Source organism: Lichenostomus cassidix, chromosome 9 (assembly GCF_008360975.1).
Source record: "Lichenostomus cassidix isolate B80296 chromosome 9, HeHo_3.0, whole genome shotgun sequence".
Taxonomy (NCBI): Eukaryota; Metazoa; Chordata; class Aves; order Passeriformes; family Meliphagidae; genus Lichenostomus; species Lichenostomus cassidix.
In genome coordinates, this window is record NC_139490.1 from 22,923,682 (window position 1) to 22,990,620 (window position 66,939).

Consider the following 66,939-nt stretch of genomic DNA (forward strand, 5'->3'; position numbering starts at 1 on the left):
TGCTCCCAGGGATAAATATGCCTCATTTTCCCCTCAAGAGACAGACTGCAGCCACAAGAAGAGAGTGAGTATCTTTCAAAAACCAAATTTTCCTTGTGTGTGGGGCTGAGCCACAGCATTGGAGAAGGATGTGAAGAGCCTTGGATATGTCCAGAGGAGGGGAACAGAGCTGATGCCAGGGCTGGAAGAAATGTCCAGGAGCAGCTGAGGGTTCTGGGTTTGTCTGATCTGGAGAGAAGGAGGCTGAGGGGTAACCTCATTCCCCTCTGCAGCTTCCTGGGCAGGGAGGTGCTGAGCTCTTGTCCCTGGGATCCAGCAATAGGAGAGATGGGAATGGTTCAAAGCTGTGCCAGGGGAGGTCCAGACTGGACATTAGGAAGTGTTTCTTTAACAAGAGGAGGATCAAACCTTGGGAAGGGGATGCTGAACAGAAAGTTTAGGTGGTTCCTCAGCCCCCTCCATCCTTGTAGCCTTGGATGAATCTGGATTTTGGTGATTCAGCTGGGAATTGCTGAGTACTGGACTCGGTGCTGTTGCATCAATCAGCAGAACAAGATCTAACCTGCACTGCTTCACTCTGCATTAGCTGTCTAGAGCAGCACTACAGGTTCTGACCATTAAAGAAGGGGGAAATGATCCCCCATCACAGCTGAAGAGGTTCAGGTTGGATGTTGTGCAAAAGATTCTCCCTAGAAGGACAGTGATTTAGGCTGAGGAATCCTCCCTGGAGTTTTTCAAGGCATGGTTTGACAGAGCCAAGGCCCAGTGTTGGCAGTGGTCCTGTGGTGGTGGCAGGGCTGGGCTGGGGACCTTTAAGGGTCCCTTCTGGTGATTCCACCAGCTCTCATTCCTCAGAGCAGAGGGCTCCTGTCCTTTCCCATCCTACACATGCTGTGGAGCGAGGGCAGCCACTCCTGAATGTGCCTTTCCTTGCAGAAGGCAGGCTGGAGCGTGGCAGGGAGCCAGAGGCTGTGGGCAGCCTGCGCAGGACTGGGTGGATAGGTTGGTCCTGCATTCCAGCCCTGTCACGTGCCACATGCAGGCTCTGCCTGTGTTTGCCCCGAGGGCTTGGTTGTTAGTCCTGCTTCTGTGGCTGCAGGTGGCTGTTCCCAACTGCTCACAGTGGTGGTGGTGGTGGTGGTGGTGGTGGGGGAGGAGTTCCTAGAGAGCAGGGAAAATCAAGTGTCCTTGTCCTGCCTGGCTGGTACAAAGCAGTGTCTGCCTTATCCCGACAGAACAATGTCCTGAATGCCATCCTGCTTCTCATGAAGGAACTGGATGCAGAGGGGCTGGAGATCATCCAGCAGACGGTGGCGAGGAGGCTCCAGGCCTTCCAGAAGAAGGAGCTGCAGGAGGAGTGACAACGCCCATCCCCTTTCCAGCCTCCCTGGAGCCCCAGCCCTGTGGCACTGTCCTGCCCACACAGCCCTGGCTGCAGCCAAAGCCTTGGTGCTCCCTGCTCTGCTTCCCCTGTGAGGGGTTGGGATGAGATGCTCCTTTTCTGGAGTTTTCCTACATGTGCAGCTGGCTCTGTCACTGTTTGTATCCTGCTGGGGCCCTTGGATGGGAGCTGAAGGCAAAGCAGCAAAGCAGAAGGGAGCAGGGCTGCAGCCAGAGGTGCTGTGTGATCCAAGGGGGAGCAGAGCCTGCTGATGGCTGGGAAGGGCTCTGACCCTCAGCCAGCCTGGGGGGTGCACAGCACCTCTGTGGGCAGTTTGTACCATAGAGATTTGGTTTGGTGAAGTCTGACAGGGAAACATTGCCTGAGATGGTCACCAAGAACTGTCTGGTGCAGGTTGTGAAGGTCAATGTCCAGTTATTAATTTATCTTCCAGCTCCTGGCTGACTTTCTCAGGTTCTTGCTGGCGCACACAGTGTCTGCTGTGGTGGTCAGGCAGTCCAAAGGAAAGCTCAGAGCAGCCCAGAGGAAAGCTGGGAGCAGCCTAGGTGAACCAGAAATGACTCCCACATCCTGAATGCTCAGCTGTCCTCTCACCCCAACATTCCCTGCAGGCATTAGAGCAGTTTAAGGAAACATCCCAGTTAAAAGGCCCTGAGCGCTGCTGCCTGCTTTGCACAGGCATCAGGGGGTGGGTGTTGCTCTTTAACTGATAAAACTGCATTTACCAAGTTTTACAGAGCTGTTAAATACAACCTAAACTGTTGTGACACACCAAATAAACCCAATTATCCCTCAAGGCCGTGTAAGTGGTGGCTGGAGTTCAGCAAAGGCCTGGCTGGGGGCACTGCTCCATTACCTCTGGTTCAGGGAGTGCATTGTGAGCCCTGTGGAGCAGGAGGCGGGCTGGGAGCCTTCCCGCTTCACTGCATCTCTGAAACGGTGAGCCTGCTCCCAGCAATGCTCTGCAGGGGCACTGGGCTGACTGGGAACCTTCTTGCAACCACAGCAAGGGCAGACAGCAAAAGAGGTGGTGAGGAAGGCTCAGTGCAGAGCCACCTGGGCAAGATGATGGCCCTGAGACACAGGACATGAGCCCTCTGTGCCTCCCAGTGCTGCAGTGGCGACGTGGCCTTTTCATGGCCCCCCTCTCCCTCTTTATGCAGTGTCCAGGCCGTGCTGCTGGGAAGGAATGCTCCTCAGGGATGGTGACAGCCCCCTCTCCACAGGCCTGACCTTGGTGGGAAGGGACATAGTTTGACCTTTGCCACTTGGGGGGAGATTTGCCGATGCCTTTAACTCCTCCAATGACCTTCGTTCTTGCCTTCTGCGTTAAACCCAGCTGCAGTTGTGTGATTTATGATGTCCCACACTTCCCTTGACAGCCAGGGCCTGGGAGACTCACCCTGCTGAGGGCAAGTCTTCTCCCAGGCTCCTGGCCTGTCCATGTCAGGGAACAGGGGAGCTGTTCTTGGGGTGAGCTGGAGCCCCCAGCTTTTCTGGAATGCGAGTGATCAAAGGAAACGTCCATCAGGACTCGTTGGTCATGGGGCTGGTGGAGCAATCACCGTGCCCTTGAGGCCACTCTGACACAGTTTCTGGGGAAGTCAGGCTGCTCACTGCCTACGTGCCGTGCTCGTCATCCTTGGCTGCTGCTGGTGCTGCCCTCGGAGCTCCCAACTGCTCCTTGCAGCATCCCTGCAAACCCCAGTGGAAGTGCAGCCCCTCCGGGGCCCTGGCAGCCTGCCTTCCCACTGCAGGATGCTCCTGGAGTTCTGCTCTGCCCCCATTTCAGGGTGGGCAGGATGTGCTGGGAGTACAGTCGTGTTCCCTCTTGCTCATCCTGGGGATGCAGTGGCTGTACTTGTCCATTTTCCCGCAGGAATTTGGTCCTCCAGGTGTTTTTTTGGTGGAAATGAGGTGTGAGGGCTACAATGACTCCTGTCCCTCAATGTGCAGCTGCTCTGAGCCTGGGGACAACCCTGTCCCCATTCACACCCTAGACCTGGCTGCTGCAGGGCTGTGCTGCCGACAGATTTTCCATGTGACCTGCTCTCACCCTGCCCTGCCTCAGCCGGGAATATCGAGCGGTGAATGCAGATGATTCCCAGCTGTGGAAAATGCCAGCGGCTGTGCAGATCCACTTCTCTTCAGACCATCCTCAGGGACGCTGAGAGGCCTCTGATGGTGAGGCAGGTGTGAGGTCCATGGCTGAGGGAGGGAGGGAGGCAAGGAGTGGGCTGGGGCTCCCTCAAAGAGGAGTGGCACATGGGACACTGGAAGAGCCCATGTCCAACCCAGGAAATGCAGCTCCAGGAGAAGCCAGGTCTGTCTGGGGTCCCCAGAGCAGATATTAGTTCTTTCTGCCTCCGTCAGCAAGGTCTGCCACTTCATGTATCCAGCTCTGGCAGGGAAGAGACAATAATTCCTATCTTCCTCCAAAGCCTAAAATGTATCCAGTAGGGGGAAAAGCACTGAAATCATGGAATCATGGAATAGTTTTGGGTGGGAAGGGACCTGAAAGGCAATCTCATTCCACCCCCTGCCACAGGCAGGGACACCTTCCACTATCCCAGGCTGCTCCAAGCCCTGTTCAGCCTGGCCTGGAACACTTCCAGGGATCCAGGGGCAGCCACAGCTTCTCTGGGCACCCTGTGCCAGGGCCTCACCACCCTCCCAGGGAACAATTCTTTCCCAATATCCCATCTAACCCTGCGGCAGTGGGAAGCCATTTCCCCTTGGCCTGACGCTCCAGGCCCTTGTCCAAAGTCCTTCTCCAGCTTCCTTGTTGGCTCCTTCAGGTACTGGAAGGTCACAGTTAGGTCACCTGGAGCCTCTCTTCTCCAGGCTGAACAATCCCAGCTCTCCCAGCCTTCCCTCCCAGCAGAGCTGCTCTATCCCTCTGCTCATCCTGGAGCCTCCTCTGGACTCTCTCCAGCAGCTCCAGCTCCTTGCTGTGCTGGGACAGGGCTGGGGTAGCTCTGCAGGTCTCACCTGAGCAGGGCAGAGGGGCAGAATCCCCCCTTTCCTGCTGCCCACGCTGGGATCAGCCCAGCACAGGAGGAGTTTCTGGGATGGGGCATGGCCAGCCCTCACCACCAGCACCCCCAAGTCCTTCTCCAGGGGCTTCTCCATCTGTTCATCCCCAGCCCAGATTGATCCCAGGGCTGTCCCAGCCCAGGAGCAGCACCAGCACTTGGTGGTGCTAAATCTCATGAGATTCCCATGGGTCACTGCTGGAGCTTGTCCAGGTCCCTCTGGATGGCCCTGTCCTTCAGGAATGTCACTGCCCCCTCAGCCTGGTGTCACCTGCCAACCTGCTGAGGGTGGCCTCGATCCCTGTCTGTCAGGGATGTGGAGATTGAATGTCACTGGTCCCAGTATGGAGCCCTGGGACACCACTGGTCACCGATGGCCATCGGGACTCTGAGCCACTGACCCTCTGCAAGTGACCATCCAACCAATTCCTTGTCCATCTAACAGTCCAGCCATGGAATCCAGCTCTCTCCAATGCAGAGAGAAGGATGTTGGGTGGGATTGTGTCCAGGCTTTACAGAAATCCAGATAAATGACATCCACAACCCTTCCCTGGTCCACTGATGGACTCACTCCATCACAGAAGGCCAGGGGGCAAGTCAGGGGGAACTTTCACTTGGGGACAGCTCCATGGGGAGGACAAAATAACGGCATGTTTGACCCCAAAAGACTGATGCATCCTGGTGCTGGCACTGTCCCGGAGGCTGGAGCGTCAGCCGACAGCCCCAGGAGGGAAGTGGCCTGGGAAAGGCTCTCTGTGGCTGTCTGGCACAGCCTGAGTGCGCAGAGCTCGGCCAGGCCGGCACACTTGGCCGGCACCCTGAGAAACTGCCTCACAAACAAGCACAGCACCACCCTAAAGCCCTTTGGTGCTTCCATTGAAGGTGGGAACTGAGTGATTTTCCTCTGGAATTGTGAAGCCTTTCGCAATTCCCAGATGGGAAAGGATGCTGAGCTTGCACTCACCATGACCTGGTCAGGGAGGAGAAGCTGCCTGTGGTCCCACTCTTCCCAGGCTTTGAGGATACACAAAACCAGGAAACCCCCTGGCCCAGCATTAACCTGGCTTGGGAAAACCATCAGGCTTTGCGTATCCCTGCCCCATCCTGCCGCCCTTTCCCCCCGCAATGACCACTCCAGGAGGCAGGTTTGGCTCCAGCAGGTTTTATCTCTAGAGGAGAGGAGCAGCGCCGCAGGCAGTGCGGGATCGGGGCGCACGGAGCAGCGGTGAGGTGACACGGTGCCTGTGGCCACGTGGTGACAGTCACAGCCAAGCGTCATGCAAGGGGAGAGGGGCTCGCCAGGACCCCTGTGCTCAGCCCTCGAGACCCCCACGGGGGATGGAGCTTCACCAGGGCTCAGGGGCAGCCAGAAGCCCCCGGGAGCAGCTCCGACCCACTCCGGGATGGCTCCGCATCCTCCTCACTCCTCCCGCACGCGGGGCAGGCGACTACAAGCAGCAGCAGTTGGCTCAGGCGGTCAAGCCGCTAAGTAAGGACTCAAAATACCCCATCATTAAATAATAATAAACTATTAAGGGAAGATTAAGGGTCTGGGCTGCACGGCTGGGCTCAAGCAACTCTTCTGCATCCGCACAGGGACCAGAACCCGCAGCAGTGATTCGAGGCATGATTGTGCCATTCTGGGAGCCAGCACCAGGCTCTGCCTGCTGTTAGGGGTCGATGGCAAAGCTACAGGGCTACTGAGAACAGGGGGGACACGGTGCTCCCCCAGCAGCACGTGGGCACGGAGAGGACACGGCGGGAGCTGTGGGTCAGGCTGGTGGGACTAGAAGCCCTTCTCGATGCTGAGGGTGCGGCGGGTGACGTGCTCCATCTGCCCCGAGATGTACTCGGTCAGGCTGATCTGGTAGTTGGCAAGCATCTTCAGCATCAGCCGCAGGTTCAGCCACCACTGCTCCTGGGGCAGCCTGTGCCTGTGCAGGGGGACACAGCTCTAGAGGGGACACGCCAGGAAGATCCCCCCAGGAGCCAGTGAATCGCTGGGGCACGAGGACTTACTCAAAATCTGTGACCTTCTTGAGCTCCGTCACGGGGCTGAAGGCCACCACCTTCTTCCGCAGCCCAATCACGCAGGCAGTGTCTCCAGAGTTGGCAAACACACGCCCTGGGATGGGGACACTGCTGACCTTGGCCACCTCACTGGGGCCAAGCCTGGAGCAGCAGCCACCAGCCTCCCCCACCCCCTGTGGGATCCCCAGCCCTCGGCTCACCCTTGCTGTACACTTGCTGCAGCTTCTCTGACATCCACAGCACCGCCTTTACTCCCAGCTTGGTCCCGTAGTTCCGATCAAAGGGGGTTGGGGCTCCCCCCTGGGGACAAAGAAATGGGGATGTCAAGCCTGCCCAGCTCTCAGGGCCAGCGTGGCCCATGTCACCCTGTCCCCTGTACCTGCTGGAGGTGGCCCAGGACGTTGATCCTGCAGTCGAAGATGCCTTTGCCCTCGGAGGAGTAGAGGTTGTAGAGGAACTCGGTGGTGTAGTGCTCGTGGCACTTCTCATTACTGGGGAGCAGAGGGAAGGGCTTGGGGGGCTGCTCCTTCCTCTGGCATCCCCAAGGGGTCCCCCTTTGTTTCCCATAACACCTTTTTTGCTCTCACTGAGGCCCAGAGCCCCAGCCTGTGTCCCCAGGAGGATCCTGGGGACGGCAGCAGACGCATCCAGTGTCCCCACGGCCGAGAGCGTGCCCACGGTGCCAAACCTCACGGTGCCCAGGGACCCTCTCTGGCCACGGGAATGGCACAGCTCCGGCCTTGCTCCCTGCATAGGGCTGGGGTTTGCAGCAACTGTCCCCAAGGGCCCCCAACTCACCGCAGCACCAGCCCTCTCTGGATATCCGTCTTCATTTTGTCGGTCAAGTGCTCCACGTTGGCCTGCAAGATGAACACCAGGATGCCGGCAGCCATCCTGCAGCCCTCTGCTCCTGACATCAACCCAGCATCTTCACAGGGCTTGGCCACACTCCTCCAGCTCCTGCCCTGCTCTGGAGCCCTCCCTCTCCCAATTTTCCTTCTGATTTCAGCCAGAGATCTGCTCCTCCCTGCTCACCTTCAAGTCGTGGATAGTGAAGGGATCCTCGTAGACGTAGGCGGCGTCGGCGCCCACGGCGATGCCGGTGACAGTGGACAGGTAGCCACAGTAGCCACCCATGGTCTCCACGATGAACACGCGGCGCTTGGTGCCCGAGGCCGACTGCTTGATGCGGTCGCAGCTCTGCGCCCAGAGAAGAGGGGGTCACACTAGGGAAAGCTACCTTTGCTTCCCAGCATGGGACCTTGGCCATCCCACGCCACGATGGCGGGTGGTGGAGCGGGACAGCCCCATGAGCTGTCCCTGTGCATGTCCCACACCTCCATGGCGGCGTTGACGGCCGTGTCGGAGCCCAGGCTGAAGTCGGTGCCGGGCACGTTGTTGCTGATGGTGGCGGGGATGACGCACATGACGATGCAGAGCTCCTCGTACTGCCCACGCGCCTCCACCAGCTGCAGCACCCCCTCGTATGCCTGTGAGCAGTGGAGGGATCGGCATCGCATCCCAAAAAGGTTCTTTTGGAATGCCCTCAGCCACACAGCCCCTGCTGAACCGAGGGTTCCACCGCACCTCGAAGCCCCCGATGACCAGCAGCCCCTGGATGTTGAATTTGCGCACGTTCTCCACGATCTTCTCCATGCAGGTCTTAGGCAGTGTCCTGCGGTGGGGAAAGGGGCAGACAGTGGGGTGAGGATGGTGGGGACACCCCTCCCCTACACCCCTGTCCCCAGGGCTGCACTCACCGCTTGGTGCCCAGCATGGAGCCGCCGCGGCCCAACCATCCTGCCACGTCATGCCAGCCCACCTCGCGGACCTGTGGGCAGCGGCACCAGGTTAGGGGCAGGAAGAGCCTCCCAGCACCCCCTCCAAGCCCAAGCCCACACCCCAGGATACCTGTGGCTCCCAATCCCCCTTACCTGCCCCTTGGCCAGGCCCTCAAAGCCATCGTTCACCACGTAGATGGTGTGTCCCTGGCAGATGCCAATGCGCACGGCCGAACGAACGGCGGCGTTCATGCCGGCGGCCGGCGCTCCCACATTCAGGATGGCCATGCTGAAGGGGCTCTGTGGGGAAAGGGATGGGGACAGCACATCCCTGCGCGTCCCCAAGGCAGGGATGGTGTCCCCCGCTGCTCCCCATCACCCCTCACCTTCTCCTGAGCTGGCTTCTGGTGCGCCAGCAGCTTGTAGATGTTCCAGTTGTTCTCAAAGCTCCTGTAAGGACATGGTGACATGTGCCCAAGGCACGTCTGGGACAAGGGGGAGTCTCCCCCGTGCCCCTGGCGTGTGACTGGGGACACCCTTCTGGCTGCAGGAGAAGCTCCCATCCAAGAGAGATGTCTACCCCAATCCTGGTCCCTGCTCATCACCTGCCACGGAGCTGGATGGCCTCGTCAAACCTCTTCTCATCCATGGCCTTCTGTACATCCTTTGTCTAGGGCCAGGAGAAAGATGCAGCACTGTGACACCCATGGTCGCAGGGAGGGAGTGGGACCCCCACTCGAATTCCCTGGTACTCACCACCTGCACACACTCCATGAGCGGCAGCCGCACCGACTGGTTCCCGGAGAGGCTCACCACGCAGGCCGGGGTGTCCGGCGTGGCCTCCAGCAGCGCCATCACCGCCTCCATCCCCATCTTGCTGCTCTGCAAAGGGACAGGGGCACCTGTGACACTGGGACCACCAGTGCCAGATGGGTGGGATGCTCAGGGATGCTCCCACAGGCTTGTATACATGTGGCTGCTGATTCACTGCTGGAAAGCTGCTGGTTTATTTAAAAATCCAAGAAATTTGGAGTAAATGAGGAGAAATGGGTGCATCCGAGCCTCATCCCAGCTAGCAAATCCTTTCCATTGGGCAGAGGGGTGGCAGGAGCAGGGCTCCCCCTCTCCGTGTCCTGCCCTGGACCTACCAGCACACGGTCAAAGGCAGACGGGGTCCCTCCGCGCTGCACGTGGCCAAGGACAGTGACCCGCGTGTCGAAGCCCAGGCGCTGCACCACCAGCTGTGGGGAAGAGGGGACGTCACACCGGGGACCCACTGGTGTCCGTGAGTGCCAGGGTGGCGCCGGGGAGGTCACTCACGTCCTTCACGTAGTTGGAGGAGATGGGTTTGCCGCTGCGATCGATGGCACCCTCGGCGATGATGATGATGTTGAGCCGCGAGCCCCGGCTGCGCGTCTGGCACGAGGGGAGGACAAACGGCCACCGCGGCTCAGCCCAAACTCACCGTGGGCCACATGCGAGTGCCCTCCCCTCCCCTCCCCTCTCCTCCCCTCCCCTCCCCTCCCCGCCAGCCGTGCTGCCCCGGGGGTGGCTCAGGTCACGGGCAGCCGAGCCCCCGAGCCAGCGCTGCCCCTGGCACGCGAGGGCTGGATTTGCGCTCGGCTGAGTGCCCCGGTTCACAGGGACAATGGCGGCGGCTCCCGAAGCTTCGTGGGGCCATGCGGGGACTCCCCGGGGGAAAACAGGGGATGGGATGGTAGGAACTCCCCCTCACCTCCCCAAGCCTCTCGCACATGAGGTCCTCCCAGCCGTCCTCCGGAGGGGATTCAGGGATGAAGAGCCAGTCGGCGCCTGAGGCCAAGCCGGACACCAGCGCCAGGTACCTGGGGGGACACAGCAGTGGCAGTGCCAGCCCCAAAACGTGGCATCCCGTCCCACCGGTGGGCTTCCCCACCCATGGGGGCTTACCCGCAGTGGCGACCCATCACCTCCAGCACGAAGGTCCGCTGGTGGCTGCAAGGACACGGGCAGGGAGAGAAGGAGGTGGGTGGGTGTGATGTCCGGGGTGGTACCACCCTGACCCCCAGCCCTGTCCCGCTCACCTCTGCGCCGTGGTGGTGATGGCGTCGATGACCTCCATGATGCGGTGCAGCGCCGAGTCGGTGCCGATGGTCATGTCGGTGCCGCAGAAGTCGTTGTCGATGGAGCCCACCAGCCCCACGATGTTCAGGCGGCAGTTCTCCCGCGCCACCTCCTCGCTGATCTGCCCTGGGGGGTCACAGCCACCACACCGATCATTTCAGGGCGCTCACATCCCCCTATCCCAGAGCTGGAGCACAGCCCTCGTTGGGGTCACTGCACCGGGGTGACCCTCTCGACCTCATCACCCTGCAGGTCTCCATCTACCCACCCGGGGGTTGGAAGGGGTTCACCCACCGTCCCGGACCAGCTCCTCCAGCAGCCCGGCCCACTCGGAGCGGAAGATGTCAGCGCCGGTGAGGCTGCCGTCGCCGCCGATGACGCACAGGTTGGTGATGCCGTGCTCCACCAGGTTGCGGGCGGCCCGGAGCCGTCCTGCACGTGTGGTGAAGGCCTTGCAGCGGGCACTGCCGATCACCGTCCCGCCCTGGGGACAGAACGGGACACGCGGCTCGTCACGCGTGTTTGGGGGCCTGGTATGTATCTGGGGTCCCGCGGCCGCACGGTGACCCTCACCAGCTGGATGATGTTGGAGACGCTGAGCCAGTTGGCTTGTTTGATGTTGTCACCCCCCTCCACCAGCCCCTCGTAGCCCTGCGGAGAAGCAGAGGGTGCAGGTGAGGGGTGCTCTGGCACAGAGGGGTGGATCCCCCCAAACGTCACGGGGAGCAGGGGGTACCCCAACCTCATAGATGAGGAACACCTTGGCTCCCACGTATATCCCCATGCGGGTGACGGCACGGACAGCGGCGTTCATGCCTGGAAAAGTGAGATATGAGCGGAAACATTCCCATGGCATCCTGCACCCTGCAGGGAATGGGATCCCATAGGTGACCCCGAAGTGTCCCCTCGGCAGGGGGAACCCCGTGGGACCCAGCGACCTACAGGGAATGGGATCCTATAGGTGACCCTGAGGTGTCCCCTGGAGTGGGTGGGGAGCCACGTGGGCTGAGACCGGGAAAACTCAGCGCACGGCTGGGCCTGTGGACGAGAAACTGCCCGGGAGCGAGTTCCTTATCCCGGGGGGGGACAACGGGGACGGGGACCGAAACACCCCCTCCGTGGGGCTCCCCCCGTGGGGCCCCTGCCCTCCCACGGCCACGGCCCGAGGGTGACGGGGTCGGGGAAGCGCGGCGGGCGGGGGGCACAGGGAGGGGGTTCCATCCGCCCGCCCCGGGGAGGAGCGCGGCCCGCGGGCTCCGGCCCCGGGCGGTCACGGACACGGACACGGACACGCGGGGAGGCCGCGGCCCCGGCCCGAGCCCCCCGCCCCGCCGGGCGCACCTTGCGCGTCGCCGCCGCTGGTGAGGACGGCGATGGCCATCCCGGCCCCCGCCATCCGCAGCCGCTCCAGCTCCGCCGCCGCCATCGCTGCGCTCCCGGCACCGGCGCCGCCACCGCGGACACGCCCCGGGACACGCACCGACCGGGGACACGCCCCGGGACACGCCCCGGGACACGCACCGACCGGGGACACGCCCCGCCCCGGGACCCGGACCCGCCCCGACCGGGGGACACGCCCCGGGACACGCCCCGCCCGCCGCCGCGCCGCGACAGACCGGGTGACACGTCGCGCCGTGTCGCGACACGATGCGCCATGTCGTGCCGGACAGTGGGCACATGTCCTGCCATCCCGGCCCGCGCCATCCTGCGGGAAGTGCATCCCAGAGTCCTGAAGGAATCGGCTGATGGAGCTGCCCAGCCGCTCTCCAGAATATTCAAAAGGTCCTGGCTGTCACCTCAAGTCCCAGGTTACCGGAAAAAAGGGAGTCCTTGTCCTCATCTTTAAAAAGGGTGGAAAGGAGGAGCGTGGAAAGTGGGACCTACCAGCCCGTCAGCCTCCTCCTTGTGCCTGGGAAATTCATGGGAGAGATCCTCCTGGAAGCTCTGCTGAGGCAGGGAGGACAGGAGGGGATTCGGGACAGGCAGCACGGCTGCACCGCGGGCACATCCTGCCAGAGCAACCCAGGGCCTTCTGTGATGGAGTGAGTCCATCTGTGGACCAGGGAAGGGTTGTGGATGTCATTTATCTGGATTTCTGTAAAGCCTGGACACAATCCCACCCAACATCCTTCTCTCTGCATTGGAGAGAGCTGGATTCCATGGCTGGACTGTTAGATGGACAAGGAATTGGTTGGATGGTCACTTGCAGAGGGTCAGTGGCTCAGAGTCCCGATGGCCATCGGTGACCAGTGGTGTCCCAGGGCTCCATACTGGGACCAGTGACATTCAATCTCCACATCCCTGACAGACAGGGATCGAGGCCACCCTCAGCAGATTGGCAGGTGACACCAGGCTGAGGGGGCAGTGACATTCCTGAAGGACAGGGCCATCCAGAGGGACCTGGACAAGCTCCAGCAGTGACCCATGGGAATCTCATGAGATTTAACACCACCAAGTGCTGGTGCTGCTGCTGGGCTGGGACAGCCCTGGGATCAATGTGGGCTGGGGATGAACAGATGGAGAAGCCCCTGGAGAAGGACTTGGGGGTGCTGGTGGTGAGGGCTGGCCATGCCCCATCCCAGAAACTCCTCCTGTGCTGGGCTGATCCCAGCGTGGGCAGCAGGAAAGGGGGGATTCTGCCCCTCTGCCCTGCTCAGGTGAGACCTGCAGAGCTGCCCCAGCCCTGTCCCAGCACAGCAAGGAGCTGGAGCTGCTGGAGAGAGTCCAGAGGAGGCTCCAGGATGAGCAGAGGGATGGAGCAGCTCTGCTGGGAGGGAAGGCTGGGAGAGCTGGGATTGTTCAGCCTGGAGAGGAGAGGCTCCAGGTGACCTAACTGTGACCTTCCAGTACCTGAAGGAGCCAACAAGGAAGCTGGAGAGGGCTATTTCCAAGGGTCTGGACAAAGGGTAATGGCTTCAAACTGCCAAAGGGCAGGGTTAGGTGGGATATTGGGAAGGAATTGTTCCCTGGGAGGGTGGAGAGGCCCTGGCACAGGGTGCCCAGAGAAGCTGTGGCTGCCCCTGAATCCCTGGAAGTGTTCCAGGCCAGGCTGGACAGGGCTTGGAGCAGCCTGGGACAGTGGAAGGTGTCCCTTCCCACCCAGAGCATTCCATGACTGTATTCCATGCCACAGCAGGCTGTGTGATGCCATTAGGTGCCACCCCAGGCTGTGCCATGCTCTGCTAAGGAGACGAGCTGGAGCTTTTACTAGAAATTTCTCATTTCCAGATTTTCAAATTGTGATTGTTTCAGGTGTAATTAAAACACAAACCCGTGGGGGAAGCCCTGCCACGGATTTCTCATGCCCACAGCCCAGCTCAGCTCCCCAGTGTCACCCTTTCCAGGGAGAGGTTCCTGTTGCTGGATGCCCACAGCTGGGAGGCTGCTCCCTCCACTCCTCCCCCTTCCCTGGGAATGGTCCCCATATCCCCGTGTCCCCCTGGTCTCCCACATCCCCCAGGAGAGTGGGATCGGACCGTGCCCAGCCAAGGGATGGGGAAACTGAGTCAGGCGCTGGCTGCTCGCCCAATTCAATGTGTGCCGGGCAGAGGCTGGAGCCTCATCCTGCATCCTCTGGCATATCCGGCAGGGAAAGGGTGCGGGTGGCTCGGGTTAAGGAAATGGGAGAGACCTGGCCGGAGTCCCGCTCTCCTCCTCCCACTGCCCCACCTCCCCGGCCCGCTTAACATCCCATGAGCCAGCCGTGGGGCCACCAGCGCGTCCCCGGCGCGGTCCCCACGCCGAACTCCGTGCCGGGCCAGCCGTGGTGCCACCAGCGCGTCCCCACCATGCTGCTGCTGCTGCTGCTGCTGCTCTGCGGGGCCCTGGGCTGCGCGGCGGAGCAGGCGGGTAAGGCAGGGACACGGCGGTGCTCGGGGACATCGGGGATGGCGGGGGGTGACGGAGCGGTGGGTGATGTCCCCACGTCTCCCGCAGCTCCGCTCGCCTTCACCATGCTGCAGCTGACGCGAGTCTACAAGGGCAATTCCATGTTCTGGGGGAACGCCAGCCTGAACGGGGAGCTCAGCCACCTCCTGGACGAGCTTAACGTCACCCAGGTGCTCCCGCTGGAGCCTCCGGACGCCTGGGCCCGGCGGCAGAACGAGGTGATCGCCTACCTGAGGACCTTCAGGCAGCTGGTGCAGCTCTTCAACAAGGAGAGACCCACCAACTGTGAGTGGTACCCGGGGACAGGGCCCAGTCCCCTGGGGAAGGGGAGCCTCTCCCGTGCTGCCAGGGCACAGGGGGGGCTCTCCAGGGACAGGTGGGCAAAGGGATGGGGATGTGGCCATGTGCAAAACCTCTCTGTGGGCAAGGGGAACCCTTCTGTGGAGCTGGGAATTTCTTACCCTGGGAACTGATGGGATGATGCTCAACCTGTTGCTGCTCCTCTGGAAAAGGGCTGGAGGCTGCAGCCTGTGGGGGGTGAGGTGTGGGAACCCTTCCTGCTCCTTCCCTGTGCTCTGCCTGCATCCCGCCTGGATCCCACTTACACCTGCCTGCATCCCACCTGCTCCCTGCCTGCATCCTGCAGCTTGTGGGAGCTGTGGGACGCTGCTGGCGATGGTTTCGTGCTCCTGCCTGCTCCACTTCACAAGCTTAGTTCCTTTCCTTTCCTTTCCTTTCCTTTCCTTTCCTTTCCTTTCCTTTCCTTTCCTTTCCTTTCCTTTCCTTTCCTTTCCTTTCCTTTCCTTTCCTTTCCTTTCCTTTCCTTTCCTTTCCTTTCCTTTCCTTTCCTTTCCTTTTTTTCCTTTCCACTGGTTTTGCCCCAGCTCCACTTTTGCCCCAGCTGTACCCCTGGGGCAGCCTGGTGTCACCGCAGGGTCTCTGGCTTGACCTGCCCTGCCCCTCCTGGTGTCCCTGTACTCCATCCGTGAGAGCCACGAGCAGCTCTGTGCCCAAAACCTCCCTCTCTGTCAAACCAGAGCTATGCTGTTTGGAGATAAGGGAGGGAAAATAATCCTGGCCGCTGGAAAAGTCACTGCTGTGGCCAAAGCGAGGGGAAGCAGAGCTGGGGGTGGCATGAGGCTGAGGCCAGTTTGCTGCTGGGAGGGCCACGGGGTGCTGAGGGTGGCAGTGTGGTGACCTTGTCCCCTCCCTCTGTCCCCGCAGTCACCAACTACCTGTCCTGCCACCTCGGCTGCAGCCTCTTCCCCAACGGCACAGCCCAGAGCTTCTACGAGGTGACCCTCAACAGGACGGCGTTCCTGAGCTTCCATGTCCCCAGTGCCACCTGGGAGCGGCGCTGGCCCGGAGAGCTCCCGGTGGCCACCTTCGCCCAGGCCCAGCTGATGAAATACCCCATAACCACCCAGGACCTGCAGTATTTCCTCAACACCACCTGTGTCAGCCTCCTGCAGGCTCAGAGCGCCAGGATGGGTCAGCGGTGGGGCTGGGGCTGGGGACAGGGACACGGTGGGGTGGCCCAGTCATCACCTCTGTCCCTCTCGCCTCTTGCAGGAAAAGTCAGCGGCCGACCGCACGCTCCGCTGGTGCTGGGGCTGATCCTGGGGAGCCTCGCCCTGCTGGGCATGGCCCTGAGCATCTTCCTCTGCACGGGAGGGAGCTGCTACCGTGGGCAGCTGTCCCACGGCACCCCGTGGGCACAGAGGACAGACCCAGCACCCTCCTGTGGATCCACCAACACCCTGTGGAGGCAGGGGACTGATCCATCATTTTCCCAAGGATCCAGCAAATCTCCGCAGGTTCATCATCACACTGGGGAGGCAGGGGCTGGATCCATCATCCCTGCGTAGAAACAGAGGACGAATCCATCACCTCCCCGTGGATGCACAGGGACCAAGGCCATCCCTCAGGAGGGATGCATGTCCCCAGCGCCACAGGCTTTGTTCCCAAGGACACTGGTGGCTTCCCAGTCCTGTCCCAGCTGGACTGACCCCCCAGCAGCCCCCAGCCCTGTGGATGGTCCCCACGCCAGGCAATGAATGCACTGAGACTCCACACTGGGCACGGATGGAAAAAGTGGGGAGAGGGGTGTGGAGGGGAAAGTAGCAGGAGAAACAGCTATGGAATGGTTAAAAGGATGGTGTTAAACTCTCATTTATCCCCATCCCAGTGGGGATGGAGGGAGGATGTCACACCTGGTGTAATAAAAGCACCCATCAGCTCCCACCACACCTTTGGCTGCTCTCATTCCCCCTGGCAGCACCATGTGGATCCATCCTGGACCACAGCTGCCAGTGCTGGGTAGGCTTGTTGGTGTTGCCAGAACTTGAGTTGGGCACTAAGTTTTCCAGACCTCTGGAAAGATGCTGGTGGTGTTTACTGGAGGGTTTTGCACCTCCTGAGTGCACTTCAGCCTTCTCCCAGCTTTGGTTTGACTTAGTTAAGTCATTTTCCCAATGTTTTTCATTTCCTCGCTCGGTGTGAGATGCCGAGGTCAAGCACACACAGCTGTGAGGGGACAGTTTTCCTTTTCCACAATCCAAATCTGAGCTAAAAACTCCTCTTTGACTGTTTAAACTTTGATTGCATCGATAAGAAACTCTTGGCCGTGTTTCTCTTTCACCATAAAGAGGATTTTGAGCTCTCCTGCTCATCTCCACGGCTCCAGGGGCAGGAAAGGCTGGGGATGAGCCAGGAGCTGGCTGGGGACAGCACAGGAGAGAGGCTTTCCTGGATTAACTTCCAGCTCTTTCCTTTCTAAACTGCCTGCAAGCAAGAAAGGGTGGAATGAGGGAAGACGGGAAAAGAGATGTGGGACAGAAGGGATGGGAAGATGACCTTAGGGGTTGTGCTCACGGAGGGATGGAGGAGGAGGTCTCCAAAGGCCACATCTCATCACCCTGGCCCCCAGCCACCCCCGGGCTCCTGGGGCAGGGGCTGGGGCGCTCCCCACCCTTGTCGGGCTCCAAGAATGCAAAACAAGGCTGATGAGGCACAGAACGTCATCGGAGCAGCGCCCTTGGCAGGAGCTGTGCTGCGGGCCGAGCGCTCCGTGTCCCTGATCCACAATCCAGGGACACCAGGGCCATCCCGAAGGTCACATGCAGTGGGTTTGCTCCCCATGAAGGGATGAAATCCCTTCCAGCTGGGAGAAACCGCTGCATTCCCGGCTCTGCTTTGGGTTTTGGACTTGGGGCATCTCTGCTACCTGCAGATGTTGCACTGTGGTCCCCAAGGCCTGGAGTGATTCTCGTTCCCAGCCCCACTCCCTGGGTTGCAGCTCCTTGCTCTGGCTGGGATGGCTGAGTGTGGGTGCTGTGGGATCCCCAGGGCTGTGATGGAGCAGGGATGGTGCTCGGGATAGACCCAGGCTGGAGACACTGGGGAGGCCTGGAACAGCAGAGCTTGTTTTGCTTTTGGCTCCAGAAACATGTCATCTTTTGGACAGATGAGCAAGTCTGAGCTTCTCCTCTTCCAGCAGCTCGGGAAAAGCCTTTCTCCTGCCCCCGAGCTGCCTGTGTGTGTCTGGAGAATGCTCCAGAACAGAGCTGACTCTGCTGCTGATCTCTAGTTTCCACTAGGGGTGGGGCAGTGGGGATTCCCCAAAACTGCAGGACCCCAAGGAACAGCCTCATCTCCATCAGTGTCCATGGGTAACACACCCAAACCTGGCACCTCCATCCCAAGGCACCTCCCTGGCACTGACCAGCACCAGTGTCCCACATGAACACTGTGGCCAGCAGCAGAGGGGTTATGCTGGCAGCATCCACCTCCAGCACGTTGTAGCCCCAACATTTCTCTTCCTCATCCCAAATCCCACAGTTTGTTGCCTCAATTTTTCTCTTCCTCACCTTTAAAACCCCAAGTGCCTCATGGCGGGGCCACCAAGCCTGGCTGTGTGTGGCAGCTGGGGACACGTGGCCTGGCTGCTCCAGAGCTGGGAGCTGGGCTCCTGTTCTACCACCACTCCAACACGGACCAGCTTCCCAGCAGCCCCAGGCATGGCTCATCCTTTCCTAAGTCTGGCCCTTCTTCCCCTCCAGATCACAGCTTGGGGAGACACCAGTGCGTACCCCATCAGCGAGGGGTGGTTTTCACTTGCTCCTCAGGGGATTTTTGGGTTCTGCAGGAGGGTGAGCAAACCCACAGCAAACTCCTGGCAGCTTGAAGCATTTCCCAGAGTGACCCATCCAGGTTATCCGCAGGGACTTCAGGCAAGGCTTTGTTTCCCATGCATGGTTTCCATCAGCCCACTCCACTATCGCTGCCTTGGCTAAGGGCTCAGATAAGATGCCCAAGCCTTGATCCTTGCTGCAGTGAGGCAAGGCCCATGTGCCAGGAACCAGCTCTTCCCTTCACCCCCATCCCACCCAGGGCTTGGATGGGGTGGGCAGGTCACCCCCATTCCCTTTTGGTCATCAGCTCCCTCTGCAAGGTCAGCATCTCCATCGGTGTCCTTTGGGAGCCACTGTGCCCCAGGACAAAGGGCTGGATGGCTCCAGGCGCTGCCCAAAACCAGTCATGGGCTCTGGTGCCTGCTGGGGTGGGAGAGGGAAAAAAGTGGGGCTGATGGGATCCATCTGGAAGGAAGCAGGATTATCCCTGTAAACACCTCTTACGCACTCGGAGCCTGCACTGCTGTCATTGTGGCTTTTCAGGACTAAACAAACCCTGTCCTTCCAAATTCCAGGAGGTTTTAATTCCCAGCTTTGGGACACCCTTGTTAACTCCGAGAGCTGCACTGGGTTAATGGGATCCACATTTATTTTGGGGTGGAGGTTGGAATCTGCTTTCTAGCAGCCTTCTGCTCCTCCATGGAAGCGAGCAGCTCCCAGGAAAAGCCTCCCAGCACAGGGAAGGGCCGTGCTGGCCATTCCCTGGTCACAGGACAGACAGTGCCCAGCGCTGCCCTCTTCCCTTCCTGCTCACCTCCCAGGGCAGCCGCAGGAAGCAGGAGAACGCTGGCTGCAGGCCGGGAAGGGATATGTGGCAGGCGGGATGAGGGCAGTGGGTACCACCCATCCCACACCTCTGCCCTGCCCCACAGGGTTGCCCTTTCCCTGGGGAGCAAGGCAGGCTGCTCCAGCAGCTCCAGGGATGGGGGCAGCTAGCTGGGAATCACAGGGTGGATTCCAGCGAGGAATCATTGCTCCACCTTCCCCCTCCTTCCTCTGCTGCTTGGCCCCAGAGCAGAAAGGTTTAGACAGAGATAAAGACTTGAAATAACAAGATTTTTCTTTGGAAAAAACACAGCTTGCTTGTACTGCACTTCCAGAGACGTTTCCCTGGAAAAATGGCTGCTTGGGAACACTTTCACCCCCTTCCCAGAGTTTGGAAGCAGCCTTTGGTGAGGCTGAAGCCACTGGGAGGAAAGCCCCACTGCCAAGCCCCCCAGAGCAAGAGCCAAAACTCCTTGGAGCAGCCCCAAAACTTCACCATCCAGTCTGGGATGGGGAATGTGGCTTTAGGTGCAGCCAGCCCAGGCTGTGGAGGGACAGAAGACACGGTCAAGGCTGCAGGGCATGATGGAAACGTGGATCTGAGCTCTGTGCTCCCTCCCATCATCAACCTGCTGTGGAATCCTCATCCCATCTGCTCCTCTCCCTCCCCTGGGATGGGAGGGATCCAGCCAGAGAGTGGGAACACGGCACTGATGGAGGTGATGACATCTGAAAGCCAGCCTGTGGTGAGGCCCTAAAGGAACCCACACAGCTCCTGGAGGTGCTGAAAACCATTCCCTCCAGGAATAAACCAGGATCCCATTCCAGCCAGGCCTTTCCAAAGCAGCACACACTTCTGGAAGTGCAGTCCTAGGACAAGTGTTTTCCTAGAAGAATTGAACAACATGCCTACACCTGAACCCTCACTATCCTCACCTTTCCAAGGATTTAGGTTAAAAGAGGAGCAGGAAATTTGGGTTTATTTGTTCCAGTTTGGGAACAGCGTGCTTTTAAAGGGCTGGAAACTCAAGCTGTGCATTACAGAAATCCCATCCTGGCAGTTCACAGGTTTGGTCCCAGACCAAGACATGAACACCTAGACCTCCTGGGAAGCATTGATAGGGACAGAGGAGTCCATGTGTGCCATGACTGGCTCCCACCAGCTCCATGCCACCAGAGTAGGGGACAGAGGATGCCACAGACACCGAGCAGCCTCTGCATCCCCAGTCCTTGGAGGACAAATATTTCTCCATGATCCTAGAAAAAGCACATCCCTCAGGTAAATGGGCCAGAGTGGGTCTGTTTGAGCAAGCACTGCTGTTGCTGCTGGGAAAAAAACCTGGAAGGCCTGGAATCTTTGTCTGGAGGAGGAAAAGGCATTGGTCACCAGCTCTGATCACACCCCACAGCAGGGGAAAAGGGTGGAAGGAAGCAGGGATGCTTGGTTGGAATTTGGGGCTTTTTTTCCTGTTTTTCTCCTCGTTGCTGTGCAAGCCGGGGCTCTGCAGCCATTGTTGTGTTCTCCGAAGAGTTTGGCCCCTCAATGCAATAAAAACAAACCACAGGAAGGAATTAGCAGGGAAAGGAAAAGCAGCAGCGGGAACAAGTACTCAGGCCCAAAATAAACCCGCTGGCTGCTGCTGGGGGTGCAGGTAGGAGAGGTCACACCTTCCCCTGGGGGAGGACTTGGGATTTCAGGGTGAAATCACAGCTTTTTGGATTTATTGCTACACGTGAGTGGGGTCGCAAGGGGCTGGAATAACAGGAAACAGCCCATGCACAAGGATATTCGAAGGGAGTTCTTTGAAATCTGAGGTTTCCTAGACCTTTGAACTCGAGGGAGCAGAGGCAGAGCTGTCTGCAGCACCTGGAGAAGACTGGGCATTGTGGCCTCAGCTGGGATTACCAGTTTAGCCTTATGGATTTTGAGGAGCAGCAGAGACCGAGGGTTTGGCATCCCAGGTTTGTCTCAGCTGCTCCCCGAGCCCCCGCTGCGCTCTGCCAAGGCAAATGTACACAGGATCCAACAGGAAATCTTCCCAGGGCTGCTGCTTCCCCTGCGTCACTCCCACTGGGGCTGCAGGCTTGGGTGGGATCTGCTGCACAAGGGCAGCACAGACACAGGGACTGCGCCCACCTTGAGCTGCTTCCAGCTCCCCAGGAAGGAAAACAGAGAATGAACTGGAAACAAAATCACCTCGAGGCTCCAGCACCTCTCAAAATCGCCTCTGCTGCTCCCCAGTCCCTGTAGGCAAACCAGAGCCCATTTGCTCCCCAGATAGGGAATGGGGGAGGGAGAAGCTGGAAGGATCCCACTTTACAGCCCCCAAGAGCCCTGGAGGAATTGGAAGGATCATGGAACCAGTGGGGTCGGGCTCTTCGCTCAGGGAACAAGTGACAGGACAAGAGGAAATGGCCAAGTTGCTCCAGGGGAGCTTTAGATTGGATGACAGAAAATTCCTTCCCTAAAAGGGTGGTCAGGCACTGGCACATCTGCCCAGGGCACTGGTGGAGTCCCCATCCCTGAAAGGATTTAACAGAGGCATGGATGTAGCACTTGGGGACATGGGTTAGTGGTGGCCTTGGCAGTGCTGGGGGAACGGCTGGACTCGACCTCAGAGGGTTTTTCCAGCCTTACTGATTCCATGATTTCTGTTGCTGCCTGGCACAGGGAAGCCCAGGCCTGTCCCAGAAACACATCACCAGGGAGGTTTTGCCATTCCAACTCCAACAAACACTTTATTCCCGTCAGCCTCACCCATCCTCACAGAGGACAGAGCGCAGGAGGGGAGGGAGCTTTTCCACACTGCTTCCATGTGGGGACAACGAGGGACAACCAAGGCCATGAGGAGCCATTCCCAAATCCCACCATGACCAAGGAGTCTTTGCCAAGCTGGTGCAACTTCAAATTTCAAACCAGGAGTTGACTTTTGGGACTTGGTAGTTAAGAGAGCCCACAGAGGCCTTGAGAGACTCTTTTCCCAACCAGTTGTGGGACACAGCCCAGTCCACTCCCAACAGCACCAGTTTTCCTGCCTCAAAACCAGACTCTGAACCAATACCACACTCTGGACTCAGAGGGGAAGGGGAGGAAGGGCTGGGATTAAAAATACCACCCCAAAACAACAGGAATTTGGAAGAGATTGACACAAAGGACGTAAAAAGCAGGAGCAGCTATGAAAGTATGTTGAGATGGCCAAGAAAAGTCACATCAAAATATATTTAAAAACCAGAAATTCCAATCTGTGTGGAATTTTAAAACTCCTTTCCCCACCTATGTGTTCCTGCTCAAGGAATCTCTGTTGTTCCAGGACGTGGAACATGATAGGCAGCACCAGTTATGTCCTGAAAAAGTATTTCCCCCAGCTCTGAGCACTTCCATCATTTACAAACCAAAAAATGAGCTAAACCTCAACCATCACCCCCCTCCCTCTTTCCCCTTCTACAGTGGGCAGGAGAAATAACCGCAAACAAATCTGACTTTGCATTTCCAGGGAAGTCCAATTTTTCCACACATCAATATCCCTGCAATCCATTGTAGACCTTCTGCACTGATCCTTGCTTCAACAGCTGCTTGAGACCTGCAAGGGAAGGGAGAGTGTCACACACAGAGCACAGCAAAGACGTCAGAATGACTTTTCAAACACCTCTTCCCGAAATTCCATGCAATATTCCAAGGAAGTGGCAGTTCAAGGATCTGTCAGTATCACATTCCTACCAAACAGGCTGCAAGAGTGAGTCAGCCCTTAAATCCATAATAGCTCATCTCCTGGGGTCGCACCACAGGGAAGGGCTGGCAGGTCTCCACTGCTGCTTAAAGGGCAAGTCCACACGGAGCGGAGGAGGCAGAGTGGCAAGGATGGATGTGTCACTGTTTTTCTAGAGATTACAGAGGGAGTCCCCTCTGATTAACTCAGCCTGGTCACTCACTGCCCTGGGGCCCCTCAGGACATGGCTCAGAGCAGCCTCAAAAACCACTAAGCCCAAACCAGCACCCAAAACAGAGGGAAACTCCCAACACTGCGGGTAACTTTCAAATAATCTTCACTAAAAGAAGGATGTGGAGGTGCTGGAGCACGTCCAGGGAAGGGAATGGAACTGAGGACAGATCTGGAGAACAAGGTGCAGCTAGGGGAGCTGGGAAAGGAGCTCAGCTGGAGAAAACAAGGCTCAGGGGGACCCTGTGGCTCTGCACAACTCCTGACAGGAAGGGGCAGCCAGGTGGGGTTCAGGCACTGCTAGCACAGAACAAGGGACAGGATGAGAGGAAATAGCCTCAAGTTGCTTCAGGGGAGGTTTAGATTGCCTATCAGTAATAAAATCAACCAATTTATTTGTACAGAAGAAAATTCCAACCTTTCAGGCATGTAAATCCTTCAGGAAATCCTGCTAAAAGACAGTTTGTCTCCCTGCAACCCTTGTCCTGCTTGTCTACCCTTAAATGTTTTTGGCTACGCATTCTATTGTCCTTGAAAACCAGTGATGTGATGTGTAAGGGTCACAGTAGCTCTGGTAAAACACTGGAAATCTGTTCTGGAAGTAGTAACTGGAAGCAGCACATTTCTCTGCCGGGCAAGAACTTCTCATGCTCCTCGCCTGATGGCCAGAGATTCCTGAACTCTTTTCAGGAACAGCAGGAGAAAGTGAACCCCTGTCCAGGAGCTGCTCCTTATTAGGAACAGGTCATTCTCCACAGCAAATTCACTTCCCCTCCTGCATCCAGAGGAGGCTCCAAGTCACTTCCCAGCTGGTGGGTAAGAGGATGTGTGGCTCCTGGATTGGTTCTTGGAAAGGAAAGCTGTGTCTGGTGAAAGGTGTGCTCCAGGAACCCTGACAAAAGTGGGATTAACACCATCCCATACTTCATTTCCTGGCAGCTCCCACACCTCTGGCCTGAAATACACCCTCAGTAGTGCACGGGATATTTCATCACATATCTGAGGATTAATCAGGAATTCCAACAGGAATCCTAACAATTGGTGCTACTGCACTTCAGGCACTTTTTACTGGAGCCTGAAGTCAGTTTTTCCTTTGAAATGTTGCTGATACCAACAAGAAGTGACAGGTTACAGCACAGAGGGAGAGGCAGCTCTGATCAACAGCGATCAATTCCCGCTGCAGGAAAAAGGGATATTATTTCTGTGACTCCAAAGCTCAGGGTGGTGCTCTCAGAGCCAGAGTATCTTCTGACAGCCCCAGGAGCTGAACATGTGGTCAGGAGATAAGAAATGAGGACCACTGCCAACAATAAGGAAAAAAGGGATGTTTTGAATTCTGAAGCCTACAGTTTTCCATTGAATGAGTACACTGAACTGCTGCCACACAGGGAGCAGGGATAGACCTATTCCCTCATAAAACTCCTGAAATCACAGATGTTTGGAGATACCCAGCACACAAAGGCATCTGACTGCCCACCCAGTCACCTTCCCCTGGGAAATGTGGAATTCCTTTAGGAGGGAGAGGAACACCCAATGCCCTGTGCCTGAATACACTCATGCCAGTGCCATCATCTCTCTGTTCCCGGATATCCGTAGAGATGTGTGAGCAATTCTGTCAATAGCAGGGAGGCTTCTGTCACTGGTCCCTGCCCAGTGTCCTCTAAACTGCCAAGAGCAACAGCTGGAATAACCTCACACCTGTTTCAGAGCTGCTGATGCCTGATGAAGCTTCTGGAAAGGCAGCAGAGCCTGGACTGAGACTTCACAGTGACATGGTCATGGCGCCCTGTACCACACTCTTGGAACAAGGGGGAAAGCCCAAGGATAAAAGCACAAAGCAGGATCACTCTAAGCCCAGCCCAGAGGCATAATTTCCCAGCCCAAACTGCTGCAGGAAGAGCCATGGGACACCTGGAGCTGCAGCCACCAACTGGACTGAACGTGGCAGCTGGCACAGTGTGGCCAAGGCAGCAGTGAGTGCCAAAGGGGGAATAAAACCCACCCAGGCCTTGGCTTCCCACCACAAGCTTGAGGACTCCAGGAAATCCACTAAAAGAAGTGAATCCACTTCAGAAGAAGCCCTGAAAGAAGTTCTGAGGATGGGGATTTCCTAAAGAGCTGCACTGGTACATGCCAGGAATATCTTCGTCCCATGGAGAGGATGAAGCCCTTGACTCCTACTCTGACACAGAGCAGCAGAACCACAGAGGCTGCTGGAACAAAGAATTCCCAATTAGGAGCACAGGATTTACCCTCCTTGCAATTTCAGGACTCCTACATGGTTCATCAGGTTTCCATTTGAACACTGAAGCTGAGCAGCAGATCTCTCCTAGAGGGAGTAAGGTGGAAGGAGCTGTGGAGAGGAACAACCCTTCTCCTGACACAGTACAACATTCCTTATCCTCGGCAGCAGAGAGATTTCCACAAGACTTTCCTCCAAGAAAGTAGCAGCAGGGGCTGGAAAACGCCTTGTGATCCCATTCCAGCCAAGGCAAAGCAGACAGAGGCTAAGCCCAGCAAGGCTGTGGGGTCAGACAGATGGGCAGCTCCAAAACAAAGCACCTGCAAACTTGCCAAGAGCTGCATTCCATCAGCAGCACATCCCAGCCTCAGCTCCAACCGCAGCAGCCAGGCTTCCTTGCTTCCAAGCAAAGGGGGAGTTAATCCCAGGCCATCAGCCAAGTGTGTTATGTTGGACAAGGGGCACAGGGACAGCACAGCCCCTCCTGACTGCTCCAGCCCCTGGATGAGCTGGGCCAGGCTCAGGTGGGCTCTGGACACACACCTTCCCGCTGCTCGGCCGTCAGCTGCTCCTTGGGGAACTCCACGTCGAAGGTGATGATTAGGGAACCTTTGATGTTGTTGTTATCAAAGTTTGGAAGCCCTTCTCCCTTCTTCCACAGTTTGGCGCCGGGTTTTGTGGTTTTATCCCGGGCAATGTGAACCTGGCAGGAAAAGGAGTTTTAGCACATTGTTAGTGTTGTGGATCCAGGATCCCAGAATCAGGGAGGTTGGGAAAGACTTCCACAATCATTGAGTCCAAGCCACGGCTGATCCCCACCTTGTCACCCAGCCCAGAGCACTGAGGGCCACATCCAAGAGTTCCTTGAACACCTCCAGGGATGAGGACTCCACCACCTCCTTGGACAGTCTGTGTTCTGTGTGCACCCCAATGCTCCAACACTTTTTCCAACCCACTGCAAAGCTCCAACTGGCATTGATTCCTTGCCAAAACCAGTGATATCTGATGGGTCCAGGCAGTTTTATTGGACACATGCCAGAACTAACAGCACCCACTGCTGGGACAGCCTGGAAGGGAGACCCACGCTGTGTATCCCTCGTAGAGAGCCCATTTTGGCTCCTTGGGAATTGGCCTGCAATGCTCCAGCAGAGGGAATACTGAAGATAACCAGATCCTGAGCAAGCCAACCCTCAGCACAGAGCTGCAGGTGAATTTGGGATACACACAGCACCCTGGGCCTCACCTTGTGCCCATCCAAGTGGGCAATATCCATCTCAAAGCCTGTCAGTGCCTCGACCAGCGAGATAGTCACGTTTGTGTACAAGTCATCTCCTCTCCTTTCGAATACTGGGTGCCTGTGGAAATAAGAGCCATTGAACTTTTCTCCTTTCCTAGAGGGGAAACAGGTCCTTGAGCTTCTTTCCTTCTATTTGGGAGTTTGGAGGAATCCCAAATAGAAAGGGAAGTGAGGAATGAATCAGATTTAGCTTCATTTTCCTGTGTAAGATATGCACTGATAAGTGCCTTTTCTATTTCTAGGGCACTGAGTGGTGAGGTGTGGCAAGAAGCCTTGACTCACACAGCAATTTTCTTAGTAGTGCATTTCCTTACAACGGAGAAATTGTGGAAAAAGGAGATATTCCATCTGAATCACACACGGTGAATTCAAGCCAAAAATGTTAAGATACTTGGATAATTCTACTTTTAACAGCATCAATTCCAGCTCCACCAGCACCATGAGGGCTGAGCACCCTGCACAGCCCTGAGTGCCAGGACTGCACAAGCTTTGCTGAAGGGCAAGCTCCATCTAGGCAAGCAAGAGCCTAACTAGGCCAGGGACTTACTTAAGAACTTTGATTCGGAAGCGCAAATCTCCTGGCTCCCCATCCACGTGGGGCTCACCTGTGAGGGAGAAAGAAAAGCTCTGTTTAAGGGAAATAGGAACAAGTGGAGAGACAAGCAGGGTGTTAAACACAGACCTGGAGCTCCCAAGTCAAAGAAAAAAAAAATCAACTAATTGATCTTTAGATGACTAAAATTCTGCTTCAACATATGCTTAAGAGCTTAGGACTTTCTGAGTGTTGCCTCAGTGAGGTCACAACTCTGCTGTTCTGGAAGACCTGCATGCAAATGATGCCCTTCAGTCATTGAAGGGCTTCATCTCCTTGGGCAGAGGGCATCCCTCCACATGCTCAAGGCTGGAACAGGTGCTCCTGCTCAAGTGTTCTGTGAGACATCTGATTTAGAGCTCTCTCTGTGCATGTCCCAGTCCCAGTGAAGGGAGTGGAATTGTGTTTTCCAGACTTAGTAACATGCTCCTGGATTTCTGCACATGCAGAGGACACAGTACTTGCAAACCTGAGGGGCTTGGGCACTGCCAGTGCCATGGAGCACCATGGGAAAGGAGCAGCTCAAAGCTGAGCACACACTTACCCTCCCCAATGAAGGGATACTCCATGCCATCCCTCACCCCTGGCTCTATCTCCACTTCCAGCGTCCGCTCCTCATTCACCAGCCTGAAAACGGAAACAGCAACCCAGCACTCAGTTTTTGTATTTATTTATTTCAACTTCATCTTGACTTTAAATTTGTGTTACTGGGGTAAGGAGAACACCCCCACAAGCTCACATGTGATCTCCTTGCTCACATCTAAAGCTGGAGGATCAGTGCTGCCTTTTTGGTGAGCTGAGACTCAGGGAGCAGAGAAGGCAAAGTTAGATTTCCTAAATGCACAGGCCACCATCTGGGTGTGTGACTACAGCCTGACATTCCATATCCAGTTGCTCCCACCTGTGTGCTTCCCATGCAGATTTAGCTGTGGAGCTTCCCCTGCCAGGAATAAAAGGTTGGAACAGGAAACTGGGGAGCTCTGCATTCAACAGAGGTGGCCTTCTCTGCAGTAAGAATAAAGAGTGGCTCCCTGGAAATCAGAGCCCGGCGTTAAGGCTTCCCAAAGTCCTGTACTCTTCCTGGGAATACAGGTGCTTTCCCCCACCTAGCGGTGGGTTTTGGAATTCACATCCCTATATCACTACACAAAATCTCAGAATACACAATTCTGCGGAGCAGGAAAGAGCACCAAACTCACTTGACGTTGGGACATTCATCACAAACAACTTCCTGAGTCATCTGGAAGCGCCCAGGGCCCAGCTGGGTGGTTCTCATCTCCTGCCTGCAGTTGCATTTCCGTTTGCCAGGTGCCTGTCTTGCCACTGGCTTGTTCCTGACAACCTGCAGGGAAGAGGGAGAGGTTGATGCCAGAATTCCTGGGTCTCCACAAGGGTCTGGATTTCTCTGAACAGACAATGGTTTGGGTTGGAAGAGACCTTGAAGATCATCTAATTCCAGCCCCATGCCATGAGCAGGGATAGATTTTTGTGTGGTGCTGCCACAGTAGCTCCAAATGTGGCCTCAGCAAAATACTCCGACAAAAGTTTTCACCTTGTGATCACACATTAAATACCAGAAAAATCTCTCTCTGACACCACCATTTTCTTTCCTTTTGCTGCACACTTTTGCACACAGGAAACTCTAGGATGGAACATCTCAAGGTCAATCAATGGAAAAGCCAACATGCAGAACAGGAGGGATTGTCAGCACCAGATATGGACCATGCTTAAAACAAACAAACAAAAACCCAAAAACTAAACGAAACAAAACCAAAACAAAACCGAAAAAAAAAAACAAAAAAAAAATTCCACATACTTTTCTCAGTTATATAATCTGGAAACTTGCAGTGACATGTTTGGCCATGGAAGGGAAACTATGAAAAATCTTGAATGTGGTTTTGCAAGAATTGCAAAGTGAATTTGAAGCTTGTGAACAGCCCCTCAAATATCTCAAAATTCTACAGAGGGACAATTTACACCTCTTCCAACTGGGCTGCTGCACTAACAAACTGAGCTGGTGACTAAGAGCCAATAAATTAGTATTATCTCACTTTCTGGAGACACTGCCAGATGGAAAAATGTGTGGTATCTTCACTAAACCACAGGAAACAGCATCACAACATCCTCCAGTGAGAAAAGGAGCATCTATTTCAGCTGTGTTCTTTGGGAGAAGATATTCTGAGCACTGGTCAGGCACCTCAGACCTGGGAACACCAGGAAACACTGACACAAGTAAACTTACTTCCACAAAGTTTCCTGAATACACCTCCTCCAGTGTCACCTCCAGGTCCACAATGATGTCACTTCCTCGGGGAATATTCCTGTCTTGCTGGCGAGGGTTTCCTCCAAACATGAATCCAAAGTCCCCGAAGAAGCTGGAGTTAAGCACATTGATTAGGTCAGGCAGGAATTCTGGGCAAATGCTTCCAGCCTGCTTAAGGACAGCCTCCTCAGCCCTAAAGCTGCAGAGTAAATCTAGGAGGCTCCTTTTGCTCCTGCAGGACACAGGTTAAAGCTTTCAAACAAAGCAGCCACTTTGGAAAGGTTTTCTGCACTAAAGAAAACAAGGTTTGGAGAAGGCAACTCAAAATCTGAGCTCTCTGTGCTGCACTGCTGCGCAGTTGCTGCTACCACAAGGTGTAAACTCTGAGTAGCACTGCAAGCCACTGCCAACAGGTTGGTTTTCAGTCGTTTAAAGACAAGAGGGGTGAGGAAAACTCCCTAGGAATCCTGCATATTGTCTCTCAGAACAGAGCAGAGCAGCAGTGCAAGTCCTCAGCCAGGATTACAGGAGCTGAGCAACTTCAGGAATTATTTTAGCAAATTTATCCAAAAGGGTAGAGAATCAGGTTCTGTCCAAGCAATGTGCCTTTGGGTTTTAATGCTCCAAATTCTACAGGTGCTGTGCAAGTCACCACAGCATTACTTTGCAGGAGGCAAGGTGTCCCCAAAATGATGTGTGACAACAGGTTAAACCCCAATCACACACAGAGAACCTGAGAAAGTTTCCACATGTTTGAAGCAGGTGCTGCACTTGAAAAATCACCCACAGTGCTCAGAGGTGCCTGTGTGGGAAGTCTCCCCTGGCTCATGCTTGCAGCAAGGACTGGTGCACACCAAAACTGGAAACTGCATGTGGGATACAGTGTAATCCATTGACATTTACTCTGTAAATGGATTTATTCAAATTCCCAGCTCTCACATCAGCAACCCTGGGCCAGGTAAAAACCACATCAAAGGGGTGTTGAGCATCACAAAATGCAGCATCACAAAAAGAGCAGCAAGTGTAGGACAGCCGAGAGGGGTTAAACCTCCTTACTGGGAGAAGATGTCTCCATGGGAGCTCTGGTGCCCATCCTTCAGGCCCTCCTCTCCATAGGCGTCATACTGCTTCCTCTTCTCCTCGTCCGACAGCACCTGGAAAGGCAGGGATGTAGGAAAGGCTTTCAGCTGGAGCTGAGGGAGGTGTTGGACAAAGCTCTGAAGGCTCCCAGCACTCCCACTACAGAAGGCCAGCTTGCTGTGCTGGGCTAGAGAAGTTAAGCCTGTAAAAAGCACATTTTGTTCGTTAAAAAAGCAGGAGCAACGTGGAAAACATAAACACTGAGTTTGGCTTAAACATTAAAGAAGTACCAGAGACAGTAACTCAAATCCTACAAAGCAGCACACACTGAAACAAATAAACACATACCCACCCTGCTCTGTCTCAGTCATTACTTTTAAGACTATAAAGCACCAATTTGAATTCCTGAGTTTTGATCTTTGCTCTTTCCCTCCTCAGACATCCAGGAGTCTCTGGTCGTATTTTGTCTTCCTTCCCCTTCCTCCCCTATTGATCCAATCTGGGAAGGCCAGAGTTGCCAGGTTGGCTTTCAGAAGGCTGGACAGGAGTGGGAACAGGTGGAGAAGCAACTCAACAGGTGGAGAAGCAGCTAAGAGATGAAAACCTGGATTTGGGGTATCCAGAGAAGCTGTGGCTGCCCCTGGATCCCTGGAATTGTCCAAGGCCAGGCTGCACAGGGCTTGGAGCAACCTGGGATAGTGTAAGGGAAACAATCAGCCATGACTTTACTACCTTCACCCAGCAGATAAGGGTTCACTCCTCCTTTTGACACTTGAGATTCCCATGGAAACTCCTCTCAAATCCATCCTGAGACTCCTGACTTTCTGTAGAAGAGTCTCAGCTCCCTCTCCTGGGATCAGTCTCCTTCCTAACTGAAACAACTGAATCCAGACCATGCAGCTCTGAGGTGGAATCACTGAGCCCGTGAAAATGAAGAGACTGAGCAGGTTCATTAACCTACTTTCCCTCAATTTTTTGGGAAAGCTTTGCCATAATCAGACCCTGAGCACTGGTGCTGTTAAAAGAGGCTTTATGGTGAGGAAAATCCTGGTTTAGGTTATAAGGGACACCCAATTCTGGCTCCATTTTGCCCAAAACAGTAAAATCAAGGCCCTGCATCCCACAGCTAATTCAGCAGAAGGATTTCCAAGCTGTCCTGGCTAAACACAGACAGAGACCTTGCAGGGCATCAAAACCTTCCTCCAAATCCCACTCTCATCAATACTGGACTTCTGATTTGATTTTACAACCATTTTCCACCCAAATTTTAAACAAAAAGAATAATCTCAACTGCTGGCGAAGACTTTAATGACCTGTGACTCAGAGAGGAGGCAGAGAAATCCTTTCCCTGCACAAAGTGCCAACAAGATCCCAGCTCACAGAAGCAGCACCAAGCTCACAGCTCCACATGCATCAATCCTCAGGTGCTGGAAGTGACAGGGAATTACTTTAATCCACAAAAAAATTCTTTATATTCCCTCTTTTTCCTGTGATAGTTAAGCCAGTTTATTTAAGTCTGAACTAAAAGGCATCCCAGCTCTGAGACAAAACTAAAGTGAATGGTTTTCTTTCTGAACACAGAGAAATAAATTCCAGCTGGTTCTCTCACTTCCTCATTTGAGAAATATTTGCATATCTGAAGAGCACCAGGGAGGGAAGCAGCAGCCAGGCTACAAACCCTTTCCTCTGCAGCTGCATTCTTCCCAAAGGATGCCAGCCTCCCACCCAAACAGCAAGTCACTGCTAGGAATCTTTGCTAATGGAAGTTTTCAGCACCATCTCCCCCAGGGTCTCTCTGCTGCACAGGGGAGAGCAGGAGCAGGTGGAGCCCAACAGTGACAGAAGGAGGACAAAAAGGACTGAAAGGGAAGAAACCACATTCCATCACTATTTATGTACAGCCAAGGAAAGAAGGCTTTGACTTTGAACCTTTGGGCAATGAAACAATCTATATTTGATTGGTTTAAAGCACAGTGCTGTTAGTGTGAGGGATCATTTGCATGCCACAACATTATCATGGCAACAACAGCAATCCTCCTGCATCCACAATTACTTCCTATATCCACAATTACTGCTGCCACTTAATATCCTCTAAAAGGCAAGGCCAGCACCTTTCACTTGCCATCAGCTCAGACTAATCCCAGCCAGGCCCTACACACACTTGGAGCTGCTGCACCTCCACCTCTCCCTCGAGGAACTGCTAATAAATTCCAGAGAACTTTTAAGTTGGTGCCTTGGCTTCCTCCTGGCTGAGAGAGCTGAGGTGTTGGATTGTCCTCTGGCAGGAGGAGCTCTCCAAACAACCTGGTATCCTCTGTACCTTTGGTTTTCATTTGGGAGAGTGTCTGGAATTCGATGTAGTAACAGGGGCAGGATGGAATTTGGTGTAGTAATAGGGACAGGATGGAAATTGATGAGAAGGAGAAGGAAGGAGGGGAATTAGATGTGGAAGGTGTCCCTGTCCATGGCAAGGGGATGGTGTGACATCATCTGTAGGTCCCTTCCCCAAACCATCCTGGAATTCTGTGATAATAAAAGGTGTAAGACAGAATTCAATATATTAACAGGGGCAGATGGCATTCGACATGGCAACAGGGGAAGGATGGACTCCACCTGCCCCTTATGGAAGAGCCTTTACATTCCTCCAAACCTCCTTTTCCATTCCCCCGAATGTTACAGGACGAATCCTCACGAGTCTCACCGGCCAAGCTCCAACCCGTTTTCCTGCGAGCCCCATCCACCCTCCCAGCCCGGGGAGCACATTCCCGCTCCCGGCCTCACCTCGTAGGCAGCGCCCAGGTCCTGGAACTTCTCCTGCGCCCGGGGATCATCGGGGTTCCTGTCGGGATGCAGCTGCAGCGCCAGTTTGCGGTAGGCCTTCTTGATGTCCTTGATGGAGGCGCTGCGGGACACCCCCAGGATCTTGTAGAAGTCTCTCCTGCCGGGAGGGAGAGAGAAGGTGAGGGAGAGGGGAACGGGGAGAGGGTGAAGGAGAGCGGGGATGGGAGGGAGGGAGGGGGAGAGGGGAATGGGAGAGAGAAGGGAATAGGAGAGAGAGGGGACGGAAGGCAGGCGGGGAAGGAAAGGGGCGAGGGGAAAGGCGTGAGGGGAAGCGAGCGGGGTCCCGTCAGCGCCACGGCCGCCGAGCCCGGGCAGGGGGAAGGCCCGGGGCTGAGGCGGACCCCCCAGGCCCGGGGCGCGGCCCGGCGCACTCACCCCGCGGCGGCCTCCCCGCAGAGGCAGAGCAGCAGGAGGCAGAGGCGGCCGATCCAGGCGGGGGCCATGGCGGGCCCAGCCCTGCCCTGCCGGCTGAGGGAGAGCGGCGGCAGCGGCGCGTCCGGGCGGCTCCGCAGCGCCCCTGCCCCGGCGGCCCCGCCAGCCAATGGGAGCGCGGGGTGTTCCCCGCCAGCCAATGGCAGCAAGCCGCCGAGCGACGCCGGCCAATGGACTGCTCACACTTCACCGCCGCCGGCCAATCGCCTGCCGGAGCGTCGCCGCCGAGAGCGCCGGGCACGCCCCGCCATAGCTCCCGGGTGACTTCCCGCCGTACAACCAATCAGCGAGCGCCTTTCTTATTCCCGCCCCGGCGCTTCCGATCTCAGCCAATGAGCAGCGGCTCCAGGCGGGAGGGAGGGGCCGTCTCTATGGTGCCCGCGGCGGAAGCCGGAAGTGGCGGCGGCGATGGCGGCGGGGCCGGTGCGGCTGTGGGTGCGCACGGAGCCGTTCCTGGCGGGAGCGCTGCCCGCCCCGCCGCCCGCCCGCCTCACCCCGCACTACCTGCGCAAGGCGGCCGCCTACGCCCGCGCGCGGGCCGACCAGGGCTTCTTCCCGCGGCTGAGCTGGCCCTGCTGGCGGCACATCGCCTGCGGCAAGCTGCAGCTGAGCCGCGACATCGCCTGGCTCTACTTCGAGCTCTTCCGCGGCCTGCTGGGGCTCGCCCCGGCCGTCCGCCTGCGCTGGGCCGAGGTGCAGGCGGCCTGTGCCAGCGCCGAGGAGCTGGAGCGGGAGCGGAGCAAGGCAAGAGCCCAGAGCCGGCCTAGGGCGGGGGGAGCCCGGCCCGCCCGAAGGGGAGCCCGGCCCGCCTGACTCTGCTCTGTCTCTCCCGGGCTCTGCAGCTCTCCGTGGACACTCTGCAGTTCCTGCTCTTCCTGTACGTGCAGCAGCTCCACAAGGTTTCCCTGCGGAGGTCTCTGCTCGGGGACGAGTGGCCCAGCCCCAGGACCAAGTCTCCCAGCCTGGCTGGGAAATCGGACGGCGGGAATAAGGTACTCGTGCCTGTGGGATCCTCTCCGTGCAGCAGCTTCTTGCCCGGGGAGCTGCCTGAGGGGTTGCAAAGGGGCTGCGTTGCTCCTGGGAGGGTTCTGCTTGTGGCAGACTGTCAGCAAGGTCCAGTTGCAGAACTGTTCCATAGTAAACGAAGTGAAGTTGGTGCGTTCTCTGTAGTTTATAAAAAGGTTTTAAAAACTTTTCCATGAGACTTTCCTGGACTCCAAAGCTGACTGAAAATTCCCTGGGAGTCTTGGTAAGTCTCCTTTTAAGAAGCAACGCTTTTCTTATTGGTCAAGCAGGAAGCTTTCCTCACACTCATAGTGCCTTTCCCATGATCCAGTGTACAGGGTTGGGTCCCAGGGTGTTCCCTGGCATCACATTCTGCTTCTGAGAGGGGAGTTGGTTGTTCAGCTGTAGCTCAACCACGTGGAAGTGCTGTTTCCTTTCAAAATACTGCCAAGTGTTTAGGAAGGAGTGAGTTGGATGTGTCCCGTGGGCAGCTCTGTGTGGGAGAATGAGTTACAGTTGGTAACTTCATGCAAGGCCATGCAAACCTCTGGAATTCTGGCATGGACCTGCTGCTGTGAGCAGAATGAGCTGGTGAAATGCTGCTTGGGGCAAGCTGCAATCATTAAAAATAGGAGCTGGGTAACTTTATCCTGGGATACTGAACAAAGGTGGTGAGGGCAAGGTGTGATCACAGCTGTGTGCTCCTTCAGCAAAGCTTGGCTTTACTAAGCTCTGCCAGAATTCCAGTCTCCTGCTTTTTTGGGCTGGAGGAATTTGAGCTAAGGATTGTTTGGAATTTGAGCTAAGGATTGTTTCAGAGCTGGATGGTTTGTTGGTGCACTCACTGTGGAGAAATGATCCTCTGCTTTTCATCCTGGCAGGCAGCACTGAACCCTGGCTGCAGGTCTGGCACAGCTGCAGGGATTTTCCAGTGGAGCAGCTCCAAGACCTTGAGTGGCAGTTATTGATTTGTTTCCTCCCTTCCAATGCCAGCAGCAGCCACCTGGATTTGTGTAGGATTGTAGGAAAGCCTGGTGCTGCTCTCTAGAAGGGAATACTTGGTAATACTTGAGCTGGAGGGAAATGTTTTATTTTGAATTTTTGTGGGGAAATGACTTTGCAGCTATGGAAGAGAGAAGCAGCAGGAATGAGCACCATGCCTGACCTGGTTTTCCTTCTTTTAGAAGCATTCCAAGCAAGGATTTGTATCTCTGATATCCATGGAGCTTGTCAGCATGGAGAACTCACCCCCTTGTGTGTTTTCCTGCCCCCCCAGAACTGGAACGACCAGGAGCACCTTGCCTTTGTGCAGAGTCACCTCTTGGACATCTTGGAGCTGCTGCTGGAGCCGGAGCAGCTCTTGGCCTCTTCCCATTCCGGCTGCAGCAGCCTGGTGTCCTACGAAGCTGTGTGTGCCCTGAGCTTCCTGCTGGAGGGCACTGTGGGCAGTTCCAGGGCAGTGTGGCCCCTCCATGAGTTAGCCCTCAGGCAGCCCTGCCACGGGCACAATGGATATTCCAAGGTGACCAGAGCCTTCTCCCTGCCCAGGCTGGAGAGCTGGCTGCGCTCGGCGCTCACCGCTAATCCCTTGGGAATGACTGTCTGCCTCAAGGCTGGGAAGAAGCTGGCCTGGGCACAGCAAGGTGGGAAAAAGTGCTGGGAAGTTGTTCTTAGAAATACAGAAATATGTGGGGGAAGGTGGGAATGTGGGGGAAGGGAATATGTGGGGAAAATGGGAATATGTGGGGGGAAATGGGAATACGTAGGAAAAGGAATATGTGGGGAAAATGGGAATATGTAGGGAAAATGGCAATATGGGGGAAAAGAAATATGTGGGGAAAATAGAAATATTGAGGAAAAGTAACGTCAGGAAAATGGGAATATGTAGGGGGAAAAAAGGGAATATGGGGGAAAAGGAAGACCTGGGGAAAGTGGGAATATGGGGGAAAGGGAATACCTGGGGAAAGTGGGAATATGGGGGAAAAGGAATATATGGGGGTAAAAAAATATGTGGGGGAAAAAAAGGGAATATGTAGGGGAAAAGGAATATTGGGGGAAATGGGAATATGAGGGAAAAGGAATGTGTGGGGGAAAGGGGAATACATGGGGGAAATGGGAAAACATGGGGAAATGGGAAAACATAGGGAGAATAGGAATATGGGGGAAAATAGGAATCTAGAAATCTATAGAAATAGAAATATGGAAAAAAGAAACAGAAGTGTACAGAAATTGTAGAAATATATGGAAATACAAGAAATAGAAATGCAGAAATACAGAGAAATCAGAAAATAGAAATGTAGAAAATTCGAATTACAGAAGTAAATTTAGAAATACAGAAAAATAAATATAGATAAATAGTATGAATAAAATCTAGGGGAAAAAAACGAGAAATGGGAACTTGGCTCATGTTGCTGACCAGGGATCTGGCAGTGGGGTGGGACCTGGTCTAGGTTTCCTTGTCTCCAATCCTGCAGGGACATGGCAGTGGAGCCAAGGCAGTTTTCACCTTAGGATAAGGAATTTAACTCAATGTTTTGTTTCCCTGACTGCAGGGTCCCAAGAGGGCAGTGGGTTAGGGAGGAGAGAGAAGGGCTTAAGGATTGTGTCCTAGAGGGAGCATTTCCCTTTTTAAAACACATAACTCCTGATTCAAACTTGCCCTCAGGATCTTCCTGCTAAGCTGTCTAGTGTCTGGGAACAGTCTGGTGGGAATGGAGAGTCCTCACCCAGGGCTCCTATAATAAATAATCTTGAGGTGGTTTTGATCCTTCATTGTCTCCCAGTTTCTGGAATTTCTGGCGCCTCATGCTGTCCACCTGCCCAGGAGACATCAGGAGTGATGTGACTGGTGTGGGAAGTACCATCCCTAAACTTCGGGGCTGATTATTTTCCTGAGGGATTGCTGGATCCCAAACTTCTGTGGACTTTGTTTTGCAGTGGAAGGAACAACCAGGAGAGCCAAGATTGCCTGCAGTGCCCGGCTGGTGCCCGAGGTGCCCCCCATGGTGATCATGAGCCAGGTGTACAGGCAGACCCTGGCCAAGAGCTCAGACACTCTGGTGGGAGCTCACATCAGAATCCATCGCTGCAACGAGTCCTTCATTTACCTCCTGTCCCCTCTGCGGTGAGTTTGGGCTCTGCTGGGGCACAGCTGGGCTCCTGGCTGACCTGAGCCAGCAGGGTGTCCTGGGGGGCACTGGGAAGAGCATTGCCAGCAGGGCAGGGAGTGATCCTGTCCCTATGCTTGGCTCTGGGAGGCACAGCTGGAGTGCTGTGTCCAGCTCTGGGCTCCTGAGGACAGGAGGGACATGGAGCTGCTGGAACAGGTCCACTGGAGGTACAGAGGTGATGAAGGGACTGGAGCATGTCTCTGACAAGGAAAGGCTGAGGGAGCTGGGCCTGGCTAGTCTGGAAAAGACAGGACTGAGACGTGATCCCATCAATCCATACAGAGATCTCCAGGGGGTGCCAGAGGGTGCTGCCAGGCTTTGTTCAGAGGTGCTAGAGACAGGATAAAGAGCAATGGCCATGAAGTAAAACACAAGAGGTTTCACCTCAATAAGAGGAAGAACTCCCTCCCTCCCTTGCTCCCTCCCTCCCTTGCTCCCTTCCCTGCAGAGCCCTGGAACAGCTACCCAGGGAGGGTGTAGAGTTCCCTGTCTAGAGACATCTCAAACCCACCTGGACACGTTCCTGTGTCACCTGCTGCAGGTGACCCTGCCTTGGACTAGATGGAGGTTCCTTCCAGCCCTAACCATCCCGTGGTTCTTTGGCAGGTCTGTGACCATCGAGAAGTGTAGAAACAGCACCTTTGTCCTGGGCCCTGTGGAGATGTCAGTCCACGTCCAGAGCTGTGACAACGTCAAGGTCATCGCGGTTTGCCATCGCCTGTCCCTCTCGTCCACCGCCGGCTGTACTTTCCACATTCTCACCCCCATGCAGCCCCTGATCCTCTCGGGGAACCAGGCGGTCAGCTTTGCCCCTTTCCACACCCATTACCCCATGCTGGAAGACCACATGGCTCAGGTGGGCTTGGCCACTCTGCCAAACTACTGGGACAGCCCCATGCTGGTGTGCAGGGACAGCGGTGACACGGGCGTCTTCCGGCTCCTGCCCCCCTCGGAGTTCTACACCTTTGTGATTCCCTTTGAGATGGAAGGAGACACGGTGGAGACACCAGGGGGGCTGCCTCAGGAGTACCAGGAGGTGCTGAGGCAGCGGGAGCAGAAGGTGCAGGTGTGGCAGCGCATGGTGAAGGAGGCAGGGCTGACCAAGTGAGTGAAGCTCAGCCACGTGGGCAGAGGGTTGTTTGATGAGGTTCCTCAGAAATCCCTGAGGGATGGCTTGGGTTGTGGGAGCAGTGACTTGCAGGCTGGTTCTGGAATGGTGGGAATTAGCAGTCCTGGGATTCGGGTTGGGAAAGTGGGAAGAGAAATGCTCACGGGCATAGCTCAGAGTCATTGAATCCCCACATGCTTTGGGTTGGAAGGGACCTTAAAACTCATTCAGTGCCACCCCCTGCCAAGGGACACCTTCCACTATGCCAGGTTGCTCCAAGCACTGTCCAGCCTGGCTTTGGGCACCTCCAGGGATCCAAGGGCAGCCACAGCTTCTCTGGGCAGCCTGTGCCAGGGCTTCCCCTCACTCCCAGGGAACAATTCCTTCCCAATATCCCATCTCTCCCTGCCCTCTGGCAGTGGGAAGCCATTTCCTGTGTCCTGTCCCTCCATCCCTTGTCCATAGTCCCTCTCCAGCTCTCCTAGAGCCCCTTTAGGCACTGCAAGAGGCTCTGAGGTCTCCCTGGAGCCTTCTCCAGCTGAACACCCCGAGCTTTCCCAGCCTGGCTCCAGAGCAGAGGTGCATCCAGAATCTCAGTGGCCTCCTCTGGGCTCATTCCAACAGCGGCAGATCCTTGTTATGTTGGGGATCCCAGGGCTGGAGGCAGCTCTGCAGGTGGAGTGAAGGGGGAGAATCCCCTCCCTTGCCCATGCTGCTCCAAAGGAGGTGCTTTCTCGTGGTTGCATTTTCCCAGCTTGTGAGACTCCAGGAAAAGCATTCCCAGATACTGCTGAGGTGAAGGACCCACCCTGGCAGGGGGTTGGGAAAGGGCTGAGTGTTCACCCTGAGCTGCCTGAGGTCCCTCTTAGCCCAAACTTTACCTTGGGATTGAAGCTCTAAACGCCTGTGCCAGCCCTTTCTGAGGTGAGCTGGTAATGTGGATATGGATCATTGCAGCAGATCACCTTATGGGCAGCAGCTTTGAAATTCCTCTGGAGCAGATCACATGGAATCCTCTGGCCAGCTTCCTTGGCAAGCACAGACTGGGGATAAAACCCCATTTCAAACATCCATCCATAAAGAGTTGATGAGAGCAAGTTTTGTCCCCTAAACTGTGCTTAAGCTGGGGAGATTTTCTTTGTGTTCTGTGTCAGCTGCTGGCTGCTAAGGGGTGTGTAACTGGGTGGTGATAGCAGTGATCTTGGAGGTGTTTATCCTGTGGGAAACACGGAATAGGAAAGTGTTCCTTTGAGGCAAACTGGCAGCACCTCCTGTTGTACCAGGCTGAGGAGTTCCAGCTCATTTGATGGTTCCTTGTTTTGGAGGAGCTCCCTGTGCTTCCCATGTTCTTTCTGAAATCCAGGTGCCTCTGTGCTGAGCAGAGAAAGTGCAGTTTGAAAAAGCTCTGGACTGGGAGAGAGAAGGGATTTCGGGGTGGGGTTTTGCTACAGGAGGAGGGTGGCAGAGTGGTGGTGACCTAGAAGGGACAAAAAACCTTCACAACTCCCAGCCCTGAGTCTTGAGGGGCAGCAGAGAGGCAACAGACTTTGGCCCTCAATTTGGAGTCATCCATCGTGTCTGTCAGCCTCATCCAGGGTGCTTCCCACTCCAGCTGTTGTCCTTGTTGGGCTGCTGCTTCCCACCACAGTTTTGGGAAGGTGTTTGGTCTGTCAGAACCTTCCTGTGAAAGAGGTGTGAGGAAGTAGGGATGATGTGCTTACAGCTGCCATCGTCTGCCGCAGTCATAGGAGGCAAGAGCTCACTGCTTATGCCATGAAGGGGGAAAACTCTGGCAAGTTTAGAAGCTTGTTGAAAAGAAACTGGGCAGCTGACAGTGGAAAATGTCTGTTGCCTCTTGCAGGCAGGGAAACAAGAAGGGAGACAAGTAGGAAGCTTAGAGCAAACAGGATATCAGGCTTGTAGAAAGAAAAAAGCTGCTGTGCTCGAGCGGGGAGGTGAAAGAGAGTGTTAGAAATAAGAAGACGTCTTTTCAAGAAGTTGAAGTTGTCTGATTGAGGAAAGTGGGGCAGAAAAAGAATGTAAATCCTGCCAGGCTGAAAGTAAAACCCCCGTAAGACAGGACCAAGAAGACAGCTTGAGGAACAACTTGCAAAAGCATAAAATCCTGTTTATTCATTTTCTGAGCGTATCAGACAGAAAGTCTTTCAGGGTCAGTAGCAGATCAAGGTAGAGAAAAAGCTCTTGGAGAAGATAAATCCACAAGGGAAGAAAGAAGTGGCTGCCTTTGTGTTCAGTGGGGAGGAATTTGGGTTAGTTTGTGTCCCAGAACCCTGCTTTTTGGGGAATGGCTCAAATGGAAGAGATCAGACAAAGAGCAGCCTTCAACTTGAAAAAAGGGTGTGGAGCCTCTCTGAGGCTGAGTGGGACAAAACTGAATAGAATGGCCTGGAAGGGACCTTAAAAATCCAACCAGATTCCACCCCCTGCCATGGGCAGGGACACCTTCCACTATCCCAGGTTGCTCCAAGCCCTGTCCAGCCTGACCTTGGACACTGCCAGGGATCCAGGGGCAGCCACAGCTTCTCTGGGCACCCTGTGCCAGGGCCTCCCCACCCTCACAGGGAACAATTCCTTCCCAATATCCCATCTAACCCTGCTCTCTGGCAGTGGGAAGCCATTGCCCCTTGTCCTGTCACTCCAGACCCTTGTAAATAGTCTCTCTCCATCTTGTAGCTCCTTCAGGCACTGCAAGGCCACAGTTAGGTCATCCTGAAGCTTCTCTTCTCCAGGCTGAACAATTCGAGCTCTCTCAGCCTTTCCTCACAGGAGGGATGCTCCATTCCTCTGATCACCTTCATGGCCTCCTCTGGAGCTGGTTTCCTGCTTTTCCCTGTACAAAATAGGGTTAGCACATCAGATTAAGAATGGATTCAAAGCAAACCTGCATAAAATCTCCAGAATATTGAAAAATGTTCCTCTTTTATTGGTGCTCAGAAAGGAATTGTGTAAACTCCTGGAAAAAGTCCATCAAAAGGTATACAACACCTGTGCCACCTTTGGCTAAAGAAATTCCAGAGGTGAGGTGATCCCAGAGGGCTGGGATGCTGTTCTGGAGATGCTTTTTGGCATCTGACCATTGCCAGGGAGCCTGAGCTGAGTAGGCTACCCTGTTACTGCTGGGCTTGCCATAAAATCCCCAAATGTTTATTATGAGCAATGGGAATGAGGTGAGGAGTGCTTACAGGTGCATCTTTTCCCTGATCCCCATCCTCTTGGGTGCTGTCAGAACAGAATTTCATGTCCTTAGTGCTTGAGCACTGGTTGGTAATCTTTGTTTTCTCCCTTTTCAGATAGTTTTTCAGCTGTGCTCTGAGGGGAAAGTGGAGGCAGCCCTGGAGCAGGGTGGTTGGGCTGGTGGGATGGGGAATTTTTTATAGCTTCTCCACCTCTGCCAGGTTCTGCCTTTGGGGTTCATTATCATCACATTCACTTGGCAAAAACCTCTGGTTGTCTCTGCAAGGTTCAGGAACCAAGCCTGGCTCTTCCTGATACATCTGGAGGCTTGTTTGGATAGTGAAGGTGAGGTAGAAACATAATACTGTAAAAAAATGTGATTTTTTTCCTACTTCTGCTGATGTTTCTGTTTCAGGGATCAGAGGAAACAGTTCCAGACGTTGGTAGAAAATAAATTCTATGAGTGGCTGGTTCAGACAGGGAACCGGCAGCAGCTGGACAGCCTGGTCCCTCCTGCCATGGGCTCCAAGCAGGCAGCAGGATAACAGTCCTGGGCAGGAAAACATTCCTGGGCAGCAGAAGGAAAGGGAGGTGAGTAAAAGGCCTCCTTCTCTTGCCTCTTCTCCACCCCTAAGAATTGTATTTGTGTGCCCAGCCAAGGCGGAGGTAGGAAAAGTAGGAGTTGTTGAGTGAATGTTCTCCCAAGAGCCTGGCATTTGGGTTTAGCTCTTATTTGGCTGTCAAAACCCCTTTTCAGCTGAAATCTGTGTCCTCAGCACTGCCTTGTTCAGTGTGATTTGTTGGAGTCATCTGTAAAGGCAGTGTGATATAAAACTGATTGGAGTAGCTGCTCTTTCAAAGAAACTCTGGGTGTTGTCTACCCATCTCAGTTTTTACTAAAGAGAGTTGAGTGAGGCTTTGGGTCATTCTTTCAAGGAGGCTTTGGGTCATTATTTCAATGAGACTTTGGGTAATTCTTACAATGAAACACTGGATAATTCTCACTTACTCTTCCCAAGCAGAAGTGGTTTAGGAGCTGGAGACTTGCCCTTATCGAGCCCTTCTGCCATGGCATGTTTCAAACCATTAGAAAGTAATTTTATTTTTGATTCAGTCTTTGAATTCCTTTTTCTTTACTGGTGTTGGGAGTAAAATTGGCTCTTTTTATTTTGTTCCACAGCTCTGGGCAGTGATCCACTCAGCCCAGTTCTCATGAAGACTTTGGCCATGCCTCCTGCACCCACTGGACACAACTGCCAGCCTTGGTGTGGATTGGACTGCCTGGCTACCTCAGGATTCCTGGGCACTGCTGCCTTCCCAGGAATGTGCTGGTGGTGATTGAGAGGTGCCTGGCACTGGAGGAAAATGAAATGTGCCTTGTTGCAGAGCTGTCCCCACAGTTAGTGTCCAAGCTGAGCAGGTATCCAGCACACCAGGTGTCCTGGGACATCACCTGCATCCTCATGGTACAAACCAGCAGCGCTGTTTTTATACATGTGAAAAGGAAATGTTTCAATTTTTTATGAAGGAAATCCAACAGGTTTTTTAATAGGAAGATGGCACTCTTGTGAAGATGAATTTTTGTATATGGTTGCATTGTTTTGACAAATGTCAATAAACCAGTTGTTGGATAAACCTGGCACATGTCCTGGCACATGGGAAGGGGTTTTACCTGTACAGTGGGTGTTGGAGGGACACAGCATCTTTAATCTTAATGAAATGGAAACCTGGCAGAGAGAGAAAGTGCTAATTTATGAGGGAAGCATGGCAAAAAAAGAATGTAAATCCTGCCAGGCTGAAAGTAAAACTCCTGTAAACTTCAGCCATGGAGCTGAAGGTTTTGAAGGCTGCCCTGGCACAAGGTTTTGATACAAGCCCAATTCCTATCTCTCATAATTTTCATAAAGATTATCAGCTTGAATAAGCACCATTCTCCTGTGCTGGTGGGATGTGTTTTGGGGATATGTGTTCATAGCTGAGCACCTAAATAAGCTTGGAAAATAGGCAAAGGCATTTCATGGATGAGTGGAGGCAGCAGCTGGTGGTGCCTTGGGAAGAGCTAGAGCGAGGGGAAGGCACAGTGCTCTGCAGTGCACAGCCTCAGAATTCCTCTGAAGGTCTCCCTTGGCTCCTGGGCAGGCAGGTGAGGTGAGTTTATTATATTAATTCTATTTATGTAAGATGAGTTTATTATATTTAACCAACTTTTAAAGGAGGGATGTGCAAAGTGACCACAGCTTTGAGCTGTGAACCTGCTGACAGAGCCCAGCTTGTGCTTGAGCTCCGATCTCCAGCCATGAAAAACTGAATCAATCCAAGTGGCCTCAGCGAGAGCAACAGCTCTGGGTGATTCAAGGCTCCTAAAATGGGAAGAGGAGCAGCTGCTGAGCGTGTGTGCCCCAGGCTCTCCCATCTGCCTGCATTTACAGAGCTGCTGTTGCGAGAGTGCTTGTCCTGACAGATTTGAAAGAGGGGCTGCGTGTTTCGGGTGCTGCTGTGCCAAATTCGTGTCCCTTTGTCTTGCTAAGCCTTTGGGCTGGGGCACTGAATAGCTGCAGAGGTGGTTTTTCATAATGTGCTGGCGGGGGGGTGGCTGTGGAAGCCAGTGATCCGAGGGCTGGAGGGAAAACTCTGCTCCGACCTCAGGTGCTGAACTGAGAGTTTGGAGTTGAGTTTGGAACACTTGCAGAGACAGTCAGAAATCTGGGCAGCATTTGATGGGTGAAATCACTTGCTTTGGCGGGGTGTGGCCACTCATCCTTCTTTCCCTCAATGTCAGGAGGTGTTTGGAGCTGTGTGGCTCCAGCTGAGGGTGTCCCAGGGAAAACCTGCAGCCTTCTAGCTGCACAGATGTTCCCATGGAGAGCTTTCAATGCAGAGCTGGTCTTTGCAAGCCTTTGGTGTCTGCCCTGAGCAGTTTGTCATTCCTCAACTGCATCCTTCGGAGCATTCCCTGATAAATACCGTGTGCCCTCCTTACAAATGGGGTGGGTCTCTCAGAGCCAACGAGAATTCCTTCTCGTTTAACAAGCTTGGAAGGGAGGGAGCAGCCAAACTACCCCCCCGTCCTCCCGGACTTGGCAGGGGGCTGCGTGTTTTGAGTGCATTTGGCAGAGTTTTGGTGTTCTGACTCAGCAAATGGTAACAAAGGGAGGATGGCGAAGCCTTCCTTTATTCCATAATCCTGTTTGCTTTTCTGGAAATCGGCTATAGCCTCAGAATCACTGACTCAATTTTTGGATCCTATTCTCATGACAAAGCGGCTGTCTGGTTTAAAACAAGCCCGTTATAAAAAGGGCACCTCAGATCCTGGCTGTTTGTAACAGCTGCTGACGTTCCTCCGGCACAGGGGAGCTTGGCTGGAACGGAAAATGTCCAGAGCTGGAACCAAGGTAAGTTTGTTTGCAGTGCATTCATGATTTTGGCTAAAATTGCAAAATTTAGGGATGAGTTGCGGAGAAACTTTGTTTTCTTTGTTCTGCTGACAGCTTCCCCCTCTGTCAGCGTGTGGGCAGGGGGAGATGCTTGAAATCCCTCCTCACGTGGAGGGAAGCTGGAGCTGAGCCCTCCCACACCTTTTCCCAGATTTTGGCTGGTTCCTCTAGGTGTGGCTCTGCCAGAGGATGGAGTGGAGCGCAGTGGCTGGTGAGGGGGCATTTTGAAGTGATTCTAAATCAGCAGGTTCTGATGCCTTGTAGATTAGGGGTGGAGGGTGCTGTGCCAGCAGGGAATGACTGCACTTGTGGAGCAGAGCCTCATGGAAGGCTCCCTTGGAGCCTTGGGAGAACCTGACTGCCAGCACCAGCAGAGCTGCCACATCCCTCTTCCATGGGGGAGCAGAGGGTGTGCTGTGACAGAAGGACTCCTGGGCGATGGAGGAGTAGCACTGAAGGGAAGAGTGTTCCCTGAGGATACAAACCAGCCTTGGGATTCAGTGCAGTCAGCAGGGATGAACTGAAATTGGAGGAGGAGGTAGGTTGGGATGCTCAGCTTCAGCTGGATTGACATCTCAGGTGGGGATCCAGGCTTGGGTTTAGCAGAGCTGAGCTAGCTGGTCCCATAGAACTTGTACTGGAGCTGGGACTAGGCAGGGAGAATCAGCTGGGAAAGGAAAGGAGGGTGAGGATTTGGGCCAGTGTCCCCTGCAGAATGTCAAACACCTGCTAGGAGGCTGTGGGAAGAGATTCACCTCAGTTTTGCTCTTGGGCTGGATCCCTTCTAGCCTGTGGAGGCTGTGAGACCCAAGGGGGTTTGGAAGCACAGTGGGTTTGGAGGCACTGGATGATGCCATGGAAGATCTGGATTCAGTCTCGGCTTTTCTGCATCCTTCAGCTCTGCTCTCGGCTCTCAATGGTTGGGCTGTTGGTCTGGGAAGCCCAGGAGGGTGTGCTGGTTGCTCCCAGATCTCAGGGGTGCAAGCTTTCTGTACCTGTGCCTAAAAAAGGTGCTGGGGAATTGCAGCTGCTCCATCCTTGAGTCTCCTCTCAGCTTGGAAAGCCTTGAGCACATTCTGCCTTTCCCCTGCTAAAAGCTGTGTCCCCTTGGAGTGAATCCCAGGGAATTCCTGGAGTATGTGCTGCTGAGGGGCAGCAAGATGGCCAGGAGGAGTTATCTCCTATTTCCCTATGCCATGCTCTTTTTTAGCACATTCTGGGCAGAAGAAAAGGGCAAAGTAGGGAATTAAACACCACTTCTCACAACCCCGGGGAGTGATCTGCCCTGGGAAGGGGTCTCTGCTGACAGAGAAGGCATGACTGGATATTTTTAATGGGTTTCCTTCTGGCTGAGCTGCTGTTGAAAAGAAATATGTGATAACTGGGGTGAGGTGACCAAAGTGGGAGTTTTACATTCCCATAAGGGAGATCTGCTCTGGCAAATGTGGTATGGGCTTGGAAGCACCCAAAAGGCAAGGTTTGGGCAGGGGGAGGTTACCAGGTGAGTGCTGGGAGCACAGTTAATGGAGGGTTTGGCTGAAGGAAGGCAGTTTCCCTGAGAGTGAAGGGACAGAAACAAAGCTGCAAATCTGGAATTGGAATGTGGAATTCTCCTATAGTTATTCTATAGGTGAAAACATCTGCTCTGTCAGTGCCTGAATCCATGCAGGAAAGCTGGGAAGCAAAGGTCTGAAATGAGCTGAAGGTGTGTCTGAAGGGCTGTGCTGGGGAATGGGTGGGCAGAATCCTTTGAATTCTGAGATTAAACCAAGGAGCAGCACTTTGGTTGGACATAATTCTACAGAAGCAGAATGAGCTCCTGGATTTCTTTGGCTTTGCCAAGGTCAGGTTTGGTTGTGTTAGGCTGGGTGGGGAAGGAACATCACTGAATCTGGGAATGGTTTGAGTTGGAAGGGACCTTAAAATTCGTCCATGGCAGGGACACCTTCCACTATCCCAGGCTGCTCTTAGCCCCATCCAGCCTGCCCTTGGACACTTCCAGAGATCCCTCTGCCCAGAGAACAGATCCACATTGGACAGGGTTCATCATGTTGGATACTCACTGCAGGTACAGGAGCAGGACAGGATCAGAGCTTGGGGATGGAGAGGGGGATCAGCCATCCCACCAGAGGATAATGCTGAGCTGGGAAGAGACAAGTCCCTGTGGAGGGTTTTCCAGGGATGTTGTGGCTTCCTTGACCACTGGCTTCAAGGAGTGGGTGACTGGTGGTGCATGACTGCCAAACCTCAGCGAGCAGAGCTTTCCATGTTCCCTCTGGGTTAGGCTGGCAGATCTTTTGGGTGATACCTTTAAGGACAATGATCCAGAAGCAGGATCTGGAAAAAGCAGCAGGTTGTGGCTGGGAAGACCTGGCCAGTGTGGTTAAGTGCCCAAGAGTGGGAAAACAGGGACTGGGAATTTCAGTGCTCACCTTTCACAGCTTTTATTCACTACTGGGAAGGTCAGAGTGATTCCCAGCCCGGCACTGCGTGAAGGTGGGAAGAGCTTGCTCAGGATGTTGGGGGGGGGCAGGTTGTTTTGTGTGCACCAACTGCTTTGTGATGGGAGATCAGTCCCTGAAACGAAGAGGAAAATAGCATAATCCTAGTAAATGTCCAGTAACAGGACACAAAATGAACAACATGAATCCTCTGGCATGATCAGCCTGACTCCCCAGATCCCTGGGCAGGCTGGTGGGACACACTAACCAGCCAGCTCCAGGAAAAGTCTGGCTTATTTAATTTTTAGCACAAAAGTAATGATTAAAATAAAAAGTGAGTGAGTTTCCTGGATTTGGATTGAAACAGTGACAGTGAATGATATTTTTAACAACAGGAAGGTTACACTGATACCAGTAGCCAAAGCACTGTAGGTGAAGTACAGCAGGTGTGGTGTATCTTAAGCTATGGAAAAACCATGGGAAAAATGGATTGTGGAACACTGAATGTTGGGTGTGGCCAGAAAGATTCTCTCCAGAGCATGTGGTGTCACGAGCAATGAAGGGATGTAGTCAGGATAGACGTGATGGTTTGGGAATCCTCTTGGAGAAGAGCAGCTCTTGATGGGTAATTGTCACCTGGGAAGATCTAAATTGGGGCTGGAGAAAGGACTGGTCTGGTCTAGGGCTCAGCAATATTTCCATGAAGGGATTTTGGAAGAAAACTGGATCTCCTCTGCATGGCTGGCTGGGTGGGTGATGCCTCAGGTGGGAGGAATGGGATTTGCTCACTGGATCATTTCAAGCCAGGCTGTGATCAAGCAGGGACAAAGTGCTTTGGGGTCAGCAGGCTGGCTATAGAGCAGCTCTTGGGAAAGAAATGTGGGGATGGATCAGGAATTTGTCAGCTGTTTTGTGCACTTGCCACAACCAAAGCAGAACACGCCAACTGCACAGTCCTTGGATATCCATAAAACTGTTACATGGAATGCCCCTTTAGTTTCTCCTGGCATGGGCAAAGATTTTGTGATGTCCAGCTTCGGGCAGTGAGTTTTGAGAAAGGAAGTTGTGGGTTGTTCAAGCAGGAACAGGGCTGAAAGACATGACCCAGGAGGAAAGAGACCTCTCCACCCCCTTATCAGTAAAAATCTTGCTGCAAACACCTGGTAAGTCAATATCAAGGAAATCATGGAATCATTAGGGCTGGAAAAGCCCTCTAAAGGCATCAAGTCCAACTGTGCTGCCAAACCTACCCATGTCCCCAGAAATCTGCTTCATGCATTCCATTGGCTTCTTACAGCTCCCTGGCCATAATTTAGTAACTCCTGATCTAGAGAAGGTGGGAGGGAATTGTTTTGATAGTGTTTTGCCAGAAAAAAGGACAGGCACCTCACCAAGGGAGTGTTGGGTTGGACTGGGACAGACTGAGGGCTGGGAAGGGCAGGACAATGGTGGCAGCTGAGGGTGTGGCAGCCAGACTGAATTGACTGCAGCTGGTCCCATTCCATGGCTGGACTTGATGATTTCTGACATCTCAAGGGTTCTGTTTCCAGCTATTTCCTGCCGTGATGTGGCTGGAACGTGGAGATGTGCTGGCATGAGGAACCTCCCCATTCTCCCCCCCTGCTCCTTTCAGGTCACCTTCTATGAAGACAAGAACTTCCTGGGCCGTTACTACGAGTGCGACAGCGACTGCCCCGACTTCCACACCTACCTGAGCCGCTGCAACTCCATCCGAGTGGATGGAGGCACCTGGGTGGCCTACGAGAGGCCCAACTATGCAGGGAACATGTATGTGCTGACCCACGGGGAGTACCCTGACTACCACCACTGGATGGGCCTCAACGACCGCCTGGGCTCCTGCAAGTACATCCAGATCGTAGGTGTCACCTCTTCCTGGGGTTGCTTTGAGGGTGTCGCGTGGGGAAGCGCAGTGCTCACCTTCCAGGCTGCAGGGGGTTTGCCCTCACAGCCCTGCTCTGGGAATAGCAAAGTGGTTGGTGTGGGGAGAAAGTAAATCTCTCTTGCTCTGGGTTGCAGTGGGAAAAAGCAGATCCCTTTGGGTGTGGGTGAGTTTCCATAGGAATAGCAATGTAATTTCATCTGTGTTCCTGTAGGGATTTCAGTGTCCAGGCAGGTTGCTCCAAGGTTTGACTCTTGTCTTTTTCTTTTCCCTGGTGTCTTTTCCCAACTGACCCAACAGGCTCAAGGCCTGTAACTGTGGGACGCAGATTTTGCAGAAACATTTGGAATGAGGGGCAGTTTCCTCTCTAGCAAGCCAGGACTCTGTTCTGATACAGGGAACTGAATCCGTGCCACCAAATCCCTGTGGGGATAGAGAGACCAACCCCAGGAGCAGCCCTGGAATGCCCAGGAGCAGCTCTGGAATGCCCAGGAGTGGGAGGGATGCCTGGAGCCCTCCTTGGGCATGCTTGGAGCAGCCTGGTGCCTCCTGGTAACAGGAGAGCACAGGATCCTTGCTCATCCCCTCCTAACTGATGATGGGGAGAAAGGAACAGAGGGAATGATCCTTTTGGGAAGCCTGTGGGGAGAAGCATCCTTTCAGTCTAGGATTGTGGATGAAGTGTGTGGATTGGTGCTGCTGCTGAGGGTTTGCTAGCAGTGGGGCAGCCACTGGTGATCCGTGGGTTGGGACACAGCCGTGAATTCCCACTGCATGGAGCACATCTCACAGCTGAGAAGGGGTTTTGCTTTTCTGCCGGGGAGTCTAACGTCCCTCTGAGCCTGTTCTGGGTTTGAGCTGGGTCTAAATCCCTTTGCACAGGGCAGGGAGAGCTTCCAGCCTGTTCAGAGCACTGATCTGGCCTAAGGCACGGAGCCAAAACATGAGGGAGATGTAGGAGCAGCACAGCTCACATCCAGCTGCTCTTCCTCCACCAGGTTGAAATGTGGGAGCTTTAGCCTGCCTATCCACCTGACGCCTGGCTTTCCCTCCTGGCCTGGAGAGAGCCTGAGACCCCGCAGAGCTCGGCTGGGGCTGGCAGGAAGGGAGGGGAAGGAAGAGGTGTCCAGGCAGCCCAGATTAGACGCTGCCGCGGTGCCTTCGGGTGAGGAGCACTGCCGATCCCGGTGGGAAGCAGCAGCACAGCCCCGCCGGGGTCAGCAGCTCATGAAACTCCTCTCTGCCCCGAGCAGCGGGGAATGGAGGGGGTTTGGCTCTGCGGATGCTCAGTGGAGCAGCTGAAGGGTTCAAGCCCGTTCGGGATAGCGAGCCCGGCGCTGCTGACTCGGCCTTATCCTTGCCTTCCTCCCTCCCCTGCTCCGGCTCGGGGCTTCTGTACCCTCTTTGCATGTGAGGATCTGTTAAAATCTACCCCAGGTGCTTCCCCCTGTGCTTCTGGGTGCTGACAAGAGATTTCAGCCCTGGCCTGGTGTGCTGGGGGTGGTTGGCACCTGATTTCAGTCTGGCTGTGCCCAAACTCTGCTCCCTTGTCAGTGCCTCCATCCGATGCTCTGGTTGCCACTGAAGTCACCCAGAGAAGCTGTGGCTGCCCCTGGATCCCTGGCAGTGTCCAAGGCCAGGCTGGACAGGGCTTGGAGCAACCTGGGATAGTGGAAGGTGTCCCTGCCCATGGCAGGGAGGTAGAAATTGGATGATCATTAATCCCTTCCAACCCAAACTGTATTATTTTCTCTCCCTTTCCGTTCCCAGCCAAGCGGGGGCCGAGGCCACATCCAGGTGTTTGAGAAGGGAGATTTTGGCGGGCAGATGTTCGAAGCCACCGAAGACTGCCCCTCCATCATGGAGGAATGGCACATGCGGGAGGTGCACGCCGCCAGGGTGCTGGAGGGCGTCTGGGTGTTCTACGAGCACCCCAACTACCGGGGCCGGCAGTACGTGCTGCCCAAGGGCGAGTACCGCAAGCCCGTGGAGTGGGGCGCGGCCAGCCCCGCCGTCCAGTCCTTCCGCAGCATCTCCGAGTGAGCCAGCCCTGTGACCGGGCTGTCACACCCCCCAATAAAGCAACTGAGTCGCTCAGCTCCGCCTCGTCCTGCTTCTTGCCGGGATTTGCGTGTTGTGTGTTGTGCCTGGGGGGAGCTGGGGCGGAGCGGAGCCTTCTCGGAGCAAAGTGCCACCCGCCAGCCCCAGCTGCCCCATTGTCACCCCTTGCCCATCCCCTCCCCTCTGGCCCGCTGCTCCTTTAGGAAAAAGCCATCCCGAAGGTGGAGCTTGTGCCCCAGAGTTTGGCCGTTCCCGTGGAGCAGGGAGACCACACATCCCTGGATTCCAGTTTTTGGGGGTGGCTGTGGGTGGCTGGGCCTGTCATGTCCCTGAGGAGTCGCTGTCTGCTCTGTTGCTGCTTCCTGAGGGCTTGGGAGAAGGGATGAGGTTTCCATCGGTGCCATGTGTCCCCCTGGAGATCCCGAGCAGGCAGCACACGTCCTGGGACTGGAGTAGTTTGTCCTTCTCGTGATGCACGGGGCGACAGGACTGGGAAAAGTGGAGATGACAGGCAGCAATCCCAGCTGGAGCAGGAGGGGACAGTCATCATCTCCATGGGGAATGCTGGGGACCCTGGCAGCCCAGAGTGTCACGTGCAGGATGTCCCCTGTGAGCCAAAGGGTCCAGCTGCTCAAACGGGCTGGACACCGCATGGAGCCGAGCAGCTGGAAGCAGGAGAGCAGGCTGGATGTGGGACAGAGGCAGTGAGAGCCCCTGGGAGCTGCTCTGGGATGGGAGGTGGCTGCTGAGTGATCCTGAAAGGCAGGAAGAGCTCCCTGGACACCTGAGACGTGCAGTGAGCACAGGGGGGTCCCAGCCAGCCCAGTTTGCCACCAGGAACATCCCAGTTTGCCCAGCGCTGCCAGATGTGAGGCAGGTCCCAGGCACAGCCTCCCGGGCAGGAATAACTCATGGCAGGGCAATGTCCCCCTGGGAACCCCCGGGACCTGCAGCCTGTTTGCACACGGAGCCGAGGGGCTTTGGGATAATGACGCTGGATGTGGAGCAGAGCCCTCCCAGCCGTGCTCCGCAGGCTCTTCCCGTTGATGTATGAGGTTATTACGGAGCGGGGAGGCAGGGGAAGTGATGCTCGCCAAGCCACGCGGCTGCCACCGCCCGGGAGAGCTGCTGCTCGTGGGGAATGGGAAGAGGCTACCGAGAGGGGCAGCCCCAGCACCCTGGACTTCCCCGACGACAAAGCTGGGCTGAAGAGTTGCCTTCCTCCTATTCCTCTTCCTCCTCCTCCTTTCTGTCTTCCTTCTCCTCCTGCTGTCACCCCTCTCCCTTAGCCCCCTGCCCCGTTCCAGCCCTTTCCTTCAGATTTCCCTCCAGATTTTTCCTCCAGATTTCCCTCCAAATTTTTCCTCCAGATTTTCAAGATTGCCCTCCAGATTCCCCTCCAGATTTTTCCTCCAGATTTTCCTCCAAAGGGTGATGCATCTTCACCAACTTCCATCCCACCTCAGTCTCCTCTCCATCAAGGAGCAGCAGCATGCAGATGATCCAGCAATATGGTTGGGTTTCCCTGAATTTTTTTCCCCATAATATTTCTCCAGGACCAAGCAGCCCCCAGCTCCAGCTCCCCTTTCCCCCTGGCTTCTGGCAAAGCTCTGCAAGGGCAGCAGGCTGAGCACAGCCTGGCTCCTGGCTTTTTTGACAGTGAGCCTGTTGCTGTCCCTGCTGTGGATGGAAAATCTCCCGTAGGTAGGTGTGCTCTGCCCAGAGTGTTTCCAACCATCTCCCACCCTGATTTTGGGGAATGTCCACCTGTCCCCATCCCATGTGGCCTGCACTGAGGTGGGTTTGGGATGCTCCAGCACTGTGGCTGCTGCTGTGCATCGACCCCAGAGCACTGGAGGAGCCAAACCTGGATCTGGTTTGCCCTTAAGGTATCGTTTTTTCATGTCCTTCCTTTTCACGGCTGATCTCCCCACCTTAAAACCCAATTTTCCCAACTCTTCCCCCTTCTCCTTGTCCTCCAGGCCCTTGCCCTTGGGTGAACATTGTGTCCTCAACATTGGCAACCGACACGAATAACAACAAAATGCTACTTGGGTGGTTTTTTTATGGCCACTTTTTATTTTATTGTTATTCCAGATGACTTTTTCCATCGGGGGCTCCCTTGCCACGGCGGCACAAGGAGCAGGGCGCCCGTGGAGATGAGTGGGGAGTGCAGCAATCCAAGCCCAGCCGTGCTGATGCCGGTTTTTCCTTGACAGCTAATTTCCATTTCTCAGTATCAGGGGGTCTGCTCTGGTAATTGGCATGCAGATTGTGTCTGGTGGGCCTGTTAGACACGAGCAGAGGCTCTGCTGCTTGGAATAAGCCAACCCCAGGCTGATGGATGGGGTGTAAGGGGGTCATGGGGAGAGAGAATATCCAGATGCCCACGTGCACACCTACGAAATTTCCATTCCGTGCCCTCCCCCCGTCCCTACCTTCTTTATCCAGCAAACTCTAATCTATCATATTTCATTGAGACAAATCCTGCTCCATTTCTCTCCCTTTCCCTTTTTCCCTCTAAGGGAAATGTGATGGAACCTGCTCCTGGATTTAATGAGAAGATGGTGCGGCGTGCAGGAATTAAAGCAGTGCCATGCTTCATTAGCAGTTGGGGATCACACCGAGCTGGCCCAGATGTTAATTACACTTTGGGAATTAATTGGTATGAGGCATTCCTCTCCTCCACCACCTGTAATCCGGTGGCTGTGTGAGGACTTCTGGAAGCAGAGACCTCCAGACAGGTGTCTGTCTCCCCTCCTCTGCCTGCCTGGCTCTGTCTGTGACCGAGGGACACTGGCTGCCTTGGAAATCTTGAAGTCACCTTCATTTCCATCCCCTTGCTGCCCAAGGACCTGCTGGAATTTTTCTCTCTTTTCCTCCCCATGCCACTCTCGTCCAAAATTTTTCTCCAGCTGCTGGAGAAAGCAGGTCTGGATGGGAAGGGGAGATGGTGGGAGGTGGCAGCGTGTTGAAGGAAGAAAGAATATCCCCCTCAGAGCTGGTGATCCCCAGGACACCCTGCTCCTTTCTTCTGCTCCTTGACCCATCCTTGCTGGTCCATCCCTTCCCTCCAGCTCTGGGGGAAGAAGGGGGAGCCTCAATCTGCACTCGAAGCACCTTTGCTGCTGAAATCCCCCCAGTTCTCCAAGGGAAATGGTCTCCAGTTTCGTCCCTTTTCCACCTTGGTTTCAGCCTGATGAAATGCAAAAGCTGCTAAAAAGCTGAGGGGGGGTTATTTTGCCAGAGGACAGAAATGATATGGTTGGAAATGAAGAATATTCCTCTGAATGCTGCCAATTTGTTCCTTTCCTGGGCTGGCTGGCAGTGGCCCAGCATGGGGCATGGATGTCACTGCAAAGGAGTGGCAAATCTTTGGGATCCAGCCTGGAATTTGCTGCCCAGCCCCAGTGGGACACAAACTCAGCTCTTCACCCCCCCAATTGCTCCTGGGCCCTAATGGTGGGACAGAGCTACCACACTGGTGTGACACAGCCAACCCAGGCTCCTGTTTCCCCTCCTCTTCCCGAGGTTCTCAGAGCTTTGTGGGTCTTCTCTTGGCGTTGCTGATGCTCTTTGGTCTCCAGGTGTCAGCAGCTTTTTCTGCCAGCAAAGTCACTCCTGAATGAGAGCCACTGTCCCTTCCCTCCCATCCCTGGGAGGTGTGTGGATGTGGCACTTGGGGATGGTCATGTGGCAAACCAGAGCAATTCAAGGCCACTTTGGTAGGACTTAAAGCAAAAGAATGTTTTCAAAACTCCAAAATTAATGGTTTTGGGGTTGGATGGAGAAGAAAGAGGAGATGTTTAATCTTTTTGCTTAGACTTTCTTGATTTTAGGTCTTGATTTTTAGTTTAGGGGTGGGCTTGGTAGTGCTGGGGGAATACCTGGTGATCTTAGAGGACTTTTCCAACTTCAACAATTCTGTGATTCTGTGATTTCACAATTCCATGATTCTATGATTCTATGATTCTATGATTCTATGATTCTATGATTCTATGATTCTATGATTCTGTGTTTCTATGACTCCATGATTCTGTGATTTCACGATTCCATGATTCTATGATTCTATGATCCTATGATCCTATGATTCTATGATTCTATGATTCTATGATTCTATGATTCTATGATTCTGTGTTTCTATGACTCCATGATTCTGTGGTTTCATGATTCCATGATTCTACAATGCCATGATTCCATGACTCAGGGCAGCATTTCACTGCCATCTGGTTCCCCTGGAGCCCTGCCTCTTGAGATCCTGCATTTCCCACCATCTCCTCAATGAATCCCAAGTGCCTGGATCAGGGGTTCAGCCCCCACCTCACCTCCCACCTGGGCAGTCTGAAGATCCTCCCCAGTGACTGCAGCCACTACTTTGGTTTTGGCAAAACTACCTTCCAGGTGTCCTTTTCCTCTCTGTGCATTCCTGTGCATTCCCTGCTGGCCCTGGCTGAGCTGTGAAGGTTTCAGGATGCTCCATCCATCCTGCTTGTGGGAAAGCCTGGCCCAAATCTGGGCGGGGAGCTCTGGAGCTGGTTTGGATCTCAGTCACAGAGATGTCCTGGGGACTCTGGCTGCTGTCACACAGGTCCTGTCACCCAGATGTGCAGGGATGGCTGTGTCTGTGAGCATGTGAGGGTGCTGTGAGAGGGAGCTGCCTCTCCAGGATGAGTGTCAGGGCCTGAGGGATGCTGGCACCCCAAATGGGGCTCTGAGATCCCCTAATTGCGGAGGGAAAGGAGAGGAGAGGGCAGGAGAGGAGAGGGAGAGCGCACTTCCCAGGGCGCCGTCCTTCCCTTTGCCAGAGCCCAGCAGAGGGCAATAGAAGCAAGTGGAAGAGACGAGACCTTGCGAGGGATGTGCGACAGGAGCAGATTGGAGGCACAGCGACCTGGAAGCGGAGGGATGAGACGGAGGATGTGCAGGCAGAGGGATGTGCGAGAGCAGGGAATGTGCGCCCGGAGCGCTGTGCGGGGAGCGGGGCTGGGGGATGATGGAGAAGGTCGGGGCAGAACAGAGCAATTCAAGGTTATTTTGGTAGCAGGGAAAGCAAAGCGATACTTTCCTAACTCCTGAATTAACCGCTTCGGGGTTGGATGGAGAAGGAAGGAGAAATATTTAACCCTTTTGTTTAAACTTCCTTGATTTTAGGTCAGTTTTTACGAAAAGCATTGCATGGCTGAGCACCTGCAGTGGATGGTGCTGGGAGGAAAGGCTCTGAGAATTCCCAGCCCTGATTAGATTCCTGGTTAATTGTGTGTCTGAGCCCAGCTCCGTTTGTGGGTCTCTTGGAAATCAAATTCCCCACGTGCCTGGAGCCTTCTTTGGGTGCTGCCTGAGCCCTGGCAGGATGTGCTGGGCTGGGGCTGGCACTGCCCACGGGCTCCCTTCCTCCCTACAGAGGGAAAACCACGGCAGGCTGCGGGGAAAGCAGCAGGGAAGAGTTGGGAACAGCATCCCGTTCCCTCTTGCTGCTGCTGGAGCAGCTGGGACAGAGCTGGGGCAGGAGCCTCCTCTCCTGCTCTCTGGTTCTGCTCCCTGCACACTCCTGCCTGGCCAGGCAGGGATTCCCAACAGACTTCCTACATATCCAGGTCTCCTCCATATGGTGTTTGAGCTTTTTTTTTAGGTCCAAACCACTTAGGAGTCACACAGGGATGTTTAACAAGTAAAGCTTTCCACGGCCGGAGGGTGATCCTACAGCTGGGACAGGACATCTGCGGGGAAGTATCTCCGGGCACATTCCCGCTGGAGACCTCATCATTTTTGGGGGGGGAAACAACAATTATTTGAAAAGGGCAGCTGAAATCCCTGTGGCTGGGAGCTGCAGGTGGCAGGGAACAGGCAGGACCCTGGATGCAGGATGCCCAGGAGGGGCAGACACCCCAGGAAGCAGCTGGGGGGTTATTTGGGCAGAGCCCCACCACGGTGCTGCTGCTGCTGCTGCTGCTGCGGGCTGCGACCTTAGGGAAAAAGGATGTTTTTTTGGGAGCCTGGCGTAGGCTTTTTGCTGAGCTGCTTGGAGAGGGCCCAGCCGGGCTCTGCTCTTAGAGGAGAAGGAGGAAGGGTCGCCCCACCTTTCGCGGAGCCCCCACCGCCTCATTAAGCCGTCCTTGGCGAGACGAGCGCGGCAGGCGCGATCTCCCCATCTCGGCCTTATCTCCCCATCTGCCTCCTCTCCCGCCACGCTTCCAGATGCTCCTTATCTCCTCTCACCTTCCCGGCGAGCCAGCGCGCTGGGGGCAGGGCCGGCTGCCCGCACTCCCCACCTGCCATGTCCCCGGCTCTTATCAGGCTCCCTGAGTCCCCACCGAGGCCCTGGCTCAAAGTCGAACGGATTTGCTGGCGGGGCGAGCGCGCCCAAGGTCGGGCGGCGGCGGCGAGGCTGCGGGGACCTCGCTGTCCCCTCGCTGTCCCCTCGCTGTCCCCTCGCTGTCCCCTCGCTGTCCCCCCGCGCCCATTCCCCAGGCAGCGCCTCTCCCCATTTACTCTCCAACATTATCAATTACATTTGGATTATTATTCCTCATTGAAGCCCAAGTGAGCCGCAGACAGCTATTTCCTAATGGGGAAACGTTACAGGCAACTTATTAGCGAACAATGCGTCATTAAGGGGGGAGAGCTTCAAAGGCTCCTAAATGCATTTCAAAGGACACAATGCGGAGCGGATCCTGCCGCCGCATATCTGGGGGACATGGGCGAAATTTGTGACAAGGAATAGACCGGGCCCGATGTAATTAACTAATTCTCGATCAAAGGGGTTTTAGAACTGAATGGTCAGGGAATTCAATTATGGGTTTCCTAATGAAGCACTCTGTGCCAAGGCAGGGGGATGTTTTCTCCTGGAAAAGGAGGGATGAGGATCAGGGCTAGGATTTCCAGGGAGGTTTGGGAGAGAAGCACCAGAGAGCTCCTCCCGGGTGGATTTGGCATGGGGGGAGACAGAGATCATCAAATCATGGAAACACAGAATAGTTTTGGTTGGAAGGGACCTCACAGCTTATCTCTTTTCATGGGCAGGGACACCTTGCACTAGGCCAGGTTGCTCTGAGCTCCATCTGCCACCATCCAGACCCTCTGTGATCCAGGGTGTCTGTCCTGGACACCTCCCTGTGGTGGGACATATTCCCCCTCCCTGAGTTTGGGCAGATCCACAGCTCTTTGGAGTTGCTGTGAGGGGCTGTGGGAAGCAGCAGGATAGCTGCTGATCTCCTGATCGCCTCCCTGGAAAAGCTGGGCAAGGGAGATTTCCTCCTCTGCTGCCTGAATCCAGCCTCTGGCAAAAATAGCATGGTTTTCTGCTTATGAAAGGAGCATCTTCTAGTCCTCCACTAGTTTTCTCTTATTATAGAAAGTTGATTTGCTCACTTTACAAAGGGAAATGTATTATGAATTTTCCCTTCATTCTCCTCCTTTTTTTTGCCCCGTTTAACAACCGATTTGTGTGTTGCATGAAAGTTACACAGTTCTTTAGATGCGTTTGCTATTTTATTTTCTTTCATTCAAAAATATGTCAGTAATCTTTTTGTTAACATGAAAGATAAAGGATTAGTAATGCAAGATGCAGTTTTCTTGTAACCTTCTTGAAAGCAGACTATAGTTTCTTATCTGGCTCTAACATTCATTTTCCTGAAATGAAAAAAAAAAAAAAAAGAAAAAGGACTTCTTAAAATGAAATAAACTATATTCGATTCAGACGAGCAGCGCCAGCAAAGGAATTTATTGCAGCTGGCAGAATGGAGCAGCTGCACTGAAGTCGTTGTGCTGCAGCACTGGGACCTTCCCAGGGAACAGAGCACACGGATCTTGGGGCATGTGGGAAATACTGCAGCGAGAGAAAGTGCTGGAGAACCATGGAAGGGTTGAGCTTGGAAAAGGCTGCTAAGATGACTGAGTTCAGCTCTCCCCCAGCACTGCTCAGGCCACATTTAATGCATGTCCCCAAGTGTCACATCCACATGGCTGTTCAATCCCTCCAGGATGACTCCACCACTGCCCTGGGCAGCTGTGCCAAGGCTGGACAGCCCTTTCCATGCAGAACCTTTCCCAATATCCAACCCGGACCTCCCCTGGTGCAACTTGAAACTATTTCTTCTCGTCCCATCAAGGGCAAACCTTGTGCTGACATCATGGCATCTCCCAAGATGTGCCTGTCCAGTTGACTTTGGCAACTCTGGCATTTGCCTTGGGGGCATACAGGATGTGCCAAGCTGGAGATGAGCCACCATTTTCTGGGCTTGGTGCTCACTGTAGATGCACAGAGAAGCTGTCAGAGGAGCTGTGGCTGCCCTTGAATCCCTGGAACTGTCCAAGGCCAGGTTGGACATGGCTTGGAGCAACCTGGGATAGTGGAAGGTGTCTCTGCCATGGCAGGGGTGGCACTGGATGAAGTTTAAATCCCTCCCAACCCAACCCAACCCAACCCAACCCAACCCAACCCAACCCAAACCATTCCATGACTGTGATTCCACAATCTTCCACTCATGGCTGGTGAGCAAACAGGGATTTGCAGCACTTCCAGCTCCTGGGGATTTATTTTAGCAGCGTTGGGTCTCTAGAGGGTCCCACCTTGCATCACTTCACCCCTCGGCTCCTCTCCTCCCTGCCAGCAGGGACATTGCTCCTGCTTTGGGCTGTGCAGGCTGGTGGTGGCAGCTAGGGAGAAAAGGACATGGAAAAACACCAAGGAGGGGAAAAGGAGAGATGGGGACAGTGCAAGGAGCTACCAGGGACCAGCAAGTGTTTGAGAAGAAAACAGCTTAATTTTCATGGAATAGTTTGGGTTAGAAGGGACTTTAAAGATCATCTCACTCGGAATTTGATGGAGTTGATCTCTTTGTAGATGCAGAGGGTGAAAGGAAGCCCAGGCTGAACAAAGCTGGTTTCCACAGCACCAACATCCTCCAGGCAGTAAAAGCAGGATAGCAGACATGCTGGAAGCCAGGAGGAGAGGTGATCCATGTGGGCACACTGGGATGTCCCCCTGCCCTGCCCACCCTGCTGCTGTGCCAGCCAGCCTCTCCCACCAGCCTGGCAGCTCCTCAGGGGTTAAACCCTTATGTAAACTGCTGGATTTCTGTGGCAATTAACTAATGGGCACTCAGCATCCAAAACAAAGTATTCCCCCCCCCTCAGGTGGATTTGGTTATTATCGAGTTGGCCTGACAAGGAGCCAGCGTTTACAACTTTGTTTACAACTGGGTTTGCAGGGAATACTTTGTTTTGCTCCAGAGAAACTTGATATTTTCTGTTGCAAAGGGGAACGATGATTTCTGTCCCACACACACTGTGGATTGCAGGGCTTAATAATGAAATAAACTAAAGAAGAGCATCATCCTCTGGGCTGAAATCCTTGCCTCCAGTGTTTAATGGGGCTCTTGTCCTGCACTTGCAGATCCGTGGTTTCATTTGAGGGAAAAGTGTGTTTTCATATCAAAGGAGCCCCCCCTGCACTGACCCAGCCTTCCCTTCCCCCTCTCTGCCCCGGCACACACGCTATTTTAATATTTCATATATTTCATAAGCTTTTATGCTTCTAAAAGAGAAGTGAATTTGTGGAGAGTTGAGCTCTCCAGAGCTGTACTTCAGAGCTGGGAAGTAATTCAGGGTGAAGCCTGTATTAATCTCAGGTGAGAGAGATATTTAAATTCAGGCTACCAGTGTGAATATAAAATGGGGATCTCTTTACAAAAATTTCAAATTGTAATATGCAAAGCTTAAAGAAAAGAAACCCCAAGGGAACAGCTTTCTTCTAGAACATTTTGTTCCAACCATCATCTCTTTACCTTTATTTTTTTTTTTTAAAACCCTCCCTTTGCCATTTTGTATTTTTAAATTAAATCTTTCAGTTTTTAAAATGAAATTCTTTATTGCTGGGAGATGGTGATGGGGAAGGGGGAGCAGCATGTAAGTGCCTGGCTGTGAAAAATGGTGTGTGGACCCAAATTTTAGCCAGAGCAGAAGGAATAGCAAAGAGTGGGGAAATAAATCCCTGTTTGATTGGTCCAAGGAATGGGGGGGTCACCTCCTCACCTGGGGGATACTGCCTGAACCCTGTTTTTGGGGAGAAATCTCTGCTTGGAGGGAAGAGAGAGGCAGCACAGCCATGTCCTTGCATCCTCCTCCAGCAGCACTGGGGAGCACTGGGATGAGCTGGTCCATCCCATCGACCTTCTCCTTCTCCACAGACACAATTCAGCATGGATTTATGATCCTGGGCAGTGGCCACATTCTCTGAGTGCATTTTGGCAGGATGGGGATCACCTGCAGGTGTCTGTGCTGGGTGGATTGAGCCAGAATACCCCAAATCCCAAAACACCATTCCTGGGAGAGCCCTGTATTTGCATCCATGGCAAACACCTCGGGCTGCAACCAACTCCCAGGTCAGGAGAACTGGTGACAGATGACATGCTATTATCAGCTCTGTCAATTAATTAAATTATACATTATGCTTATGAGGGTGATCTACTGAGCCACTCTAGATTAAGTGTTGCAATTAAGTCTTTAATTTCTATTTAATAAGTAAGTTATTATATGTTAATAAAAGATCAATTAGTTGCTAACAGAGCATTGATCCAGGTACAATGAGTGTGTCAGGGAGACATCAGGGCTGACATGGAAGGGGCTGGGGGATTGTGTGCACGACATGTGTACAATTAGGATTTTAACAAAGACAGGCTGCAGTGGGCAGGGGGCAGCCAGGTGGGCTTGGGATGTTGGATGCACAAACCTGCCTCTTCCCAGGCTGGCAGGGCTGGGACAGCAGGACAGACCCAGTCAGGGAATCCCAGAATGGTTTGGGATCTTAAAGCTTATCCCATTCCATGGGATAAGGAATGGAATGGGACATGGCAGGGACACCTCCCACTGTCCCAGGCTGCTCCAAGCCCTGTCCAACCTGGCCTTGGACATTTCCAGGGATCCAGGGGCACCACAGCTTCTCTGGGCACCCTGTGCCAGGGCCTCAAACCCTCACAAGGAATAATTTCTCCCCAACATCCCATCTAACCCAACCCTCTGTCAGTGGGAAGCCATTCCCTGTGTCCTGCCCCTCCATCCCTTGTCCCCACTCCCTCTGCAGCTCTCCTGGAACCCCTTTAGGCACTGCAAGAGGCTCTAAGGTCTCCCTGGAGCCTTCTCTTCCCCAGGTGAACACCCCCAGCTCTCTCCTGCGCTGTCAGTGACATCCAGTGCTTCTCCTGAGCAGGATGACCCCAAGGAAGGATTGTCCACCAGAACTCTCCCCAAACCAGGTGGTTTTACTGCTTTCTGCTCCATAATCCTCTCCCCACGGCACCTTCCCACGTGCCCGGCGCACCGCCCGCCGGGACCCCCTTCCTCCCCGAGCCCCATCCCAGCCCGCCGAGCTCCCACCGGGGAATTTGGGAGCGGTGGGGAGCCTGCGGCGGAGCTTGCAGCGGGAGAGGAGGGAAGCGCTGGGCTCCAGCAGAGCCAAGATTCCAGCTGAATATGGATGACATCATTATACGGGTGATCCTTTCAGCAACAGCGAGCCGGGTTTTAAAGTAGCGACCTACAGCATACAAATGACGGGTTTAAAGGAAATAAAAAAAGAGATGATTTGAATAGCAGACATTTAGAGAAGAAAAGCTTCCTCCCCCCCCCCCCTTTCCCATTTCTAATATCTTCCGACGGGGCAGGCGCTGCGCATTCGAAAAGAAATTAAAACACTCCTCCTAAATACACTCCAGGCAGTAACAATGGCAAAGTTAAGAAGGTTACGAGACTTAGTTGTCCCAGCAACATGTCATCAAGTTGGAATGAGCAGGAAACACAGATAACGGGCAGAAGGAGGAGGGGGGGAGGAGAGGAATAAAACCACAGGAGGAAAAATGCCAAGAGATTGAGGAAGAAAAGGGAAACCCCTTTTTATTTGCTGTTTCGTTAGGATGAATCTGATTTTATAATCTCTAAAAGAGGCTAAAATATAATCTCCTTTTGTGTAATGTGTGTGTTAGGAAAATGTGTCATCAGCAATTCTGTACACTCCTGCAATAGTCAGAAAATTAGCAGGGATATTCAGGGCGGGCTACAAAGAAAAACAAACAGAAGACCCACATTTCCAGCCCGAGCTGTCATTTAGGAGCGTTTCCAACTTTTTATTCACCGTTTTGATTGTCCCTTATGGTTTGTCCCTGCTGCAGCAGCAGAGCTCGGGGTTTCCAGAGGAAGACAAAGCAGAGCAGGAGCTTTGGGATGCAGCTCTAGCTGGCTGGAGAGCCTTAGGTTTCTCCTGGTTCTCCCAGCGTGGAGGGTTTTTGTGCTCAGTGCTGTATGTGGGTGCAGGAAGAAAGCACATGTGGTGAAACGCCTGGCAGAGAAACGGAGGAGAAAGAGAAATGAGAGGCTGGCTGAGCCAGAACCCCAAATCTGGCCACACATGGGCCAGTTGAACCTCATTGCAGGTGCCAGCCTGGTGCAGAGACTGTGGGGCACACACACCCCAGTTTGCAGTCCCTAGTGTCAGGGGAACCCACCTATTTTGGTGGATGTGTCTCCAAAGCTCGTGGTGCTCAGCAGTGCTCAGCACTGCCAGGTGTGCTAGTTTTGGGCTCTCCAGAAGGACAGGCATTCACTTCATGTTGGCATCTCCCCCTGGAAGTGTCCAAGGCCAGGCTGGATGAGGTTTGGAGCAACCTGGGACAGTGGGAGGTGTCCCTGGGGGTGGATTGAGTTGGGCTTTAATGTCCCTTCCAACCCAAACCCTTCCATGATTCTCTGATTCCGTGATATGGATATTTGATCACAGACAGAGTCACCCATCTTTTTTGTGTGTGTGCCCCCAAACTCCTGACACCCCCAAATCCTCTGTGGCATCTGAACCCTCACACTGTGCCTTGCCATGTTCCATGCTGAGGTATTTTTCGTGCTTCTACGTGACATATAACCTCCCAAAATTATGCTGATCTCTGGCAAAAATCTCTTCTCTCTCCTTCCCACCCGTTTCTTCCACAAATATTTATTTGTTGTGCCTTTTAAAAAAAATTTAATTGTCTCTTGCTGTGGCTTCTTGTAGTGGATTATATTTTACAGCAAGTCTTGGTTTAGTTAATTGATGGGGAGCTTTGCCTGTGAGGATTCTGTAATCCTTGGCATTTTATCTTTGCAATAATTGCTGTGTTTGTGATTATTTCAAAGGACTCAGGGAAAGCAGACAACAAGAAAACAACTCATCCACTCCTCTTTTGCAGCTTCTCCAGGCACCTGGGTGGGCTCCTCCTCTGGAAGATGTTCCCTGTGCAGCAGAGAAGGAAAACCAGGGTGAGGACCTGGAGCAGGCACAGCAACGTCATGAGATCACTGAGGGCCTTGGTGACATGGTGGCACTGAGGACTGGGAGTCATCTTTCCCCATGAAAAGCTGCCTTTTTGGCAAAAAGGGTTTCAGTGGAGGATTGGCTCTTCTCCCAGATGAAAGTGACAGAACAAGAGGAGAAGGCCTCAGGTGCACCAGGGGAGGTTTGGATCAGAGAGCTGGGAAAAATTATTCACCAGAAGTGTTGTCCAGCCCAGGGCAGGGGTGGAGTCCCCATTCCCAGAGGGATTTCACACCCGTGTGGATGTGGCACATGGGGACATGGGGCAGTGGTGGGATGGCAGTGCTGAGGGAACAGTTGGACTCAATGATCCAGGAGGGCTTCTCCAAGCTTACTGATTCCCTGATCCAACGACTGACACCCTCCTGGCTTTGGGCCAGCTGTGAGTCCTGCGGGCTTGGATCGGGAGGAGGGGATGGTGGCACATTGGACACGAGGCCACCGTGCTGTTGGCCACTGGGGATGAAACCACACCGGTGCCACTGGCCGTGTCTGTGTGGGACACTGGCCACGCTGGCAGCCGGTGCCATTTGCCAGCTGGCCACTGGAGGCTGCTGCTGTCTTTGCAGTCGCCGCAGCTGCCTGAGGTCCTGCAGCACCCGCCGAGCACTGCCCGGCCAGCCCGGCTGGACACCAGCCTGAGCTCCTGGGGCTCCAAGAGCTGGGAAACATCCTCCTCCCTTGTCTTGCTGTCCTTCACAGGAGGGGGGGCAAGAAGCTGGGCAGGGATCCTGGCATCTTGGGATCCTGGGAAGGGAGAGGCGTTTCTGTGCCACACTTTGAAGCAGGATGATCATCCAACTTATCAGTGCCCAGGTGTGTTTTTGTAAGAAAGCCAGACATTTCAATGCTCTCTGTGCATTTTCACAGATTTAGAAGCTGTTTAGAAGGGTGCCAACCCTGGCATTTTGGGCAGCCCTGGCACAAAGCCAGAGCCCTGAGTGTGCTGGTGGCTCTGGACTGCCCTGTCACCCTGTCACCCTGTCACTGTCACCCTGCCCCACACACCCGGCTGCCCATGGGCTCAGGAGCTCCATTTCAGCCCAGAGCTGGCTGTTTGCTGCTGGCAGACCCTGCTGCAGGTGTTCTTGTTTCCAGTCTTGCCTGTCTCCTGGGCAGGTCTGTGTTGCGTTTTGCTTGTTTTTGCCCCATTTTCTGAGGGGTCAGATGTGCCTCGGACTGCTCCAGCCTCTTGCTGTGGCAGGTGGAGCTTGTTGGCACCTCTGTGGTGCTGAGGGGCTGAGGGTGCTGCCTGAGCTGGGATTGTCCTTGGCTCCCAGCTCATCCCACCGTGGCCAGCAGTGCAGCTTCCTGCTGGGTGGTATTGACCCAACCTCGTTGGGATGAGCCTGCCGTGTGGGACTCACTGGTGTTCAGCATAAGGAGCTCCTACTGCTTTGAAATTC

At 54.3% G+C, this 66,939-nt stretch overlaps 6 protein-coding genes across 7 annotated transcripts in view; 4 read left to right on the plus strand and 2 right to left on the minus strand.

Moving 5' to 3' along the window:
- Positions 1–2,198, plus strand: part of CFAP410 (cilia and flagella associated protein 410) — a 5,664-nt gene extending 3,466 nt beyond the window's left edge. The window contains exons 6-7 of the mRNA XM_085069937.1: positions 1–64; positions 1,236–2,198. The exon at positions 1–64 is cut by the window's left edge and continues 30 nt beyond it. Coding sequence (XP_084926063.1) covers positions 1–64; positions 1,236–1,361 — 190 coding nt within the window. The 3' untranslated portion in view covers positions 1,362–2,198. The remainder of the gene's footprint in view (positions 65–1,235) is intronic.
- A 3,385-nt stretch (positions 2,199–5,583) lies between these two features.
- PFKL (phosphofructokinase, liver type) lies at positions 5,584–11,853 on the minus strand. The gene is made up of 22 exons (XM_085069936.1): positions 11,694–11,853; positions 11,095–11,168; positions 10,926–11,003; positions 10,647–10,836; positions 10,313–10,478; positions 10,179–10,223; positions 9,985–10,093; positions 9,570–9,665; positions 9,398–9,490; positions 9,006–9,131; positions 8,855–8,919; positions 8,636–8,699; positions 8,403–8,549; positions 8,229–8,299; positions 8,056–8,143; positions 7,806–7,958; positions 7,504–7,668; positions 7,267–7,328; positions 6,848–6,959; positions 6,669–6,768; positions 6,457–6,562; positions 5,584–6,371 (listed from the first exon to the last, which is right to left on the minus strand). Exons 1-22 carry the CDS (start codon positions 11,776–11,778, stop codon positions 6,224–6,226), a joined length of 2,343 nt encoding a protein of 780 aa, XP_084926062.1. The 5' UTR covers positions 11,779–11,853; the 3' UTR covers positions 5,584–6,223.
- Positions 11,854–14,011: 2,158 nt separating this feature from the next.
- PROCR (protein C receptor) lies at positions 14,012–16,484 on the plus strand. Its single transcript, XM_085069938.1, has 4 exons — positions 14,012–14,201; positions 14,289–14,525; positions 15,465–15,731; positions 15,813–16,484. Exons 1-4 carry the CDS (start codon positions 14,045–14,047, stop codon positions 16,106–16,108), a joined length of 957 nt encoding a protein of 318 aa, XP_084926064.1. The 5' UTR covers positions 14,012–14,044; the 3' UTR covers positions 16,109–16,484.
- Positions 16,485–22,399: 5,915 nt separating this feature from the next.
- Positions 22,400–33,985, minus strand: DNAJB11 (DnaJ heat shock protein family (Hsp40) member B11). Its single transcript, XM_085069939.1, has 10 exons — positions 33,827–33,985; positions 33,392–33,548; positions 30,587–30,684; positions 29,510–29,642; positions 28,467–28,609; positions 27,812–27,894; positions 27,223–27,280; positions 26,622–26,733; positions 25,922–26,081; positions 22,400–22,779 (listed from the first exon to the last, which is right to left on the minus strand). Exons 1-10 carry the CDS (start codon positions 33,892–33,894, stop codon positions 22,715–22,717), a joined length of 1,077 nt encoding a protein of 358 aa, XP_084926065.1. The 5' UTR covers positions 33,895–33,985; the 3' UTR covers positions 22,400–22,714.
- A 270-nt stretch (positions 33,986–34,255) lies between these two features.
- Positions 34,256–43,996, plus strand: TBCCD1 (TBCC domain containing 1). The gene is made up of 7 exons (XM_085069940.1): positions 34,256–34,627; positions 34,726–34,875; positions 36,165–36,531; positions 37,826–38,012; positions 38,665–39,162; positions 42,777–42,952; positions 43,542–43,996. The coding sequence occupies exons 1-6, from the start codon at positions 34,292–34,294 to the stop codon at positions 42,904–42,906; spliced, it is 1,668 nt and encodes a 555-aa protein (XP_084926066.1). The 5' UTR covers positions 34,256–34,291; the 3' UTR covers positions 42,907–42,952; positions 43,542–43,996.
- A 127-nt stretch (positions 43,997–44,123) lies between these two features.
- Positions 44,124–52,233, plus strand: CRYGS (crystallin gamma S). Of its 2 annotated transcripts, XM_085069942.1 has the most exons (3): positions 44,124–45,753; positions 49,870–50,112; positions 51,907–52,233. In XM_085069942.1, exons 1-3 carry the CDS (start codon positions 45,733–45,735, stop codon positions 52,177–52,179), a joined length of 537 nt encoding a protein of 178 aa, XP_084926068.1. In that variant the 5' UTR covers positions 44,124–45,732; the 3' UTR covers positions 52,180–52,233. The 2 variants fall into 2 exon arrangements, with proteins under 2 accessions (XP_084926068.1, XP_084926067.1); XM_085069941.1 differs by lacking the exon at positions 44,124–45,753 and having other exon boundaries at positions 45,797–50,112.
- Positions 52,234–66,939: the final 14,706 nt, after the last annotated feature.

What these genes read in the sequence shown, in the direction of transcription:
- PROCR (XM_085069938.1), top strand. Translation starts at nt 14,045, where the DNA reads ATGAGCCAGCCGTGGGGCCACCAGCGCGTCCCCGGCGCGGTCCCCACG. An exon ending in CTGCGCGGCGGAGCAGGCGG is followed by an intron (nt 14,202 to 14,288) that starts GTAAGGCAGGGA and finishes CGTCTCCCGCAG; the next exon opens with CTCCGCTCGCCTTCACCATG. An exon ending in CAAGGAGAGACCCACCAACT is followed by an intron (nt 14,526 to 15,464) that starts GTGAGTGGTACC and finishes CTGTCCCCGCAG; the next exon opens with TCACCAACTACCTGTCCTGC.
- PFKL (XM_085069936.1), bottom strand. Translation starts at nt 11,778, where the DNA reads ATGGCGGCGGCGGAGCTGGAGCGGCTGCGGATGGCGGGGGCCGGGATG. An exon ending in CAGCGGCGGCGACGCGCAAG is followed by an intron (nt 11,169 to 11,693) that starts GTGCGCCCGGCG and finishes TCACTTTTCCAG; the next exon opens with GCATGAACGCCGCTGTCCGT. An exon ending in GCAGCAAGTGTACAGCAAGG is followed by an intron (nt 6,563 to 6,668) that starts GTGAGCCGAGGG and finishes TCCCCATCCCAG; the next exon opens with GGCGTGTGTTTGCCAACTCT.
- TBCCD1 (XM_085069940.1), top strand. Translation starts at nt 34,292, where the DNA reads ATGGCGGCGGGGCCGGTGCGGCTGTGGGTGCGCACGGAGCCGTTCCTG. An exon ending in TACCTCCTGTCCCCTCTGCG is followed by an intron (nt 38,013 to 38,664) that starts GTGAGTTTGGGC and finishes GTTCTTTGGCAG; the next exon opens with GTCTGTGACCATCGAGAAGT. An exon ending in AAGGAGGCAGGGCTGACCAA is followed by an intron (nt 39,163 to 42,776) that starts GTGAGTGAAGCT and finishes TTTCTGTTTCAG; the next exon opens with GGATCAGAGGAAACAGTTCC.
- DNAJB11 (XM_085069939.1), bottom strand. Translation starts at nt 33,894, where the DNA reads ATGGCCCCCGCCTGGATCGGCCGCCTCTGCCTCCTGCTGCTCTGCCTC. An exon ending in TGCGGGGAGGCCGCCGCGGG is followed by an intron (nt 33,549 to 33,826) that starts GTGAGTGCGCCG and finishes CCCTCCCGGCAG; the next exon opens with GAGAGACTTCTACAAGATCC. An exon ending in CCCACTTGGATGGGCACAAG is followed by an intron (nt 26,082 to 26,621) that starts GTGAGGCCCAGG and finishes TTTTCCTGCCAG; the next exon opens with GTTCACATTGCCCGGGATAA.
- CRYGS (XM_085069941.1), top strand. Translation starts at nt 49,753, where the DNA reads ATGATTTCTGACATCTCAAGGGTTCTGTTTCCAGCTATTTCCTGCCGT. An exon ending in CCTGCAAGTACATCCAGATC is followed by an intron (nt 50,113 to 51,906) that starts GTAGGTGTCACC and finishes TTCCGTTCCCAG; the next exon opens with CCAAGCGGGGGCCGAGGCCA.